General features: G+C 35.9%; 1 long non-coding RNA gene across 2 annotated transcripts; it reads left to right on the forward strand.

The window, feature by feature from the left end:
- The first annotated feature begins 11,513 nt into the window (after window positions 1-11,513).
- LOC126935916 (uncharacterized) lies at window positions 11,514-41,612 on the forward strand. 2 transcript variants are annotated; one of them, XR_007719341.1, is made up of 3 exons: window positions 11,514-11,618; window positions 27,959-28,006; window positions 41,512-41,612. It is a non-coding gene; the product is annotated as an uncharacterized LOC126935916 (long non-coding RNA). The 2 variants fall into 2 exon arrangements; XR_007719342.1 differs by lacking the exon at window positions 41,512-41,612 and adding an exon at window positions 39,921-40,653.
- Window positions 41,613-72,089: the final 30,477 nt, after the last annotated feature.

Below are 72,089 nucleotides of genomic sequence, written 5' to 3' on the forward strand. Positions count from 1 at the left end.
TGATTTAGGTTTTTGAAAGGAAAGCATTCCTAATTTTGACTACCAAAGCAAAATACAGATATAAATAAAAATATAAGGATTAAATGTACTGGCATATTTAGTCAGTATCTTATTGTTGTATGTAAAAAAAACCACAGTGAGAAGTATTTTGTTATTTTAATTGTGAATCTTTCAGTGTTTAAAGGTAATGACTAAGGAAGAAAAATTAGTTGATTTTAATGTCATTTTTTTCTTATTTAATGAACAAAAATAAAAGTTTTATCCATGAAAGACAGAGTGGCTCTACCCAATTCATTATGTGTTTATTTCTAATTATTTATTCATAGTATATTCAAATAATTTAAAACAAAAGGAAAATTAGCAGTCATAAAATTAGCCCACTCTACTTTTTCATAGCAGACATTCTAGACATATGCTTTATATTTTCAGAAAATGAATTTTAGAATAAGGCCAATACCAATATGTAAAATTGGGAAATATTTTATTCTAGTTTTGTCATTCAAATAAAGATACCTTGAATAAATCATAGTATCACTCCATAGGAAGATATAAATCATACATGCCCAAATATAAGAAAAGAGGTGTTTTTTTCCTCTTCATAAATTCTCTCTCAAGGAAGAGTTAATGTGCATACCTCATCAAACACACACAGTGACTTCCCTTCTGTTCAATGGATAAGCCACGCCTGTTCCAACCTAATATCAAATTCTTAATGGTGCACCAGTTCCCACTCCCTCTCTCCCATTCAATTGATTTTTCTCTCACATTTTTTTCTATATCCTCTATATTTAAAATTTTCCTTCTTTTATAGTTAATAATATAGAATGCTTCCAATGTGCCAAGAGAACTTGTAGGTGCTTTACAAATTTCTTGATTTTGTAATCCTTATTTAATCCTATGGTTTACCATTATCAAATCCATTTTACAGATAAAGGAATTAAGCCAGAATTTGAATCCAGGAAATGTGGCTCCAGATTCTATGATCTTAAACACTGTACTATTATGTTTTTCTTAAGCAGAAAAACAAAAAACTGTGAGACCTCCAATCTTTAAACAAAGAATGCCCTCTCTTGATTCCCACACTGTCCTCTAGCTACAAACTCATTTCTTGTCTAGGTCAGCAATTGCCTCTTTTGCCAATTGGAATTCTTTATAAACATCATACTCAAGTAATCAGCAGCCTTTAAACATGGTAGTTTATCCTTTTAATATATAAATCAAGACCTGTCACTCCCTTCTTGCATAGACCCTTCCATTGGCTTCCTGTCATATTTAAAGGAACTCTAACTTATCATGGTATACGGGTATACAAGACTCTGCCACAAGGGGCTTTGGCTGTCTCTCAGTCTCACATCCTACCTCTTTCCTCCTTGATGGTATTCTGACCATAGTATGCTCCTTCTTCAGGCCTTTTGCTCTGTTGTTCTTGCTGAATGAGAACACTTCAGTCTGTACTTTTGTAAGTTTTCTGTCTTCAAGGCTTTAAGTTCATTTTACTCAGCTTAATCTGACCAGAAAATCTGTAAAAGACAGAGGTATGAAAAAGACCCTCATTAGCCTCAGTTGTTTCATGAATCAAATGGTTGTGCTTTGTAGATAGACCATCTAATTTAATTTACTAGACTTTGCTTAAAATCAGAAAATATGGGTTAAAGCCCCATATTATCATTTATTAACCAGAACATTTGTGCTGGAATAAAAAGTATTCTTAGTGCTTCCTGAAGAGATTGTGTTTACATGTATACAGTTTCCTGTGGCTATGCATACAGATACACATACACATACACACACATACAAACATAAGACACAAATGTGAGAGAAAGAGACCCAGAAAGAGAGATGGAGAAAAGGAGAGAGGAGAAGGAAACAAAGGGAAGAGAAGGGAAGGGGAGGGGAGGGAAGGGGATGAAATTATGAAATTACCTCTATGTTTAAATAAAAAAGTTTATCACCTCTTTTAGCTCAATGTATATGCATTTTAATTTCTTGTGGGGTATCATTTCTTCTTTTCCTTTAAATTAATAGCTTACTATTCATCTAAAACTAGAAAAACTCCCTACAATTTAAAATAGATGACAATCTACATATCTATACATGTGTATTTAATTTCATTATTACTTAACTTGAAGGATTTCTATGAATTTTAAGAGATAAGTGTTTATAACATGCATGACACACAGTAAGCAATGAATACTCATTTTAGTAATTTATTTACTTATTGTAATATATTTATGACCACTGTTAAGTTTTATCTGAACTACTAAGGGAGCTTCTGTGATCAACTTTATCAACAAAAGTATTAATTGTCATATTGCTATAAAGAAATACCTGAGACTGGGTAATTTATATTTTAAAAAAAGAGTTTTAATTGGCTCATGGTTCTGCAAGCTATACAGGAAACATAGTGGCATCTGCTTCTGAGGAAGCCTCAGGAAGTTTACAATCATACCAGAAGCTTAAGGGGAAGCAGGCACATCGCATGGTGAAAGCAGGAGAGGGGGGGTGCAACACACTTTTAAGCAACCAGATCTCTCAAAAACACCTACATACAAACATGAGACACAAAGATGAGAGAAAGAGTGAGCGAGAAAGAGAACAACTCACTGTTGCAACAACAGTATCAAGAGGATAGCGCTAAACCATTGATGAGAAATCCACCTCCATATTTCAATCACCTTCCATCAGGCCCCACTTCCAACAATGGAAATTGACAATTCAACATGAGATTCGTTCAGGAACATGTAGCCAAACTATGTCACTCCTTAAGAATGCAAAGTGCATACATTACCTTAAAGACAATAGGAACTTAACATTTAAGTGTCATCTCCAAAGGAAGTTTTCATTCTCTATAGACAATTCACATTTCAATTTCTTAAAGTGAATACTATTTGTAGAAATAACCTCAGTTAACTTTTAAATAATGCCATGACCCCATAGTATCAGAATAGAGTTGATGGCCTTCTCAAGAGAGGTTTCTTACTATGCCAAAATCTTCATATTTTAAAACCTATGAGGCAATTTCTTTTCGATGGATTAAAAAGCAGATAACTGGCTGGGCATGGTGGCTCATGCCTGCAGTCCCAGCACTTTGGGAGGCTGAGACAGGTAGATCACTTGAGATCAGGAGTTCGAGACCAGCCTGGCCAACATGTTGAAACCCTGTCTCTACTAAAAATACAAAAATCAGCCAGGCATGTGCCTATAACCCCATCTACTTGGGAGGCTGAGGCAGGAGAATAGCTTGAACCCGGGAGGCGGAAGTTGCAGCGAAACAAGATCATGCCACTACACTCTATCTGGGTGACAAGAGTGAAACTCCATCTCAAAAAAAAAAAAAAAAAAAAAAAAGGCAGTTTATCAATGCAACATTTTGTACTTTGATGTTTTATTTAGTAAGACATAATATAAAACTAGTGAGAATTAATGAATTATCATATTTTGGGGGAAAAGTAGATTCTATTTTGAAATATATGATCAAATGCTGAATTATCTTTCCATGAAAGATAGTCACACATTTCAGAGCATGAATTATAGCCATTTTGAAAATCAAGAGTAAACAACTGAAGACATGCAATAAAAATTACCTACTTTAATATGTCCTACTATTTCAGTTTCTTTATTTTTCTTATTCCTTGTGCTGTGGTTGGGAGCCCTAAAAATAACCCTAATGGTACCAGTCTTGTGTCTCCTGTGAGAACGGCCCTCTTTTCTTCCTCTGTCACTCTTAGGTTGATGTTTCTACTTTTATTTTAACCAGTATCTATGCATTAAATATGGTCTCTATTTTTGCTTAGCCCAGTAAAATTTCACATTTCTTGATGGCCATTGATGGGTGATATATGTCAATGAAATATTTATACTAATTTAGTGGTAAATTATTTTAGAGAGATTTTAGAATTACGTCTTTTATGGTTCTAAAGTCATATGACCCAGTTACTAACTGGCTTCTATGTTTGGTCTTCTATATATGTCAACAGCAAAATAATATCCTTAGGCTTTAAAAAAAAAGCAGTGATGCCTATTGTTAAGTATTCCTGAAAGAATTAAATCTGAGGACGCTCTATGGGATTTGCCATTTTAAAGTAGTTTTTTTTTTTACTTTTTTTGTAGAATGGTAAAAAGTGAATTTGTGAAAAGCAGAATTAATTTGAGAAGCTGGAATCGTAATTTATCTCTAAATACTTCAGAAGTTTGTGGATTTTTTGCTTTACTTCTTCCTCTTTATTGCATTATAACTTATATACAGTAATGACACACATTGTAAATATACAACTCAGTTTTTCCATATGTAAACAATCATATAACTGTCACCCATATCAAGATACATACAATTTCCAACTTACAACTGGCTCCTTTATGTAACCTCATGGTTGTAAACCCCTTGCAAACATATTCTAACCACTACCATCATATAGGTCCCAAAATAACATTGTTTTATTATTATGTTGAAGGCAAAACATAATTATTTCCCTGCCAGGGCCACAGTATGGAGTTTGCCAGTTCTCCTCACATCTGTGTAGGCTTTCTCTCAGCACTGTGGTTTCCTCCCACATCCCACAGCTGTGTATGTGAGGTTCAATAGTGAGTCTACATGGGCCCTGTCTGAGTGCAGGTGTGTGTGAACACACCTTGCCATGAAATGGCATCCTGTTTTGTGTCCTCACCTGCCAGGAGAGGCTATGGGCACCTGTAACCCTGAACTTCACTAAGCAGGTAAATTAATATCATACTTGTTCTTATTAATTTTTTCCTAAAGATAGGTATAGCTCATATTTATTTCAATACTTAATGTTAGAAGTATTTTGGGTCTATTTAGAAGTTTGGTGATGTTTTTGTGATCAAAAATACACCACAGTGTTGCAGGACTTTTCCTTAGTTCAGTTAAAGATAGGATTCCTTGTCCCATGGCCATGAAAACTCAGGCTCACAGAGAATTTGAATGGTGAGTAAGACAGGGATTTATGGGGTGAAAAGCAAGAAAAGAAGAAAACAGGGAATCTCCCTAGTGCTAGAGCACTTCCCACTGCAGCTTGAATCCAAGGTTCCACATAGGAAGAGAAGGCGTCAGGCTGCAAACTTAGTGAACTTTCCAAGGCTCCACCTCAGTGGTCAGGCTGGTTGGAGTTTCTCCAGGGACCTCCCTCCCACTTGGCCATCTCACTCCCCACTCTAAAGAATTACATCTAGGCCAGACGTGGTGGCTCACATCTGTAATCCCAGCACTTTGGGAGGCCAAGGCGGGTGGATCATGAGGTCAGGAGTTCGAGACCAGCCTGGCCAAGATGGTGAAATCCCGTCTCTACTAAAAATACAAAAAAATTAGGCAGGCATAGTGGCAGGCACCTGTAATCCCATCTACTCAGGAGGCTGAGGCAGAGAATTGCTTGAGCCCAGGAGGCAGAGGCTGCAGTGAGCCGAGATCCGTGCAACTGCACTCCAGCCTGGGCAACAGAGCGATACTCCATCTCAAAAGAAAAAAAAAAAGGGTACATGTAAGGCCCTTGGAATAAGGATAAGGACAAAGACTGATCTTAACTGCTTCTTGCTGATAGGGGGCGCTTTTTTGGGAAAATGGCAGTCAGAGCTCGCTCTGAGGCCTATTTAAGGGCTCCCAGTAGAAGGGGCCATTGTCAGAGGCACTGGTTGTGTGACCATTTAGAGTCTGACCACCTGAAGGCAGGAAGAGACAAACTAGGTTATTAGAAAACATGTATCAAAATGAAACAAAGGGGAGGGACAAGGATAGCTCAAAAATTTAAAGGCCCTTTACCAGTCTGCACAGGGAGAGAGAGGCCAAAAGTCCAACTTTACCCTTTTGCCAGCATGTTGGGCTTCTGGGTTCCCTTCTCCTGAGCCCAATCCTAAGCCAACCAGTTTAAGGTTTGGGAAATTAACTTCTTCAAGTTTAAATGATGCATCTGAGACGAGTGTCCTACAGTACAGAGACACAATTACCTATCTGTGAAGAGAGAACCCAGGAGAAGAAAGAAAAAAAAAGAAAGAATTTTTTTCAAAGGAGTCCCAGGGGTTCAGGATGCACTCTAAAGGAGTACAGACTGAAGATGAATGGCCAGCCATCTAGAAAGAGGGCAGCAGACATCCCTGATTCCCTTCTCTTTATAGCAGATACTTGAGGCACATGAGGAAGACAGGTAAAAGTGTCTTCTTTCCCACTTCCATACTTCAGCTCCGGCGACCTTGGCAGGCACCGCCATGGGTACCAAAGCAGCCTGCACCCATGAAGCAGGGAAGCTTAGAGAATAGCAATTATCTGCTCTCACCTATGTCTCTTTCCCACCTACTGTCAATAGCCTGGGAGTTCCCTAGACCTCATTTATGCCATGGATATTGAAACCACCTTGCAAAATTATAACAGGAAATTATGACAGTGAAAAACTCAGACCTAACCAACTCTATCTTGCTTCTAACTCTTAAATTGTCCTTGTTCATTCCTGGGCATAGGCTGAACTAACTTTGGGAAGTAACTGAGTTCATGGTTTGACTCTGAAACAAAATTGATAACACCCCTATCCCGAAAAGACCTCATTCTTGCCTGGAGTCCAGTATGCCTTTGCAGGACTGCCAAGTAATCTACAAGATTAGAAATTACAACCAGGAGGGGTGGCTCACACCTGTAATCCCAGCACTTTGGGAGGCCAAGGCGGGTGGATCACGAGGTCAGGAGTTCAAGACTAGCCTGGCCAACATTGTGAAACCCCGTCTCTACTAAAAATACAAAAATTAGCTGGGCACAGTGGCACACGCCATTAGTCCCAGCTACTCAGGAGGCTGAGGCAGGAGAATCGCTTGAACCTGGGAGGCAGAGGTTGCAGTGAGCCGAGATCGCACCACTGCATCCCAGCCTGGGTGACTCTGTTTCTACAAATCAGGTGTCATGCAGCCTCTGGCTCCAAGAGTCTGAAACTCACCAATTGCTCCTGGGGATAACATCACTATTGTAAAACCTAAAATAAGTGCTTCAGATATTTTGCAGACCCTGCACTCAGTGGATCAGTTGACACCACCCAAACTAGTAATCTGGCTCCACAAGTTCTGCCATCACACCCAAGAATAGAAGATATTAAAAAAAAAACTAACTGCAACCTCTTATGATTCCATCTCCAACCTGACCAACCAGCACTCCCCACATCCCAAGCCCCTACCTGCCAAATTATCTTTAAAAACTCTGAGGCCTGAATGCTTAGGGAGACTGATTTGAATAATAACAAAACTCCAATCTCCTGCACAGCTGGCTCTGTGTGAATTACTCTTTCGCCACCGCAATTCCCATCCTTGACAAATCGGCTCTGTCTAGGCAGCGAGCAAGGTGAACCCATTGGGCTGTTAAAATATTAATGTGGCCTTTAGCCATGAAACAGCTTCGGCTTGGCTTAAGCGGCACAAATCAGCCACACTCACCTGCGCTATGCCTTTTAACCTGCGTTATCACCTGCCTCCGAAGCCCTCAGATCCAGTTTTCTTTCCTAGGGCTTTGATCCAAAGCTTGGAATTGAGTCTGGGACAAAAATGTGTCTCGGGGGGTGGTTGCATGGACTCCTTATTAAAGTCAAATGCTGACGTGAAACTGTGGAACTGAGTCCTTCTTCAACAAGAGAGAGAAAAGGATGTCTTGTAACACACTCAGATAACTGGTAGCTACAGTTATTCTTTCTAGGATGTGGGTGCGTGGTGCTTGGCTTTGGTTAGTTCCTTCGGTCTTACTGTTTCCAAAGAAAACCCCCGGGTGATGGGCACCCTATTTATTCCAATCACCTGGAAGGATTTGTAGAGTAATTTCTCAGAACTGGAATATTGATCCAGATTTTGACATTACCCATCCCCTTTTGTTCTTTCTGAGCTTCCACCAGAGATTGCTGATAGGTTCACAGGAACAAGCCGGGTAAGTCTAAAATGTAGGCAAAAACTTAAAAACTAGTGAGTTTAGAATTTAATGACAAATATATGATACATTTTGAAACGTGATTTCTCTCTCTCCAGTCGGTTTTCATTAAAAAAATCATCACGGGACTGGTTTGCAAAATAGACTTTAGTATTATAGTTGGACTGATTATTTGCATAAAGTGTAGCAAGAATAATTATTTCGACACAGGCCTTTTGAATTGGCTTTGATGGAAGTTTGTTCCACAAACTTAATCTCAGATAAGACCTTCTAGAGCCAAGCTCAACAATGGGTTTGTATTCTCAAACACCTGTGAGTTGGGTGATCCTTTCCTCTTTAGGTTCTATAATAAACTTGGAGCTCCTAGACCTGTTAGAAAGTGACATTCTTTACTGACCACAAGTCAGGAGCCCTGTACAGGGACTGCACAGACAAGGGTACGAGGCCAGCTTCCCCACTGGGCTTTTATTGGCTCTACAAGTCGAGATTGACTCCTTAAAGGGAAGCATACCCTTCCAGTCAAAGCCTTTGTAAAATACCCAGTTTCTCCAATTGTGTTCTGTTGCAAAAGAAAAATGATTCTTACTGCACTGATGCAAACAACTATACTGCCATAAGAATACTCACAGATGGTTTCCAAATTCTAGAAGAACCAGGCAGAGAGAAATAAACATGCTCCAAATTTTGATCACAGGAGTGAATACCTTAATTATTAAACGCTGTAAATAGTTCAAAATAAGCTTTCTTGACTCTGACAAAGATCAGCAATATTCCAAGCAAAAGACAGAAAGACTTGCTTCAGCTTCCTGATTTCAGTCCATTTAGTTAACTCTTGTTTTGCTTGATATTTGTGAACATTTCTGCTCTTCTTGAGTCCTGTACATTTTCCTTTATTCTAATGTTACAATCTTCAAAGTTATCAGAAGTCTGTATTTGAGAGCACCTGTTTAAGTTCTATAGCTAATGATAAACCATCTTTTGAAAAGGATTAAAATAAGACAACAATTATCTGTGAAGAGCAAAATGTCCAGGGTAGTTACACTTAGAAACACGACTGACAAAGAAGTTTGGTTATCTTCGTGGTTTACAAACTTAACACCCTTAATCATAATTGATAGTATATACTTAGACATTAGAATTTTAGAAATGCCACATAATTTTGGAACATATATTAGCATTATTTACCAACATATAACCTAAAGAATATTGAACATCATTTTGGCAACCCCATGTACCTAAACATGTCAAATAATCCTGTTTCCCTCTCTTTAATGGATAGTCCAGGAGTCCCTGGACTATCCAAAAAGCCAGGTGTCAGGAAAGACAATTTTGAAACTTAAGTTTGATTTTGGGAAGCCTGTTAAATGCATTCAAGGCTCAAAGCACTCGATATTATGAAATAAAGTTCAGATTATTATAAGTTTTTTAATTTGCCAAAATGACTCGAAAAGTTTAAAAAAGCAAAAATCTTTTATAACCCTTTACAAATTCTGTCAAAGAGCAAAATAGCAACTTAAGAAAACCTTGTCATGCTTTTATTTCAATGATGAATTTACAGAAAAACCATATAATACCTTTTTGCTTTTAGTCAGTATGTTCACACACAGAACCTGTTCTGTGGGATTAATTTCCAACATTTTTGCACCACTTGTTTGAACCTTCAGCTTTTCCTATAGAACTCAAAACAATCCTTTAACCCTAGGCCAAAACTTACATTTTCATGCCTTCTTATGACTTTTTACTAAAAAACATTTTATTGTTCTTACATCCCTTGCATTCAATTTTCAATAGTCTCATTTACATGTTATAATGGTAACACCCAGCAACTTTTAACTTTCAGGTAAAAAGGGGTAAGTTGCTTTAATTGTGTGTTAAGTGCCGCCAGGTTTGACTCCTGCTTAATTAAGAGCGTGGTTAGTTCCATATGTCCCCAGGCCTTATCAATTGCGAAGGCCAGCAAATTAAATAGCTCTCAAAACATAAAAAGTAGTTTGTAACTTCGAAACACTTAGCAAACCTTGCATCTGACCTTCATAATTTAGCCCACCTATTCACATTTTGATGTGATCTACTTGTTATCCATAACCTTTAAGGCTGTTCCTACTTAGCAAAGATTAAAGTCACGTGAACTGAAAGGTACCACAGCTTTTATCTTCCCTTTAAAAAATATTAGATCCAAGCGCTTGTCTTTCTTTAGGCTAAATTAATCAGAGCTCTTTTTACAGACATCACACACATTAGAGTCACAGGCTGAAGAAAACCCTGTCTCCACAAAATCATTGTTTACAATCAAAACTTTACGAATATAAACAGTGATATCTGGGGGATCTGGCCTAGTAAAAAGTCTTCTAGAAGGGAAAAAAACCTTACAAGTTAACTTGCTGATGAGGCAGAGAAGAGGAAGGAAAGAAACAATCTAAAAATTCCTAGGGAAGAACCAATTTTTTCCTTTTTTTTTTTTTTTTTTTGAGACGGAGTCTCATTCTGTCACCCAGACTGGAGTGCCATGGAGCAATCTCGGCTCTCTGCAACCTCTGCCTCCTAGGTTCAAGCAATTCTCCTGTTTCAGCCTCCTGAGCAGCTGGAGGTGCTCGCCACCACGCCCAGCTAATTTTTGTATTTTTAAAAGAGATGTGGTTCCACCATATTGGCCAGGCTGGTCTCGAACTCCTGACCTCTTGATTCACCCGCCTTGGCCTCCCACAGTGCAGAGATTACAGGAGTGAGACACCAGCCGGGCCAGAACCTCTTATTCTTATGCAACTGGTTCTTAAGGATAATAGTAGGAGGCCGAGGCGGGCGGATCACAAGGTCAGGAGATCGAGACCACAGTGAAACCCCGTCTCTACTAAAAATACAAAAAATTAGCCGGGCGTGGTGGCGGGCGCCTGTAGTCCCAGCTACTTAGGAGGCTGAGGCAGGAGAATGGCGGGAACCCGGGAGGCGGAGCTTGCAGTGAGCTGAGATCACGCCACTGCACTCCAGCCAGCGGGACAGAGCAAGACTCCGTCTCAAAAAAAAAAAAATAGTTAGGGATAATAGTTGAATTACTATCAATGGAGTAAAACCCCTTGGCGGGGGGAAGGGGAAGGATGCACTGTGGTTGGCAACCAGACAGCGGCTGTGCATGACCCTTGGGTTATGCGTCCTAGTCCATGCACGTAGGGGAGGGGGAGCAAGGAGCCCCCATTCGCCTGTCTTTCCCGACCCCTATACAGGAGTTGGGGGCACTTTTCCCCTAGTCTCAGAAGTGGGAGGATGGAAAGGCTTAGAAACCACAGTGAAAGGTTTTGACTCCCCATTTCACTCACCGCTTCTCGAACCCCCACGTCGTGCACCAAAAATGCTGCGGGACTTTTTTTTTTTTAATTCAGCTAAAGACAAGGTTCTTTGTCCCACGGCCGCGAAAATTCAGGCTCACAGACAAATTGAATGGTAATACAGAGTTTTATCCGGTGATATCGGGTGAAAAGGAAGAAGAGGGGGAAACAGGGACTCTCGCTAATCCACAGCGCCTGCTAGAGCTCTTCCCGCCGGCAGCTTGAATCCCAGGCTCCACACAGGAAGAGGCGGGGCCAGGCTCCTCCCCACTGCAAACGTCCCAAACTTCCGGAGGCTGCACCTCAGAGTGCGGGTGGGTTGAAGTTTCTCCTGGCACCGTTTCTCACCTAGCTGCGTCAACAGGAATTTGAGTCTTGCTCATCTCAGTTAGCCTGAGGTAAAATTGGTTTCCTTACATGCCATTTTGATTAAAGACACCATTTCCAAGAACCTATCAAGGAGGTTAAGTGAGGACTTACTGTGTACAGCCGTAGCAACATTTTCCGTTAATAAGGGATTGCATATATGATGGAGGTTCCATAATAGAGCTGAAAAATTCCTCCTATCTCCTAGTGATGTCCTAGGTGTCCTCAAAGTTGTGACATCACAGCTTGTTTGTCTGTTTGTAGTACTGGCATAAATAAACCTACTGGGCTGTCAGTCATCAAAAAGTCTACCACATACAGTTACGTGTGATACATAATAATAAGGGTAATAAATGACTACGTTACTGGTTTATGTATGTACTATACATTTTATCATTTTAGAGTGTACGTTCTCTCCTTATTAAAAAATAAAAGTTAACTGTAAAACAGCCTCAGGCAGGTCTTTCGGGGGTGTTCCAGAAGAAGACATTGTTATCATAGGAGAAAAGCATGTGATTGCCCCTGAAGCTCCATGCATGTTACTGCCCCTGAAGAACTTCCAGTGGGACAATACGTAGAGATGAAAGGCAGTGATAGTGATGACCCTGACTGTCTGTAGACCCAGGCTGATGGGTGTGTTCCTGTCTTAGTTTTTAACAACAAAGAAACGATGTAAAAGTGAAAAATAACTTATACAAAGCTGATAAAGATTGAAAGAAAATATTTTTGTACAGTATAAATTGTGTATGTGTTTTAAGCTACATGTTATTACTGAGGAGTCAAAAAGTTTAAAAAGTTAGAGTAAAAAAGTCAAGGCCAGGTGCAGTGGCTTACACCTATAATCCCAGCACTTTGGGAGGCTGAGGTGGGCGAATCACCTGAGGTCAGAAGTTCCAGACCAATATGATAAAACCCCGTGTCTACTAAAATTATCAAAATTAGCTGGGCGTGGTGGCAGATGCCTGTAATCCCAGCTACTCAGGAGGCTGAGACAGGAGAATCCCTTGAACCCAGGAAGCAGAGGTTGCAGTGAGCCGAGATTGCGCTATTGCACTCCAGCCTGGGCAACAAGAGCGAAACTCTGTCTCAAAAAATAAAAATAAAAATAAAAAAAGTCACAGTAGGCTAACGTTAATTTATTATAAAGGAAAAAATACAGATTTTTAAATAAATTAAGTGTAGCCTTAGTGGACGGTGTTCAAGAAGTCCACATATTGTACAGTAATGTCCTCAGCCTTCACATTTACTCACTCACTCATTCCCTCACCCAGAGGAAACAGACCTGCAAACTCCATTTGTGGTAAGTGTCCTGTATATAAAAATTACACAATTTTTTATCTTTTATACCATGTTTAGTATACGTTTTCTATGTTTAGATATTATATACACAAAGATTACATACACAGACCATTTTAATTGTCTGTGCAGTACAGAGGGGCCTCAAATAATGTTTTTTGTTATAATGCCAATGAGGAAAAAAAAAATCACTTTCTCTCCAGGTACTCTGGTTTCCTCCCACATCCCAAAGATGTACATGTCACGTGAATTGCTGTGTCTATATGGTCGCAGTCTTATGTGTGTGGAGGTGTTTGTGAGTGTACCCTCCCACGAGACCGAGCCCTGTCCAGGGCTGGTTTCTGCCTCATGCATGTGCTACAGGGACAGCTTCTACCACCTGGGACCCTAAACTAGAATAAGGGGGTTGGAAAATGAATGAATGGATACAAATTATTGTAAAATAAAAATTCATAAAATATATGATAATCATGTAAATGCATGACAATAAATGACGTAGTATTGTGGCAAGCCAGGTCTCACTAACACAAGCCTCCGTAACAACTGTTTCTGTACTGACTGAGTGGTTAAGTTAAATATTAAAAGCCCAACGCCCTTATACAAAAGCTAGGGTGTAACAAAAGCTCACCAAGAGTTTTGCCTTGGCCTTAAAGCATGACAAAATAACCAAATAATTTTTTTTTTTTTTTTTTTTTTTTTTCTTGAGACAGAGTCTGGCTCTGTTGCCCAGGCTGGAGTGCGGTGGCCGGATCTCTGCTCACCGGAAGCTCCGCCTCTCAGGTTCCCGCCATTCTCCTGCCTCAGCCTCCCAAGTAGCTGGGACTACAGACGCCCGCCACTGCGCCCGGCTAAGTTTTTGTATTTTTAGTACAGACGGGGTTTCGCGGTGGTCTCGATCTCCTGACCTCGTGATCTGCCCGCCTTGGCCTCCCAAAGTGCTGAGATTACAGGCGCGAGCCACCGCGCCCGGCCCTTTAACCAAGGAATTCTTAACAGGACCCATTAAGGATTAAGCAAGTTTAATTGTGGGTCATCTGCATCTCACTATTGGGCCATGAGAAATACCAGGCCGAGCCTCAATGTGGTCTGGGAACAGTATGAAAGTGCACAGCAAGCCAGCCATATTTATTCTTGTTTGTTTTTGAACTGCATGGTGGTGAGATATGCTCCTTACAACATCTGCTTTATGAAAATTTATTCATTGATTTAACCCATCCCCACTACAACCGCCAGCACTCAAGGATTCACCAAAATTGGGTAAATGATTATCTTCTTTTTATTAATCTTTCTTAAACATATATGTAGCCCACATTCAGCTCAATGTTTAATATTAAAAGTGTTTTGGGGTCTTTATGTAGATATTTGGTGATATTTTTGTGACCAGAAGTATACTATAGAAACTTAACCCTTAATTATCTCAATTTGCCATGAAAAAATTGGTTTGTGATATGTCATTTTGCTTAAAGGCACAGTTTCCCAGAACTCATTGATGACATTAAATAAAAACTTACTGTATTTCTTTTGTGTGTTTTTGAGCTTTATATGAACGTCATCAAACCGTATGTATTTTTTGTTCTTTATTTCTTTCCCTCACCATTATATCTAAAATCTATGTAGTTCCTTGCAGTTTGTAGCTTTATCATTGCTGTGTATATTGTATTCACTTGTATGAATACATTTCAGAAGTGTTTTTGTAATCATAAGTGTAAATTATGTTTCATAAACATTACACACCAGAATATTTAATTTAATGTGCATGAAGATTATAAATAAATTGTTAATTTTCAGGGATCAATGATTACCGGCAAAATGTCATTATTCATTGTCTTTCAGTGGAGAACAAACTGGGCACTTTCTTTTGAAAGACTTACACAAGCTCTAGCCACTGTATTGCTCTTTATTCTTTGTAATCAAGATCATTTTCTTAATAAGGCAAGAAGAGAGGATAAAAGAGATGCTGGTATTCTTTAGTGTAGCTAGTCAGCAAGAGCTCTATTCTTTTGTTAGCCTTTTATTTTCGTGATTAAGAATTTTGATTTGTATGCTTATGTGTATTTGTTTTATAAAAATAATCTGTTAGCATGCATAATAGATTAGTGCTGTCAGTAGTATTTTTGTGAATTACATAGAAGAAATTTGGGAAATATTTTTCCAGCTCCCACATAATCAGAGTTTGGATAAAAGTTCATACAAGAGAGGAAAAGAAAACAAATATTTCATTATTTTTAGCTTGCAATGCTTTGACAAAATCACATACTGTTGTAACTCTAAATGTATATAATATCAGACAGATTCCCCTTACTCTTTTTAGAGTAAGATTGAGATTCCTTGGAAAACTTATTAAGGGAAGGATGTTGGGACAATTCAGTTCTTGTGCTGCAGTTAATCCTGAGGTTGTGACTGATAACTCATAATCTCTATCCTTCACAATAATTTTAAATTCCCCTTTCCTTCAACTGGCAATTTTGCTGATTAGATAATTTGTCCGAAAAGGTAACCTAGACTCTTTCATAGGAGTCTGAAGTTGTGTCAAGGTATATTTATTAGTCCATGTATGTTCCACTTGTTTATTTCCAGTTTAAAATAGCTATAGAAGTAATAAGAGATACACCCAAAAATCTCCTGTGTGTTAAACATATTCTCCCCTACACTCATGAAAATCAGCGTTAGTAACCTTTACCATTATAGTAACTTCTCTCTGTGCCTTCTGGTCTAATGGCACAAGGAACCCATAGTGATTCAGTGACAACTATAGATTTGTGCTCTGTGGGACTCTAAATATTTAGTGGCGAGAATTTCTCTTCTGGGAAACAGGACATCAAGAGCCCAGTATTTCTAAAGATGACAAGCACAAATCCCTTAATGGATTATTGGGAAAGATGATGAAGAGTATTAAACTTCCAGATTATGTTCTCCAGACCCATGCATCCTACTATATAAAAGTAATTGCTTTAAAGCGTATAGTGAATACTCAATCGTAGTGCCCCGCCTTTGCCTGCAGACATCTTCAAGCTGGTATTCAGCATTTTTGAGCATCTTGGTCATCCATTTTTTGTTTAAATTAATTAGTTGCAAAAATCAGCATTGATGTATTGGCAGTGGTTAATGCCTTATCTCCTTGTTCAGAACCAGATTACAGATCTGGGGGGAAGTCATGCAAATGGACTAGAGTATCTCTTGAGCTATAGTTGCAATATGTGGCAAGGCTGCATTTACCACAGATGGGGCCTATTTTCCTGCCCTGCAGCACACTCAAAACTAGCAGCCTTCCACATAATCCAACAACAGGTCAGAACCCCATTTTAAAATATGAAAGGTGCTCACCCCAAAATCTGAAGAAGCCTAACAATTAATGAGATTTCATCTTCATGCAGTGTCATGAAGGTGCACTAAACCATTCTTTACTTTGGAAGAAGTGTCACAACATGCCCCTAGACCACTAGACCTCTAAATATTTTAATGTGGCTCCTTGAATCAGTGTAGGTTTTATCTTTCCCCTATTGAAGTACATGTGTCTTATCATGATCTAAAAAGTACTGTCTATATCTTGTTCATTTGGCCCAACAAACATAATGTCAAAAATAAAAGCAGATCAATGTGATGTTCTAGTAGAGTGCCCAAAGGGTCCAGATACCCCCAGATTATATTCTGGTACAGGTTGAGGAAAAAGCCTGGAATAAGATCATAAATATGTTATGTTGTCTACCTTATGAGTACAAAATGCTTTTGGTCCTTCATTCTGATGGGGATAGAAATATTGTATTCTCTATTGTGAATAGACAAAGACTTGGAACCAACCCACATGTCTATCAATGATAAACTGGATTAAGAAAATGTGGTACATATATACCATGGAATACTATGCAGCCATAAAAAAGGATGAGTTCATGTCCTTTACAGGGACATGGATGAAGCTGGAAACCATCATTCTCAGCAAACTATCACAAGGACAAAACACCAAACACTGCATATTCTTACTCATAGGTGGGAATTGAACAATGAGAACACTTGGACACAGGAAGGGGAACATCACACACTGGGACCTGTCATGGGGTGCAGGGGAGGAGGGAAGGATAGCATTAGGAGATATACCTAATATAAATGACGAGTTAATGGGTGCAGCACACCAACATGACACATGTATACATATGTAACAAACCTGCACGTTGTGCACATGTACCCTAGAACTTAAAGTATAATTTTAAAAAAATGTATTCTCTTTATCAGTGTTCATATAACGTGACAGATGCTTATTGCTGTAACAAAAATACGACATCTACCAAGCAGTGCATATAAATTTACTACCTGATCGAGTTTACGGTAGTCCACTATTATCTTTCTAGATCATTCTTGGAGTTTGAAGAAGTCAGACAAGTATAATAAATGAATATTTGATGGGAACCACCACCCTTACATCCTTTGGTCTTTAAGATTGACATAAATTTTTGCCCTTCCTCCTGTAATATAATGTTGCTTTTTTGTCTTCTGTATTACTGGATATGGAGAGCAGTTTCAAGAACTTCCTACTTACCCTACCACCAGTGATAATAATTTCTATAATTTCTATTGTCATCCAACCAGTGACGTATTCAATTCTAGATTCCCATCCTGGGAGCCTGCTTCTGATTCCAACTGCTTAGGTCAGGTTTCTAAAAAAAAAAAGAGAGAGAGAGAGAGAAAGAAAGAAAAAGCATCTAACCTAGGAATTTTTGTTCAAAGGATTTAGAAAATGCTCTCAAGGAGAATGGGTGTGGAATGAGGGAAGGAAGATTGGGTGGAGGGTAAAAAGCTAAGCAGGTATTGTCTAGGAGGTATCAGGCTAGTTTTAGTGGGATCTCACAGGAAAGATCTGGAGCATGACTTGCACACGTAATCTCATATTGTTTCAAGGGCTTTTAGTACAGGTATGTTTGTCAAGTCACTGGCCACAGGTTGCTTACTGTGATAAGGGGGAGCATAATCTCCAGAGTTAGGCAGCTCCCATTTGATCAAGAAAAGTTATTTGGAGAAGAAGGAAACTGGTCTATGTGAGCAGGCAGTATTCTAGGCAACATGAAGATGGGTGCACTGCCACAGTTAAAGGAATCTTGACAAAGCACCAGTAGTATCCAAGACAAGATTTCAAACATCATTCATGTTGTCGATACACTGCAGGTATAATCGGTTAGAGTTTACAGTGTTTTAACAACTGCATTCCAAACCCAGTAACACAGCAACAACATTTCTTTATTCCTCATATTTCATTTAAACTCTCGGTGAACCTATGGCTTTTTTTCTTTCTAACAGGATTCAGGTTGGATAAAATATTACCAGGCTTGGACAGACAGGCAGAAGAGAAGAAGAACTGAAACAATTACTTTTGTTCTATCTCTCTCTCTCTCTCTCTGTCTCTATCTATCTATCTATCTATCTATCTATCTATCTATCTATCTATCTATCTAATCTGGTAGTCACTAGGACAATTCTGAAAATCTGAAGAGATTCCACCCTCCCACCGTCTGCCCCAACTTCCTTCCCCTCCTCCCTCTTCTTCTTCTTTTTCTCCACCCTTGATCTATTCTAAGGTAGACAATCCTCAGTCTATTGTTCTGCATGGCCCTTGGCTCTGATCCTCTTGTAGGTACTTTTCTTGCCCACTATCTTCATAGGCTACATCAGATTTTGGATACTATTCTTTCCCCAGAGTCTGAGAAGCTCTTTCACTCTGATTCCTGGTCATAGGAAATTGGGTGCCCCAAGGGTCATTTCACATTTTTTAACAGTCACAGATTCTTTTGGTCCAGGCTGTTGATTATCTTAACAGTAAAACTTTTCAAAAGTAATAGTGGGCTTTTAATTTATTTGATTACTATCTACTACAGATACTGATAACCATACCAATAATTCTTTATAAGATTTTTTTCTTCCCTCTGGGCTTAAATGCTGTTATGTTGAGCCTATGAAGCTTCTAAGAGATATTTTAGTCTTAAGCCATTTTGTTTAATTGAAAGGGCTGAATCAATGCAACATTAGTAGGTGTTTGTTTTTAATGTTTTAATAGATATAACCTTGATATGATTCTTGCTTGAGGCTGAATTTTAATTTTTGTTGTTGTTGTTGCTCAAGGCCTTCATAGTTTATCTTTAACCAGTTGGAGTTGAGAAACAGTTCTATTTTCTAATTCTGCAAATTCTGGCCTTTGCTAGATTTCTGTGCTGCTTTTATGTTTGAGAAGTGGTCTAACGGTTCCTGAACTCATCTTTTTCTAGAAACACTTGTCAATACATAACAATAGTAATAAAATAATGTCAACAACATACTAGTTTTTCTTTTACTCCCTTAAATTCAGAAGTTAATTAGAGAAAAGCATTAGCAGACCTTGAGTCATTTATTATAGGGATTGAATTGATCCCTCACAGGGCTTCAGTCTCTAAGAGAGTTGGATTATTTCCTAGGTCATCATTGCTCTTGTGGTATAGACCCTATAGAATCTCATCCTACATTGTGGGGAGTTTACAAGTATATCCCCTCCATGAGGAGCAAAGGACTCCAATATTTGTCCCCATTGGCCCTGTAACCATGAATATCCTACCAAAGTAGATGGTTTCTAATGTGTTCAGTAAATAATAACTCCATTTTGTATGATATAAGTATGCGTGTATGAATGTATTGACTGGCTGATTTAAAGATCCTTTGTGCCCTATGTGGAATGTCTGTAGTTTTACTTGTCTCCCTTCATCCTTCTTTATATGTTCTACAATACTAGTAAAAGGTCTTAATTTTAGGAAAGAAACACCTCTCATAATGGGATACCAGTTCTCTATGCTTATGGTTGCTTTTTTAAACTCGTATTTTGCCTGTTTGCATGTTTTCTCTTTTACTGTTTTTATGATTTAGAAAGCAGTTGCTCAATATTTTTTTTTTTATTTCTTCTTTTCTTTCATTGCTTCAAATCTTGACAGAAAGGCATGCATTTTTAAATTACTCAATTTTGTTTGCCTGCTTTCATCAGTTTAAAAACATTAAGTCCAAACTGGTATTTCCTTCTCTTTTACATATTATTTTTGTCATTACTGTTCTCCTAAGTTCAAATGTGTTTAATATTGTTAGTATAAAATTTTGTTATAATTTCTCTCTCTTTTTTTTTTTTTTTTTTTTTGCATAGTGGAAAATTTCAACTTGTAGCTTTTCTTTTAAAAAACTTTCAGTCATTGGATATGTATGAGTGTGAGATAACTTCATTTTCTGTTTTAAATATGTTATTTATCCAAACAAAACACCTTCATGAAGTTTAAATAGAATGCACGATTATCACGTTGTTAAAGTATGCCCTGGCCAACAGACGAAATGGGCTCCCTGTGCCTTACTGAGGTGCTTGACATTAAAACAGAATCTGGTGGCCAAACCTGGGTGTGGGAGCAGTCAAATACTCTGTCCTAGGAAAGATATTGTAAAAGTGGAACAGAACCTTCCTTTCTACAATCAAGTAAAACCAGTTCCTGTTGGGAGTGCCAAGATAAACTGTAGCTGGAATACCCGCCCTCCCTCCCCATACAATGGCCTTTCAAAAGAAATATCTGACAGAGACATCTTGTTTTGGGCTTGGAAACCACTTAATCAGGGCTCAACACTTTCGACCAATCAGAATTAAACAAGTTTGATCACTTTTTTTGCATAAACAGACCTGATTGAGGACTGAGGTGAGAACTTGCCCTATTTAAACCAGACCCTTCCTTTGTTCCTGAGAGAGCACACTTTCACTTCTTCTAGAGGTTGTGTCTCCCCAATCTGCAGATTGTTTCTTGATAGAAAATAGGGCTCTCTCTTTTTCCTCTGCAGTTCGCAGTCTTTTCTTTACAATGATGTTCCAATTGCTAAAGTTGGGTTCTTCAGAAAAAAAGAAAGATAAAGCAAGTAAAATTTAAAACCCATTAGGAATGTTAAATGTGCATAACAATACTCTTTCTATGACTAATCAATAACATTTTAAAATATGTTGTAAATGAGAAAAATTTTTCTCCTTTCTTGTATTTTATTTTAACTAAAAGTCTAAGATGAGGAATTGCTTTTATGGCCTATTGATTTGTATATTTTCTTACTTTAGAAACTAGAAACTAACACCTAGAGACAACAGATATATCTAAGAAGGTCAGAGGGGTATATTCATGTTATTAAAAGATAAGATTTAAGAATCATACTTTTAAATAAATTTAACAAGTGTTTCCTAATTTGTAAGTTGCTTATTAAAGGGATCATTTGTGAAAATTAGATAAATGTATAAAAACTATGAATGCTTACAATCTGAAAAGAGAATACTATTTTAATCTATAAAATTGACTATAATATTTAGAAGTATCTGTCTTACTATAAATAATTAGTTTAAAAATCAGACATGATATAATATGAATAGTTACTCATGCATTTAAAAGACTAGTTTAGGGCTGGGCTCAGTGGCTTATGCCTGCAGTCCCAGCACTTTGCTAGGCAAAGATGGGAGGATGGCTTGAGCCCAGCAATTCAAGACCAGCCTTGGAAAAACATAGTGAGACTCTGTCTCTACAAAAAATAAAAATAAAAAAATAAGCCAAGCATGGTGGTGTGTGCCCATAGTCCCAGCTACTTGGGAGACCAAGATAGGAGGAACCCTTGAGACCAGGAGACCATGGCTTCAGAGCCATTATCGTGCTGCTGCACTCCAGCCCAAGTGACAGGGAGAGAGACCCTGTCTCAAAAAACAAAAAGTGAAAAAATTTAAAAAGACTAAATTAGTTGCTTAATTACTTTCAGCTTCTGTGTCTAGTTTGGAAACTTGAGTTAAAACTACCAAAATTATAGGATAATTGTGAGAAATAAAAGTGGACTCTAAGTTATCAGTAATTTACAAATATGATTGCTATTTATATAGTGCCTTCACCAATCTAGATCAATTGGCTAAGTACTAAGTACAATCATGCTACATAAAAAAAGAAAAAAAGAAAAAGAAAAAAGAAAAAAATGACAACAAAAACCATGGTATAGTTTTTATTTTACAAATTGCTTCACTTTTTATATTGCCTTATTCTTTTTCACATTGGACAGTGCCAGAGACAAGAAGCTGCACTGCATGGTCCATTAGCCCATTCAAGAAGATCCTGTTTCATTTCCAGATATGCTTTGTGACATGTCATACTAATATCTGTTGAGTTTCACATTCCTTTTTTTCCTATGACTTTCTAGACCCATAAAATAGAAATACATTTTAAAATCAAATGATATTATTTTAAAATAGTTTAGTATCTGATATGGTTTAGATCTGTGTCCCCACCCAAATCTCCTACTGAAATGTAATCTCCAATGCTGGAGGTGAGGCCTGGTGGGAGGTGATTGAATCATGGGGAAGTTTCTAATAGTTTAACACCATCCCCCTAGTACAGTTCTTGTGATGGAGTTCTTGTGAGATCCGGTTGTTTAAAAATGTGTGGCACTTCCCTCTGCCCCTTCCTCCTGCTCTGGCTGTGTAAGATGTGCCTGCCTCTCCTTCAACTTTTTCCAAGATCGTAAGTTTCCTGAAGCCTCCCTCAAAGCCAAGCACATGCTGCCATGCTTTCTGTAGAGTCTGCAGAACTATGAGCCAATTAAACCTCTTTTCCTTATAAATTACCCAGTGTTAGGTAATTCTTTATAGCAATGCAAGAACTGACTAATACAAAAAATTGGTACCAGGAAGTGGAGCATTCCTATAAAGAAACTTGAAAATGTGGAAGTAACTTTGAAACTGGGTAATGAGCAGAAGTTTGAAGAGTATGAAGGGCTCAGAAGAAGACAGGAAAATGAGAGAAAGTTTGGAACTTCCTTGAGATCTGTTAAATTGTTGTGACCAAAATGCTGATAGTGTTTTTGACAGTGAAGTCCAGCCTGAGGAGGTCTCTGATGGAGTTGACAAACTTACTGGGAACTGGAGTGAAGGTCACTTTTGTTATGTGTCAGCAAAGAGGTTGGCAGCATTGTGCCTCTACTCTAGGGACCTATGGAACTTTAAACTTGAGAGTGATGAATTAGGGCATCTGATGGAAGAATTATCTAAGCAGCACAGCATTCAGTATGTGGACTAGCTGCTTCTAAAAGCCTATCTGATATGCATTAGCAAAGAAATGACCTGAAACTGGAACTTATATTTAAAAGGAATGCAGAGAGTAAAAGTTTGAAAAATTTGCAGCCCAACAATGTGATAGAAAATAAAAGCCCATTTTCAGGGAGCAATTGAAATCAGCTGCAGAAATTTACATAACTAAAAGGAAGGCAAGTGCTGATAGGCAAGACAATAAGGAAGAGGCCTGGAGGGCATTTCAGAGACCTGTGAGGCAGCCCCTCCCATCACAGGCCTGGAGACATAGGAGGAAAGAATGGTTTTGGGGTCAGGATGAATACCCCACTGCCCTGTGCAGCCTTGGTACACTGATTCTCACATCCCGATCACTCCAGCTCTAGCCATGGTTCAAAGGGACCTGTGTACTGCTTGGGCCACTGCTTCAGAGGGTACAAGCTGTAAGCTTTGATGGCTTCCACATGGTGTTAAGTTTGTGGGTACACAGAGTGTAAGAGTTGAGGTTAGTGAGACTCCACCTAGATTTCAGAGGATGTATGGAAAAGCTTGGATGTTCAGACAGAAGCCTGCTGCAGCACAGGGCCCTCATGGAGAACCTCAACTAGGGAAGTGTGGAGGGGCAGTGTGGGGTTGGAATCCCCATACAGAGTCCCAACTGGAGCATTGCCTGGTGGAGATGTGAGAAGAGAGCCACCATCCTCCATGCCCTGGAATTGTAAGTCCACCAACAGCTTGCACCGTGTACTTGGAAAAGCTATAGGCACTCAATGCCAGCCCTTGAGAGAAGCCATAAAGGCACAGCTTCCCAAGGCCTTGGGAGCAAACCCCTTGCATCAGTGTGCTCAAGTTGTGAGATATGGAATCAAATAAGATTATGTTGGAGCTTTAAGATTGAACAACTGCTCTACTGGGTTTTGGACTTGCATGAGTCTTGTAGCCCCCCTTTTTGTGGCTGACTGCTTCATTTTGGAATGGGAATATTTATCCAGTGTCTGTACCCCCATTGTATCTTGGAAATAACTAACTTTTACAGGCTCTAATTACAGTAATTGCAGTAACTAATTTTACTGTGAAATTTTAAAGTGAAATTACAGTAACTAATTTTACAGGCTCATAGGTAGAAGAAGCTTGCCTTGTCTCAGGTGAGACTTTGGACTGTGGACTTTTGAATTAGTGCTGGACTGCGTTAAGACTTTCAGGGACTGTTTGGAAGGCAGGATTTTATATTGCAAGGTGTAAAGGACATGGGATTTGGGAGGGCCCAAGAGCAGAATAATATGGTTTGGATTTGTGCCCCTTCCCAAATCTCATGTTGAAATGTGATCCTGAAAGCTGGAGATGGGGCCTGGTAGGAGGTGATTGGATGATGGGGATGGTTTCTAATGGTTTAGTACCATTGACCTAGCACTGAGGTCTGGTTGTCTAAAAGTGTAGGGCACTTTCCCCTTCTCTTTTTTCCTCCTGCTCTGGTCATATAAGATGTTCCTGCTTCCCCCTTTGCCTTCTGCCATGATTTTAAGTTTTCTGAGACCTCCCCAGAAGCCAAACAGATGTGGCCATGCTTACCTATGGAATTGTGAGCCAATTAAACTTATTTTCTTTATAAGTTACCAAGTCTCAAGTATTTTTAGCAATGTGAAAAAGGACTAACACAGTACCTGTTTTCTGGAGTTACTTCTACATCTCCATAATTGTTTATAACCATTGGTATAATAATTTACATCTGTCAAAATATCCCTGAAATGTCCCCAGTGGTACTTTGGCAAGTAAAGGAAAACTGAACATGCCCACACATATGCTCTCTAAACCAAACTTACAAAGATTCTGGTAGGATGTATCTCTCTAGCTTTCTTATCTATTTATGTTTTAGGAGACAGGCCAGAAAATAGACAGAATGATAATATCAAGGTCAGCAGGAAGCTTTTTTTCTAAGTTCGAGCTATATTTCTAAGAGGAAAATTTTAGTTTCTATTCAGAGATGTCAAAAGCAAACTCATTTTTGCTATGTACTATTACATACGTGGAAAAACAGTATCTGACACTTACATGTTTTGCAGATGACTTATAAATTGTCTTCTAGTTACAATTCTGTATTTTCATTGGAACATTGAATACACATTTCATACAATTTTCTTTGTATTGCTTATACAAAAACTAATAGAATTCTCATTAATAATCAAAATTATATAAAAATAATGTGAGATTTTTCAAAGATCAGAATATCTAAGAATATAACCATAGGTGCTTGGTAATATATTCCTAGACTTAATTACCAAACTATTGAATCCATACTTTGCAAGTGAACCTGAGAATATGCATCTTTACAAAGCTCTCACAACTGAGTTTTCCAGCTGTTATTTTACTGTTTTATATTGTGTTATATATTGAAAATCAGAAAATGAAAGAATAACTGTTTATGATAGTTTATATATTTTATATGTAATGATTTACCAATTTAAGCCAAAATCCTTTAAAAAAGTTTTAAACTCTAATGTATAAAATAAATTATCTTTTTACAAATCTATAGGTCAAACTTTTTCTATATTCACCTGTGTTCAACACTAAAAGTAAAAGAAATGAGATGTGAGGAAGTTTTGAGGCCTGAAATTCCAAGTTCCATTCAGAATTCATATAGGAAAGGATGAACAAATTTGATATTGCAGAAATTAAAACTTTTCCATGAAAAATAAATCATAAACAAAATAAAAAAGTTAATGCTCAAATAAAAGTTTTTGTTCATAGTAGACAACATTTTAATGTTTAACATATATATGTAAATCAACATTTAAAAAGACAAAGCAATAAAATGAAAATAGGCTTTGGGTATGAATAGGATATTCATGGAAAACATTTAAAACAAATAAGTGTAAAGAAAGATGATTCATATCCTTAGCAATCAGAGAAATTAAAATGAAATAGGGAAATTTAAAGTACAATTAAAATTCTATACCTTAAATAAGCAAATAAAAGTATAAATTCTGCGTTGTCAAAATGTAGGCTTTTTTCATACACTGATAGTAATTATAGGGATTATAAATCAAAATAGCGTTTTGAGGAATTTGACAGCTTATTAAAATGCATAAGTCCTTTGCTTCAGCAACTCTACTTCCACGAATTTCAGCCAAAGAATTATTAACATATAGCCATAAGGACAATGTATGTTGAAAAGTATTTATTTCTGCTATTTTTTGAATTGTTTGAATAGAAAAAAAAACTATAAATTGTTGTGAATGTATAGTTCATTCATTATACTGAACTCAATAAAAAAAGTAAAATAATAGAATATATTTATAAGTACTATCTTTTTTTTTTTTTTTTTTTTTGAGACGGAGTCTCACGCTGTTGCCCAGGCTGGAGTGCAGTGGCGCGATCTCGGCTCACTGCAAGCTCCGCCTCCCGGGTTCCCGCCATTCTCCTGCCTCAGCCTCCTGAGTAGCTGGGACTACAGGCGCCCGCCACTGCGCCCGGCTAATTTTTTTTTTTGTATTTTTAGTAGAGACGGGGTTTCACTGTGGTCTCGATCTCCTGACCTTGTGATCCGCCCGCCTCGGCCTCCCAAAGTGCTGGGATTACAGGCTTGAGCCACCGCGCCTGGCCTATAAGTACTATCTTGAAATGATTTCTATCCCATGTGGTTAAGCAAAAAGACAACTCATAGAAAATATAAATAGTTTGGTCCTATTTATTAAAAAAACAGGTATTTATAACCATGAGAAAAAATGTAGTGGAAGCCTATCTATCAAGCTAGTGACATTAGTTGTCACCAGAAAGTGGAACAAAGTTAGATAAGATATACTCACCTTTTATCTTGTAGTTTTTGAAATATTAAATAAATGGTACCAATTGAAAATTTAAAGAAGAATATTTAAAAGAACAGAGATGAAATGAGTTAACAACTACAAAATGCTAATCTTTAATTCTTGGCAATTGATGGAGTCTGATTCTCCATCAGTAGTTATGTATCCAAAGAGGGTTCAGTTCTGTCCCTTCTTGGGAGTGAATCAGAAATCTTCTCATAAAATTGTGAGAACATGAGCCAAGGAGTAACAAACTCTTTACAACAGGCTGAGTTAAAACAGAAATGAATGGGCATTAAATATGGGTGACTTCAAAGTTTACGTGATAGACAGGTTTATATTCTATATTGTTTTTCTGTTTCCTTTGTAATTTCTCACTGTTACCAGAAGCTAAATATGTCAACTTCTATTGAAGTACTGTGTACCACATATATTTTAAAAATCTTAGGTCTTCTTCTTTTTCCAAATCAAAGCTTTATAATTAAAAAGGGATAAATAAATATTTATTACAAATCTAATATATCGTAGTCACTGTTCTGGGATATTAAAATGCAGCAGAAAAAATAAAAATAAAATAGACCAAAACATCTGCTTTCATAATGCAGGGAGAGGCTCAATAATCAAACATGTAAAATGTAAATTGTTTCAAATGTTTCTTTATTCGTTATCGGTAAAACAAATAGGGAAGTGGAATAGCAGTGTCAAGCCAAGGCAGTGAGGTTGCTGCTTAAAATAGGATGATCACAAAGGCTTCACTGAGGAGGTAAGAAGAGATACAAAGGAATGGAAAGATTAGAACCTCGCTGATATTCCAGAAAAGACAGCAGAGAAAACTCTGGCAAAGGCCCTGAGTCAGGAGTGTGATTGGCATATTTTAGAAACAACATGGAAGCAAATCTCATTACAGTAGAGTGAGCAAGGGAGTGAAAAGTAGAAACAACATCACCCGTGTGTGTGTGTGTGTGTGTGTGTGTGTGTGTTAGAGGAGCACAATATATGTAGTCTTTTAGTACAGGATCAGTAAACTATACCTCAGTAAACTATACCTAGGAACCTGCTACCTGTTTTAGTAAATAAACTTGTATGAAGATATAGCCATACCTATTCATTATGTATTGGCCATGGCTGATTTCATGCTACGAAGCAGAGTTGAGTAGTTGCAACAGAGACTGAATGGCCCACAAAGTCTGAAATATTACCATCTGATCTTTTTCAGTTTGCTGGCCCTGACAGAAGGCCACTGTAAGGACTTCGCCTTTTAAATGTAAGTCAGATGCAAAGCCAGATGCTTGATCCTTATTGTTTTTATGTATTGGGGTCATTATAAGCATTTTGGGTTGACTCTGTGTGTTATTAGAAGTCTTTGAAGATTATTAATTAGGGCAGTGATCAAAAGGATGAGTATAGCTATTTTGTGGCAAATATATTGTAAGAAAGCAAGCATGAATTCACACAGAATAATTATGTTGTTTAAATGTAGTATAAATAAAAAATCATGGAGGCTTCACCAAAGGAGATAATATTGGGAAGATGAAATGTACATTCAATGATAATTTCCAAAAAATTGAACAGGGTGGTGAGAAAAAGTTAAAAATCAAGAATGACTCGTATTTATGACTTCAGTAATTGCTGATATATGATGGATATAAGAATTCAAGAGCATATAAATTGATAGAAAATCTGGGAGTCATTGGTCTACAGAAAGTAAATACTTTGAAGACATTGGATGAGATAATCTAGGAAGAAATGTTGAAGGAATAGAGAGTTCTTAGATGTGTAGCAGGAAAACAGGATGAGAGCAGAAGACCCATGAAAGTATACTGATCAGGGTCCACGCAGAAAAAGATGACAGCGTTCAGCTCCGTGATTGATTAGAGACTTGGTGTACTCAGTAGTTCATTTTAACAATAGTGGGAGTAAGGAGCACTGGTACAATAAACACAGAACAGTTTGGGAGTTAAGAATTTGCAAATAATTGATTTTAATAATATACCATGAAATGTAAACTATGTAAGAAAATGAGTAAGGTAAGAGGAATATAATGCATCTTGAAAAAGTAGCAGGATAAATGAACTGTCATAAACAAATCTCAACATAGAATTCTTGTTTACCAGAATACTCATGGCCTCAAATAAGTATTTATTACTCAAAGTTGACCTTTAACTTTCCTTTATTTTTCATAAGAACCATAACTGTATATAATTTTAATAACTGCTTGTATTTATGCATCATTTTACTATTTAGAAGATATTCACACATGTATCAGAATGTCTAAAAGTTAATAAAATAGCAAATGAAGCATAGAACATTCTCCTAGAGACTTAATAAATGAAGGATAATCCAACAGTAATGAAAATACCATCAGAGCATATATCATATAAGTCTTAAGCTACGAAACAGAAAATTCTGTAAATAAAAATTGGCTTAAAATATGCTTAAAATTGGACTTTCCTACTCCAATTTTTTGTGCTACATTTTAATCATGTGAAGATGTGCTGTAAATATTGGATCATTAGTAAAACCAAAGTATTTTTTACCCATGCAATTCTTTGAAAAGGAGCAATTATTTTATAAGTTATATGCATTTAGTAAGACGTGAACCTCAGTGTTTGATGAAGTCCACTCCTAAGACATGTAATCTTTGTTCTTCTAAAAGTTCTGTGGAGTTTGAGGATGACAGTAACATTGAGCTTCAACTATTAGGTGACAATGGGAAAATCCTGCTGATAAGATTTTGCTTAAATAGATGGATTCTGTACTTGGGTAGACAAAATGCAGATTATTTCTTTTAAGGAGGAAAATATACTACATGTCTCTTACCCTAGATACAATAAGGTCCCACTCTGTTACAGTAGAAATGTAATTTAAACATTATATTTCAAAGCTTGTCTTATAAATGTAAGCACAGAATCAACAAGTTAATCTCAAATGTAAATATGTGTAGTCCTGCATGAATGCTGCATGTGCACCAGCACTTGATAGCAGAGCATTCTCAACAATTTACTGAACTCTTTCATATGACTGCACACCCAGCTAACACAGCCATTTTCCACTTAACTAAGCAGCTTCAGAGCCAGAGCAGAGACTCTATTTATTTCAGTGTCACCTATAGTTAAGGTTACGTCAAAATTGCCACTATGAACCTGTTTTCAGAGCTTCATACCTTTGTAATGGTTCTAATCACATAGTGAAGCCAAATCTCTCTAAAAGTGCATCAAGCAACATGCATTTTGAAAAAGCAATCCAAATACGTAAGACTAAGAAAACACTCGAATATTAAAAGGATTGCAATTTCTACTGAGCTTATAAGTATTTTTAGCAAGGTAAGTGAACAATAAAAGTACAATTTTTAAGTCAAACAATTACCTGAACTTTTATAAAAATAGACTGAAGGGAGAAATGTCCATGGTAATTGAGACAGGATTAGATTGGAAAATGGTGCTCTCAGCTTTTTGGTCAAGGTTATCCATGCTGCATCTCTCTCTCCAACCCCCTGTACAATATTATTATTTGTTTCACAAAATTGTTATTATGTGAATATTGATGCCTAGTTCATACACAATATTCTACTCTTGATTTTTCCTCTTTACTCTGTCACCAATTCTACATTATTATTTTTTTTTTTTTTTCAAATAAGGGAAAATTGCTTTTAGCAACCATGGCAAATGTGCAACACTGAATTTCTCCCTCCCTTCCTACTGTGCACCAAAAAAGCCCAGAAATATTTGCATGGGCCATTGCTAATTTCTGATGAGAAATATCAAATCCTCAAGTGGCCTTTAGCCTTTATAAAAATCCATATGTGCTCACCTTTTATTATTCACTTAATGTTTTAGCTTTCTCACATACCACTTCATATTTTTGTTTTTCCGTTAGGGGCTTTGGCAGATGCAAAAATGACTAATATGTTGCTTTAGTAAATCTTGTGCATATTCCAGATTATTGCTTGGTATGTCTACCCATGTATGGCTTTGAGAAGATCATCCTTTTTCTCTTTGATTTTCCTCTTCTGTCATTTCTCCTATCTATGACACTATGACTAGATGTTTGCTGTGTGATCAAAGCTCCGAAATGTCAAAGAGAATGAGAACAGAAAATGAGAAAAATAGCTTATAGAATTTGGCATATGGAATATATTTAATAAATTTTAAGAAGCAGTTTGAGAGAACAGCAAGGAAAATAACTTTTCTACACAAATAAAGAATGGACAGCTTGTGAGGAAGCTAATTGTAACATAGAACTACTTCAATATATTTTAACACAAAGTGACATCTGGAGGTATTCAGGATTCAAAACAAAGAGAAGAAATAGGGGACTTGATCATGTTATTAGGTTACAGGAGACAAAAGAGGGATAGCAATAATGTGTCACATGCTCACATACTTGAAGGTGTATGTGTGTTTTAATTTGCATTCTCCCAATAGGAGAATCTATGTACACAAACATGAGTGTAGGCAGTTTATTTGAGATATGATTCCAAAAAGGTAAAGTGAGGAGACAAGGAAAGTGAGATGAAGAAGTAGGAAGATTTAATATCAGAATTTAATTAATAAATAAATTAATTTATTTATTTTTTGAGATGGAGTGTCGCTCTGTCACCCAGGCTGGAGTACAGTGGTGTGATCTCAGTTCACTGCAAACTCCGCCTCCTGGGTTTAAGCAAGTCTCCTGCCTGTGACTGTAGGCTCATAGTCCACGCCCAGCTAATTATTTGTATTTTTAGTAGAGACAGGGTGTCACTGTCTTAGCCAGAATGGTCTCAATCTCCTGACCTCATGATCTGCCCACCTCAGCCTCCCAAGGTGCTGGGATTACAGGCGTGAGCCACCGTGCCCGGACAATATCAGAATATTTTTGAGATAATTTGTGTGAGCCCTGGGGGCTTGATCCAGGCAACCGCTAGGAAGTATCTAGAATGCTTTCCCAAATTATGCATTTGAGATAAGGATCATTGTAGTATTTCTCTATTAGCTCCAATCCCTCAGTATTTGTGGGGGCTCCTGGGAACCCTACTCCTCTATGTGGCCTGGCCGTGCTTATATTGAGCCCAGTATACTCTGTCGTGTGTAGAAGACATCAGTTGCTAGCAGCATGAAATAAGTCTGAGTTTAAAATGCAGCTGTGGTTGCCATTAAAATGAGGGCATGTGATACAGGATCACACATGTCTGTTACGGTGAGTACTACTGAAACTGGTATAAATTAGAAATAAATGAGGGAAAACACAAAATATAATATAGTAGTCTTAGAACTATGAGAGATTATTTAGAAGAATGGAAAATGAAGATAAGGAGAATAACCAGTCCTTCTCCATGGCCTATGACTTTGGGTAATTGGGAAAATGAGGGACTCAACTAAAAGGGCTACATGACAAGTGATGCTGGAAAAGGAATAAACAGCTTTCAGTGAAGATGAACAGGGGATAAATGTTATGGAAAAACAGAGTGAAGGAGTTGCCACATAATTAAGCATGACCACAATTCACATGGGACAAGTTCTTAGAGTTGAGATGGCACTAATGGTAGAAATACATTCTAGGGAAATGAAAAGTCTAAAAAGATTGTAGAGATTGAAAGGTTAAAAGAGGTTCTAATATTTTAGTGTTGAAGACAAGATGAATATAAGAAACTGCTGTACAGCAGGTGCTTGATATATTCTGTTCCTTTTTTTTTTTTTCTTTCCCGAGAGGGAGTCTTGCTCTGTTGCCCAAACTGGAGTGCAGTGGCGCCATCTTGGCTCACTGCAACCTCCCCCTCCCGGGTTCAAGCGATTCTCCTGCCCCAGCCTCCTGAGTAGCTGGGATTACAGGCACCTGCTACCATGCCCGGCTAAGTTTTGTATTCTTAGTTGAGACCGGGTTTCACCATGTTGGCCAGGCTGGTCTCAACTACCTTTTTTTTTTTTTTTTTTTTTTTTTTTTTTTTTTTGAGACGGAGTCTCGCTCTATCGCCCAGGCTGGAGTGCAGTGACTTGATCTGGGCTCACTGCATGCTCCGCCTCCCAGGTTCACGCCATTCTCCTGCCTCAGCCTCCTAAGGAGCTGGGACTACAGGCACCCACAACCACGCCGGGCTAATTTTTTGTATTTTTAGTAGAGACGGGGTTTCACCGTGTTAGCCAGGATGGTCTCGATCTCCTGACCTCGTGATCTGCCTGCCTCGGCCTCCCAAAGTGCTGGGATTACAGGCGTGAGCCAGGGCGCTCAGCACGACATATTCTGTTCTTACCAACTCTGTGTTTTAGCTATAATTACTCTTACTTTATTTGAGGGAATTAGGCTAGAGGCACAGGTAGAATGTGCATAGAGATCTTCCTGTCCACAAAGACTTTACTCATCCACTTTATCATGTGAATTCCTTTGGAAACAGGAACAAGTTGATAATTGAACTGTAACTATATTTATCATTTCTGGCAGAAAGAATTGGCAGCATAAAGACAGCAATTGATTTACTGTTGTTTTAGTGCTCGTTCATCAGGCATACCCAAAGAAAATGTCAGAAAAAATTGTCTCTAAGGACTGTGTGTGTTGGGGGATGAAGGGGAGCTAGTGGAGATAGGGTGAGAGAAAGGACTCATATAAGGGAGAGTGAGCAGAATGTCGAAACAGGAACCAGAGAGACAGATGGACTTTAGCCAGTTTGGTGGATATGCCATTTGGAGAAGCAAAGCAGAAAGCTGTTCTTAAAATCAATATCAAGAAAAATGTTTTGGGCTGCCTCCTTCTTACTGCTGTATACTAGTCAACAAATACACTGAGTGGTATTATGTTTCCAGTGGTGACAGAATAGAAACATTCTTCTCAAGCCCATTTTCTAGTGAGGAGGAAATATATAAACAAGTATTTAAAGAAAATTGTAATAAGTGACATAAAGGAAATGTACAACATATTATGACATAACATACAATTTAGGATTCTTTTCTAGTGTGAGGCTTAGAGAAGTAACTACTGGGTTGATAAATGGAATGAACAACCGGAATAAAATCTAGGAAACTGGAAGTCCAGAAGCAGCTCTGGCATTTGCTAGTTTTGTAACAGTGGTAATTTAATTTTCTTACTCTGTTTCTTTATTGGAAAAGTAAGACTAGTAAGGCCCAATCATTCTGTAAAACATTTCTGGATAAAGAATTGTGTCATTATTTTGTAAGAAAATAATTTAAAACCAAGACATGGGAAAATATTTACAAATAGTAATATTGAGCAAGAAAAGTTCATTGTTCCTAGCACAGTGGTAGAAATGCACTCCAATCAGCAGACTGAAGCTGAGTTTATTGAAAACAATGCTTCTGCCAGAATCTGACAGATGCATCATGGTGTGACACCTCCTAAGCTGTCACTGATTTACCAGTCACCCAAAGCAATAATTTCTGATAGGTCTTCTTCAATACCCAGATAGTGTTTGGGATACTGACCTTATTAGGGAATAACAGAAACAGCAAGACAGAAGCACAAGAGCATAGAAGCAATATTAGCTGTCAGCAGCCCTGTCAGAACAGTTAAATGTAGCATGCTTTAAGATATGTACCCAAATACCATGGATTTTGCTTTTAGTGATTTTAACTGCATGAGATGCTTTGTTCCCAATCAAAAGAAATGTTAAATAATAATGATACAAATTTTTAAAAGGAATAATGAAATCCTGCACATTTTGAAAGATTTGCCTATGAAAAATCCCCTGGAGCATCATCCACGTAAAGTGCTAGAAATTCTACTTCTAGACCAAATTTTCTTAGTCCTTAGGGAACAGCTGTCAAATGGTTCTTTTAGTGACATCGAGACAAAACCATAGAGTCTATTGATAACTTTTAACAAATAAAGTCAACTGAATGAATACTTGTTTACTTGCCATGGAAAAGAAAAAAAAAAAAAAAAAACCCTGCTATTTCGTGGCCTTCTAATTTCATACTGTGAATAAAAAATGGAGAAAGCAAAAGTATATAAATTAACAATAGCCATGGTTTTACAGCACCTCCATATAAATGGCAGTCACTCATATCATAAGAGCAAGGGACTCAGGTAATCTCAGTGGTATACCAATTGCCTCTATGAACCCTTCTGAGGAAATAGTGTACAGTAATAAATTATTTAAAAGCAATGTAATTCCAATTATAACATTCATTAAAAAGTGGGATTTTTTGGTCTTTAAACAGTTCCTTTCTGAAGCTCTGTAATTGTAAACTGTTGAAAGCTATATATATATATATATATATATATATATGTGTGTGTGTGTGTAAAATCATAAACACAAAATCACTGTTTCTATAATATACTAGGAAATTTAGAAATAAGAAGTCACACTTCTAAATTTAAGATATTGCTTTTATCTCACTAGTCAAATACACAGTGTTATCCAAATTTACTTTTATATCACTAAGCATGAGACACGTATTGGGTTAAATTCTTGATGTTGGAACTGGTAACTTTACTAACATCATATTTAATTTCTTCATCAGAATAAAGATGTATTTTAGAGTTCACTTAAGAGTTTTTACTGTAGTTCCTCTATCTTATTTAGAAATAAAAGCATATTTAAAATTTTCATTCATTCATTTAATAAAGTATATTTATATATCTGAAATTATGCTGGGTCTGGCAATAAGATGAAAAAGATATATCCCTTCTGTCAAGGAGTTGGTACACAATTACAATACTGTGTGATTAATGTGGTAATAGATCTATATATAGAGAAACTCTGCCTCTAAAAGTCATGCACGTTCAAGAACTTAATATTAAAGTGTGAGTTCATGTCGACCAGGGAGCTAAAGCAGGGAATAGCGTATGCAAAGTCACAGAGGCTTGGAATAATATAGCATATTTGAAGAACACAAAGGAGTTCAGTATAACTATAATGAAAGTTCCTTATTGGAACACTGAAGAAGATAAAGTTTTAAACATTGAAAGGAGACAGAAAATATCAATTGCACTTCCCTAGAGATAAATTAATAAAAATATTGAAACAGAGTAGCCTGTGGTAAAATTCTAACTCTTTCTAAGCATAACTAAAAAACACATCCTTTTTTTTTCTGAATGATTAAGTGATATATTAGCTAATATAATGCAATATGGTCAAAACAAGACATAGCATCTTCCATTCTTGGATGGGTCATGAATGGAGGAAGAATATTTTTTACAAAATAGGAAGAAAAATGAGATATAACTGACGAATTATTAATATAGAATAAAATTTCACAGATACTAAGAAACAAACACCGTAACATTTATATATTAAGCAATCAGGAGCAAATAACAATAACAGTGGCAGTTTTCACATTAGTGTGTACTCTATAGTAACACATCTAAAGAAACGTCCTGACCTACCAACAGAAAAAAATCTCCGTCTTCTGAAATCTGGCAGTAGTCATTTCCAAATATTCATCCATTACAATTTCAAAGGGAAACTTAAAAAAAAATCTAGACTTCTCAGCTCTATTTTAGAACATGGGGATATGTGATTAGGGAACAAAAATGTTAACTGGACATTTAAAAAACAGAACAGAAATCTTTAGATTATGCTAATAAAATGCCACATTTAGCTACCTCAGTCCTATAAATGTGTGTGTCATTTCTACAATGCATTACATCATTCAAGTCTTAATAATATGCATACAAATTTCCTCCATTGAATATGTTTTATTCTGTTTGTTAATTTCTGTATAGAAAACATTGCATAATATTATGTCTGACACCTACGAATACTTATTTAATAAATACATTTATTTTGTCAATCAATATTCAAAAATTTATATGTATATATATGCATTTAAAAGTATATATGATGCAGAAAACTGAAACTGGACCCTTTCCCTACACTTTATACAAAAATTAACTCAAGATAGATTAAAGACGTAAATGTAAGACCTAAAACCATAAAAACCCCAGAAGAGAACCTAGGCAATACTGTTCAGGACATAGGCATGGGCAAAGACTTCATAACTAAAACACCAAAAGCAATGTCAACAAAAGCCAAAATTGACAAATGGGATCTTAATTAAACTAAAAAGCTTCTGCACAGCAAAATAAACTATCATCAGCGTGAACAGGAAACGTACAGAATGGGAGAAATTTTTTGCAATCTGTCCATCTGACAAAGGAATAATATCTGGATTCTACAAGGAACTTAAACAAATTCACAAGAAGAAACAACCCCGTCGAAAAGTAGGTGAAGGATATGAGTAGACACTTCTCAAAAGAAGACATTTATGCAGCCAACAAACATATGAAAAAGAGCTCATCATCACTGGCCATTAGAGAAATGCAAATCAAAACCACAACGAGATAACATCTCACACCAATTAGAATGGCAATCATTAAAAAGTCAGGAAACAACAGGTGCTGGAGAGAATGTGGAGAAATAGGAACACTTTTACACTGTTGGTGGGAGTGTAAATTAGTTCAACCATTGTTGAAGACAGTGTGGCAATTCCTCAAGGATCTAGAACCAGAAATACCATTTGACCTAGCAATCCCATTACTGAGTATATACCCAAAGGATTATAAATCATTCTACTATAAAGACACATGCACATGTATTTTTATTGCAGCAGTGTTCACAATAGCAAAGACTTGGAACCAACCCAAATGCCCATCAATGATAGACTGGATAAAGTAAGTGTGGCACATATACACCGTAGAATACTAAGCAATCATAAAAAAGGATGAGTTAATGTCCTCTGCAGGGACATGGATGAAGCTGGATGCCATCATCCTCAGCAAACTAACACAGGAACAGAAAACCAAACACCGTATGTTCTCACTCATTAGTGAAGATGAACAATGAGAGCACATGGACAGGGGGAAGAACATCACACAATGGGGCCTGTCGGGGGATGGGGGCCTAGGGGAGGGATAGCATTAGGAGAAATACCTAATGTAGACGATGGGTTGATGGGTGTAGCAAACCACCATGGCATGTGTATGCCTGTGTAACAAACCTGCATATTCTGCACATGTATCCCAGAACTTAAAAGTATAATAATTTTAAAAAAGTATATATGAGTAATAGATATTTTTCTCTCAGCATTTATCATGCTTCTCTCAGTTATATAAACAATATTTACTAGCCTTCCAACTTTTCAGAATGTCCATTTATTGTTATTGAAATATAATAGATTTTCCTCCTCACAACTAATTACTACCTGATAGTGTATATGATATACAACATGGTTCAGATATATAATAATTCAACACTATTGTTTATATTTAATCTACTGAAGTGAATATAACCATACTGCACCAAAATATTAGATCAAAACATTCTTCAAACTTCAGTAATGTTTATTTATTGTGAAATTGAAATGATAAAATTAGACTTACTGGGCATTAGGACTATAAAACTAAGACATATTTCTCTGTAACCCTAATCAGAAAGAATCTATCAAGAAACAGTCAATTTATCTGGATAATTTGGTTAATCAAATGAAATGTACTCCACATTCAATTAATTGCCATGAATTCAGTTTAGATTCTATAAATACATTATTTTGGTCATATTTAGATTTATTTCTTCATTTAATTTAGTACAACACACCTATGAGCTAGGTTCTATAATTTCCGTTTGATAAATGATACAATGAATGCCCTAAGAGTTTAAGTAGTTGGCCTATGGTCACACAGTTAGTATAGCACAGCCAAATATAGGATTTGGACCTAAATCTGTCCTTTCTGACTTCATCTAACTTCATTCTATGAGTGATATATAAATGGGGAAAAATTCTTAAGGAAATTATGTGAAAACTCTACCACTGTATGTGATTACATACAACTTATCTTCAAACCTGAAACACTTGGGATTAAAAATTTTTAATTTTATTGGACCCAAGCTCAGATTTCTAAATTACTGAGAGGGTCCAGAGAGATGATTTGATAAAATTTCCCACAGCTGTCTATGACTTACCTAGATTAAGAATGATAGACTGTGGAAGACTCGGATTTCCCAAATGCAACATTTGGTCAACCAGTATAATATATGAGGTTGGTAAGTTAAGTATTTGTCTAGAAACAAATAATAATAGAAGGTAACATATGTTCTTTATAATTTACTTTCTATCATTAAAGCTGGAAAAGTTTTGATTCGTTGACACATATATGATTTTTTGTCTTTCATATATATATCAGCAGATATAAAATCCTTATTGCATAATTAAATTCCATATACATACATATATGTGTATTATATGTACTTATGCATAATTTGACATTACATTATAAAGCTGATGCCAAATAGATATTGATGTTTGTTTGCCAAAACAGATACTTTGTTTTGGTATCCTTGATTCAATTTTTGATTCAGTGGAAATTTTCTATATATTCTGTCAAAATTTCTATGCCTGACATGAAATAAGTTAAACTCCATTTTAACTTTCAGGATTTAAGATTAGAGATGAAAGGCCAGGCACTGTAATTAGAGATTACAGTGGCTCACGCCTGTAATCCCAGCACTTTGGGAGGATAAGGTGGGCAGATCATGAGGTCAGGAGTTCGAAACCAGCCTGACCAACATGGTGAAACCCCGTATCTACTAAAAATACAAAAATCAGCCAGGCATGGTGGCGCACACCTGTAATCCCAGTTACTCAGGAGGCTGAGGCAGGAGAATCGCTTGAACCCGGGAGGCGGAGGCTGAAGTGAGCCGAGATTGTGCCATTGTACTCCAGCTGGGTGACAGAGCAAGACTCCGTACCAAAAAAAGAAAGATTAGAGATGAAATATCCACATAGTGTTTATATAGTGCCTTTAATTTAAAAGTAAATTCATAGATTATCCTTTGGAAGAGTTTAATGGTATTTACTGTTTTAGTTAAAATGCTGACCACTGTTTTCTAGTCACGTTACTCTTTGAGATCTGAGAAAAACACAGGGCTTATATACCATCCTCATTAAGCAAATTCTAGTGCATCAGAAGTTTTATATATATGACATGTTTTAATATATCTTATAACTTATTCTATGTAGAGCAACGTGGTAAAAGTGGAGCTAACAGAGCTGTTTTAGTTGTTTATGTATTACAGATTTTCTGTTCATGAAAATAAAAATCAATAACATTATTCAAATCAACCAGAGTCAAATGAACTGCCAACATAAGTAAAAGAGAGTGGATTTCCCTCTATATGCATTTTTATATTCATTAAAACATCTAATAATACTCTCATGTTGTCATGATGCTGTGGTTTTCCTTTAATGCAGTTTGATACGCCCTTCACTAAAAGGCAAAATCAAGACTCATCAAAATTTAGCAGCTGAGAATCTCTACTGAAGACAATCAGAAATATTTGGGAAGATTTATGTCAACATCTGAAGCAGCGAAGAATATTTGCCTTCATAGACTCTAGCAATGATTTTGAATGAACCTGCACATGCCACATTTTAACCTGTTAATGAGGATCATGTGGGTGAAATAAGACTTTTCTTGTCTTATTAATTCAAATGCCAAACTAGGCACACTGACAGTTTGCTTATTAAACTGACTCCAGACTCACTGTGCACAGAGATCTATGGACTACACTTTGTTTACTTTACAAGAATCTTGTTTTTGTTTAAAAATTTCTTACTGAGATGTTTATTTAAACTGAATTTCCACAGTGAGAAAAAACATTGTTAAACAGAATTCTGCACTTTACATGAAAAACACCTTGTAAATATGGATTATCCTTCCATATATTAACTATGTTAATAAACTTACATTGCTAAATATGTAATTAATACATGATCAAATATCCTGGAATGTCCCCTCTTCTATCTAATTATATGAACCTAATCAACTTTCTATGATTAATGTAAATCCAACTTCATTTCTGAATTCACACACCCCATTTCAGCCTGGGCGAATCTCTCCCTACCCCAAACTCATAATCATTATGATCTTATCTAGGAGTCTTAATCAATAAGTCACAATATGCTGATTCATAATTATTACTTTGAAGTGTATCACACAAAATTTACTACTAGTCCTGTGTCTAGATAGTATTTGTCTAGATAGATATGTGTTGAATAGATGATAGGTTAAATAAATGAATAAGTGAACGAATAAATAAATATAGAATAATAAACTCAAAGTTGATAAATTTAATTTTTAACAAAAACAACATATGACAAAGCTTGTTCCTCTAATGAAGATATTTTTATCACTTTGTTTATTAACATAGATTTTGGCATCATAAAAATCAGGTTAGATTTTGAGCAAATGTCTGTCAGAATATAATAAGTATATATATGAACATGCCCACTGAAGTGTGCCATACATGATATCACCTTTTTTCAAGAAAAAAAAAAAGTTCAATAGTGTTCAGCGTCAGTGAAAAATATGTACTTAAAAAGAGGGGTAGAAATGAACTAGGACATTTCAGGTTCTAGTCCTGGATTTTCTATCATTTAATGATTATATGACTCTAATTGTCTAAAGGAGATAGTGAAGTAGAAGAAATGTGAAGCCTAAGTATTTGCTGCAGTTTTGTTATTATTGAATATAGTGGAATGGTAGACCTTAAATTGAATAGGAGGAAAGGGTGAATGAGAGAGATTGGATGAAAAGTGGCAGACATAGGTCCGTCCATATTCTTCCCCAGTCTCTTTATAGCCAATGCAGTGATGTCATTTCTTCTGTGTGTCTGAGATCATAGTGAGAGTCCGGGCAGGTAGAAATGGTGTTCATAGATTTCATAGAAGGGGATGTATGTAGAAGTAATAGTAGAGAATACATTACATTTGTATCATTGAAAAAAATGGAAGTCATTCTAGATACATCTCAAATAAATTCTGGCCTTTTCCATTATTCTAGTTTGAACCACACCTCAGGGCAACTCTTCTTCCAAACAAAGTGGAATTAGCGTTGATTCCAGCTCTACTCAAGGTGAGGGATATTCTACTCTACTGTCTTTTACTGTCAACTTGTCACAGAATTCCACTGCTGGCTAATGCTGCATATCGTACAGAGGCGTCTTTGGTCTAGGCTTGTGTATGTTTCCCTCTCATCTGTCATGTTCTCATGGGTGTAAGTGGAGGGAAGAACATCAGTGTGGCAGGAGTGAGCCTGCTGAGAATTTGAGCAAGGTGTTCATACCGCTTGCATATAAAACAGATTCTTGCCAAGTCTCATTTCTATTTAACTTTATAATGATGTGGTACTTGGTGTGTATGCCTCTTGATCAACTTAATTCAGTGCCATTAGAACGTCATCATTTGCCAACAGATGATGGATCTTTAAAACCCAATAGCAAGTCAGGACAGGAAATTTTTCTCAAAGAAAAACCCAAAATTCTTTTTTTTTTTTTTGATACGAAGTCTTGCCCTGTCGCCCAGGCTGGAGTGCAGTGGTGTGATCTCGGCTCACTGCAAGCTCCACCTCCCGGGTTCAGCCATTCTCCTGCCTCAACCTCCTGAGTAGCTGGGACTACCGGCGTCCGCCACCATGTCAGGCTAACTTTTTGTATTTTTAGTAGAGATGAGGTTTCACCGTGTTAGCCAGGATGGTCTCAATCTCCTGACCTCATAATCTGCCTGCCTCGGCCTCCCAAAGTGCTAGGATTACCGTGCGTGGCCCCGAAATTCTTAAAACAAAGCTTTGTGCTCCCAAAGGCTTACTTATCAGGATAGTCTTAATAGGCTCTCTTGTCTTTTGCCCTCTGTAGTTTCAGTAAATGTAAGACTGAGGACAAGAGAAAAGTGAGAGTGGAAATTTTATTTCTCTTGCTCTTTTCCTACTGGGTTAAAAGCCAAAACTCATGGCAGTTGTAGACTCTTGGCTTCTATAAATGTTCCTTCATCTTTTGCCTCGAGGCTTAGAAGTGGTGACAGCTCCCCAATGTTGTTATATTGCTAGTCCTAGTGAAACACACTATTCCATGCTGATATCCTGAAACCCTATCAACACATTTTGCACATGCAGTCATGAGCCTCATCAGAACATTTCAGTCAAGGATGAACCACATGTGTATCAGTGGTCCTATAAGATTATAATACCATGTTTTAACTGCACCTTTTCTATGCCTAGCTATGTTTAGATACACAAATACTATTGCGTTACAAATGCCTGTAGTATTTAGTGTAAGAATGCCGTACAGGTTTGAAGCCTAGGAGAAATAGGCTATGTCAAATAGCCTAATGTATAGTAGGTTATAATTTTTAGGTTTGTGTAAGTACATTCTGTGATGTTCTCACAATGAAAAAAAATCACCAAATGGTGCATTTCTCAGAACACATTCTCATTGTTATGCAACACATGGCTGTAGTTTCTTTAGTAAACTTCTAAATTGTCTAATTGGAATGTGCATGCATATCTTACCAGGATTGTCACCAGTAAGTTAATTTTAGGAAAATAAATGATGCTTCGTTGTATACTCTGATGGTAGAAAATTCAAAATTGAGATTTTACTTTAAAAGAGATGAGATTAACAAATCTGCACATGTATCCTTTGCATGTAAAATAAAGAATAGCAATATATATATATACACATTTATTCTAAAATTTTTTAGGAAGTAGCGGAAAAAAAGTGCAAGGATGACACCTTTGATCTTTCCATACACACTAATATAAAGGAAGTAGCAGGATAAATATCCACACTTAATTAGGCTGGTAAACAGTATTCTTAGTGAAGAGTAAGAACGTGAAGAAAAAAAATTTCATTTGATTAAGAACATAAAGATTGGAGAAGTTAAAGATACAGAGGATTTGCTGCTCAGTCTGGAGGCATGTTGGAAGATGTATTCATGCAGTCTGAAAAGTGAACACATGAAACTATATGAGAACTTTAGAATAGTTACGGATATGACATCTGGATTACTTAGAGTGACTGACAAGGATCTGTAATAAAAGGTATAGTAACATTAATTCTAATTGTTTCAAACAGATAATGATTGAGAAAAGATAATGGGAGAGGGAAGAGCATCAGTTATCAACAAATGTGCAGAGTTTTTAACAGCCTTTAGACTCAGTAGAGGGAGAGAGAAGGGTGATTATATGGCAAGTGTGGAGTTCTCCTTTGACCCTTTCCATTAAAGACAGTTTGAAGAAATGATATGAAATCTATGCTACCTTTAGGAAGCATTCTTAACCAAAACTGCTCTGAGAAATTACCTCACACAAGTTAAGATAGCTATTATAAAAAGACGAGATGTATGTAGGCAAAGGTGTGAAGGAAAAGGAAGTCTAGCACACTGTTGGTGAAGATGCTGGTTGACACAGCCATTATGGAAAACAGTATGGAGGTTCCTAAAGATATTAAATATACTACTACCATACGACCTGGCAATTCTTCTTCTGGGTATATATATGCCCAAAGGAGATGAAATCATCACCTTGTAAAGCAACTGCACACTCAAGTTCATTGGAGCTTTATGAATAATAACCAAGAAATGTAAACAACTTGAATGTCTGCTGATGGACAAATGGATAAAAAATATATATGTATACAAGAGAGTATTATTGGCCAGACGCAGTGGCTCATGTCTGTAATCCCAGCACTTTGGGAGCCAAGGCGGCTGGGTCACTTGAGGTTAGGAGTTCAACGGCAGCCTGGCCAACATGGTGAAACCCATCTCTACTAAAAATAGAAAAATTAGCTGGGCGTGGTGACACTTGACTGTAATCCCAGCTACTCGGGAGGCCAAAGCATGGGAATCGTTTGAACCCAGGAGGTAGAGGTTGCAGTGAGCCGAGATCATGCCATTTCACTCCAACTTGCATGACAGAGCAAGACTTTGTCTCAATAAAACAAAACAAAACAAAACAAAACAAAAAGTATTATTTAGCTTTAGAAATAAATGCTATCCTACCATTTGCGAAAGCATGGATGAACCTGAAGGACATTATGCTAAGAGAAATATAAAGAAAAATATTGTATGATCTCTCTTATATGAGAAACCTGAAAAAAAAAGAAGGATCAATACACAGATATAGATAATAAAACAATGGTGACCAGGGGTGAGAAGGGGAGCAGGGGGAAGAAAATGGGAAGATGTAGGTCATAGGATGCAAAGAAGCAGATACGTAGGATGAGCAAGTCTAGAGGTCTAACGTGTAGCACGAGTACTACAGCTAATAAAATTGTATTATATTTGTGATTTTGGTTAAATGGATTTCAGCTGCTCTTGTCACAAAAAAGTATGTGAGATGACACATAACTTACTTCACTATAGTAATCATTTTACTATATATATTTAACCCATAACATCATGTTGTAAACCTCAAATACACACAATAAAATTTGTTTTAAAAACATATTTTAAATATGAAGACACATGTAGTTTGAGCATATAAGCATGGGGAACATATACTATATAAACATAACCAAAGGGAAACTAGTGTGACATAATTAAGATTATAGAGAATAGAATTTAAGGTAAGAATAAATGTATCATTTCACATTAATAAAATGATAAACTTAACATGAAAATTAACTTAAACTGTATGAAATTAGTGTATACATGCTAATATAGTTTCAAAATATTAAAATAAAAAGATGACAAAAAGATAAAGATAAAAAAGGATATGTACACAAAGCCAAATTCCTATTTGGTGCTTTTAAAACTTTTTTGTTAGAAATTAATAAAGCAGAAGGCAAACAGCTAATAAGGATGTAAAAGACTTAAACAATAAGATAATCTAAATAGCCAATTTACAAAATTAGAACATTATATTTCAGATGATAATGTGGTGAATTATATTCATTGATTTGCAAAAATAATCAAGTTTTAGAGAATACATACTCTTTTACCTGCACGTAGACTATTTCCAACACTATATCTGGGCCATAAGGCAAGTGTCTCTCTCTCTTTCTCTGTCTCTTTCTAGAGATAGAAATGATACCGTGAATATTTCCTAATCACTGAAGAATTACATTTCAATCACAAAAATGTAACTATAAAATCATCAAATATTTGGAAATTAAATAATACATTTTAGATACGGAATACATCAAAGTATAAAAATTTAGAAAATGTTTTCAGTTGAATGGTAATAAATATTCTAAAATCATACTTAGAGCCAACATTAGAGCTTCAAGTATACATATTTGAAAATAAGAAAGATTTAAAATCAAATATATGAACTTTTAACTCCAAAATTTAAAATAAAGCTACTGAAATCCAAGGAAGTAGAACAAGTAAGTAATAAAATAAATAAAAATGGGAATTTAAAACAGATAAAATTAATGAGTCCAAATATGATTATTTGAAGACAAAATAAATTTGATAGATCTGTAGCAAGGCTCATCAGTGTTGAAGGCAGAGAAGACACAAATGATAAGAATCAAGGTAAAAAAAATTGCATGTTTTCATATCCTCTACACTTAAAAGATAAGAGAATATGAATAAGAATAACTATATCCAATATTTGATAATTTAGGATTAACAAATTGCTTGAAAAACACAAGTAACAAAGACAACAATGAAAAAACAAACAGAAAATATGTATATACAAATTTATAACCATTAAAAATTTGAATACATGATTTTAAAACTCCCAAAGTAAAATTTCAGATCTGGATGGCTTTGAAGGCACATAATTTTAAACACATAAGAGAGAAATAATTTTTTTAATTAACAAACATATCCATGAAGAAATAAAAGGGAGCACTTTTCAACTTGTTTTATGAAGACTGAAAAACTCTGGTAACAAAACATGACAAGGATATTACAAGAATGCAAATTATAGGCATATATCATGCAAAACTATATGTCAGCACCTTAAAAGATTAGCCATAAGAACAGAAACATTTTTTAAGTGAACACTTCATAGCCAATTTTGATTTATATTAGTAATACAAGAATTGTTCAACATTAAAACAAACAAACGAGCCAAAAGAGCAGTGTTTATCCTTGGAGTACAAAAACTTTAAAATTTCTGAAAAATCAATGTACTTCAATGCATTAACATAGTTAAGGTAAAATTTAAAACTCTAGATGCACCAAAAATACCTGACATATTTTGAAATTCTTATATTATAGAAAACTTTTAGTAAACTAAGAAAAGAAGAAAACACAATCTCACAAATGGTATCTACAATATTCCTACAGGTAATATATTCTGTGATATAGTATAGAACACCTTCCCTTAAGATCTAGAATAAGACAATTATTTTCACTACCATCATGCCTACTTGGCCATACCCTGGAGTTCCTTCCTAAATAAATCAAGAAAAAAAGTGTGTGTGTGTGTGTGTGTGTATATATATATGTATGTATGTATGTATAGACATATACAGAAGAAGTACAGCTGTCTGTATTTGTAGATGATGTAATTATGTACAACAAACATCCAAAATAATCTAAACTAAGGAGGCCTCATAGCACAACAGTAGCATGTGTGACTCCAAAGTAATCTAAAAGTAATGAACAAAATAACGGAATTTTAAAATTTGGCAGATATAAGGTCATGAAAATGAATTTGAGATAAATCAAATATACTTATATGTCTAAAATATAAAGTTTCAAAAAAAAGTCAAAAATATTTTCACAGTATTAATACAAGCACGATTTTTTCACAGAAAACAAACAGCAGTAACCATTAAAGGAAAAATGATAAATTGAACTTAAGAGTTTTCTGCACTACAAAATATGCATTTTTAAATATAGGCATTTTACATACATTGTGGAAACTATTCTTTCCCATATCTATTTAAATTGTATATTTAACTTAATGTAATTGTTATATGTAATATGTACACTATAAATATTGTTCTTTGTCATACACATGGCAAAGAAAGATTTTCTTTAATATTTAAACAACTATTAAAAATCAATAATAAATCCCAGCACTTTGGGAGGCCGAGACGGGCGGATCACGAGGTCAGGAGATCGAGACCATCCTGGCTAACATGATGAAACCCCGTCTCTACTAAAAAATACAAAAAACTAGCTGGGCGAGGTGGCGGGCACCTGTAGTCCCAGCTACACGGGAGGCTGAGGCAGGAGAATGGCTTAAAACCCGGGAGGCGGAGCTTGCAGTGAGCTGAGATCCGGCCACTGCACTCCAGCCTGGGGGACAGAGCAAGACTCCGTCTCAAAAAAAAAAAAAATAATAATAATAATAAAATGTCAGTTACCCGGTTTAAAAAATTAGCAAAGGTACGGATTGACAATTCATAAAAGGAGATATGTGAAAAATCGCCAAACATGTAAAAAGGTGTTCACATGGAGAGTTCCCTTACATTCTAATGGATGGATTTTTAAACAGTAAATTAAAAGTGATAAACCCAAATGTTTGCAAAAATGAGGAGCAACTTGAACATACTACATTATTGGTGAGAACATAAAATAAAATAACCTGTTTGGAATCAGTAATGTGTTCTAATTTTCATATCTGAATAAACCTAAATAAATATTGACTGTAAAAGCAATACAAGATATAGTTTGTTCCTTAAATATGTATATAAATTAGTAGATCAGTAGGTATAAATTGAAACGCATGTCACCAAAACATTCAAGATGGCAGGTTAATTGTAGTTAAAATATAAGAAGTCTTTGGCAATTTTCAGGAGATCTAAAAGTACTTAATACATTTTAATAAATCAAAAATTCACATTATATTCTCTACTGTAAACCAAAGAAAAATAAGTCATGTATATCTAAAAAACTAAAAAATAGTGAAATTAAATAATAAGGTAATAATAGGGGGAAAAAAAGCAAGAAAGGAGAGAACACTAAAAAACAAATAAAAAGTGGTAGATTAAGAGGCCAGGCGCGGTGGCTTACTCTTGTAATCTCAGCACTTTGGGAGGCTGAGGCAGGGAGATCACCTGAGGTCGGGAGTTTGAGACCAGCCTGACCAACATGGAGAAACCCTGTCTCTACTAAAAATACAAAATTAGCCGGGTGTGGTGGCACATGCCTGTAGTCTCTCTCAGCTACTCGAGAGGCTGAGGCAGGAGAATCACTTGGACCCAGGAGGCGGAGGTTGCGGTGAGCCAAGATCGCGCCATTGCACTCCAGCCTGGGCAGCAAGAGTGAAACTCCATCTCAAAAAAAAAAAAAAAAAAAAAGTAGTAGATTAGGGCACAAATTAATTAATAATCCATTTAAAGTAAAAGCACAAGATATTCCAAATAAATTGCAAAGATTTCTAACGGAATAATAAAAAAAGAGTTGACTATATACTGGTTTTAAAAGATAAATTCAGGACAGAAAGCATTTAAAAATAAAATGATATTAAAAATTAAAACAAACAAACAAACAAACAAACTATGCAAGCATTAACCAAAAGGGACCTGGTATAGAAGGAGTAGTATCAAAGTAGTTTTAAAGCCAGTATGCATTACTAAAATTAAGGAGAAATATTTAATAACAAAATCAGGGGCTGGGCGTGGTGGTTCATGCCTGCAATCCTAGCACTTTGGGAGGCCAGGCGGGCGGATCACGAGGTCAAGAGATCAAGACCATTCTGGCCAACATGGTGAAACCCCGTGTCTACTAAAAATACAAAAATTAGCTTGGGAAGGCGAGACGGGCCCATCACGAGGTCAGGAGATCAAGACCATCCTGGCTAACATGATGAAACCCCGTCTCTACTAAAAAAAAATACAAAAACGTAGCCAGGCGAGGTGGTGGGCGCCTGTAGTCCCAGCTACTCGGGAGTCTGAGGCAGGAGAATGGCGTAAACCCGGGAGGCGGAGCTTGCAGTGAGCTGAGATCCGGCTACTGAACTCCAGCCTGGGCCACAGAGCGAGACTCCGTCTCAAAAAAAAAAAAAAAAAAAAAAAAAAAAAAAAGCAGGAAATAGTGGCACGTGCCTGTAGTCCCAGCTACTCAGGAGGCTGAGGCAGGAGAACCACTGGAACCCGGGAAGCAGAGGTTGCAGTGAGTCGAGATCCTGCCACTGTATTCCAGCCTGGTATTCCAGCCTGCAGCAGTAGTGTACTCCAGTAGCAGAGGAAGACTCCATCTCAAAAAAAAAAAAAAAAAAAAATCAGGATCAATCTAAAAGAAATCTATTAAAATCCTAAATGTATATTCATACACAATAGCTTTAAAATATTTAAAGAAAAACTTGACAGAATGGAAAGAATAAATAAACTGAAAAACACAGTGAGTAGAAAATTTAAACAACCGAGTAAACTTGGCTTTATTTACCTAAATAAAACAGTATATCTAGCAAATATAAAGTATTTATATAGTCTATTCAAGTACACATGGGAGATTTAATAAATTGTCACTTCTTTGATCACAAAGCAAATTATAACAGATTAGATTATCAACCTTAATTTGAAAGTTAAAATATTATGTTTTCTAGAAGATAATCGGAGAGCCTGTTTTTGTGACCTTTCTGTAGACAAAGCATTTTCGAGGGACAGACTTACAAAAATTATTAGGGAAAACATAATATTAAAATGGAAAAAGTGTTAGTGTTGATCTATGAGCCAGAATACCTTTTAAAATAATATACACCATGTGATGGTATTTATCTTTTAAAAAATCATCAGTTTTGGCCTTTAAATCACCAAGCCATTTCTATATTACATAAATTATTTTCTTTCTCTCTGCTGACAAAGACTTTTCTCTTTGTTAGAACTAAGAAAAAATTGTTTACAACAAATCGCATGTTATCATCGCCTCATACAGCCTAAACTAAGTACATTTCCTTTCTTTTTTTAATGATGTATTACATATGTTAGAAAGAGAGCAAACATTTTGACCAAGACGATAAACTACAAAATTTAGCTCTAGTATTTGTCCATAAAGTAAAACTGTCATGCAGATCAATAAAGAACAAGGATGAATAAGTCCTTTATTTCTTCCTGTATGTCAGTATATGAGTGTGCATGGTACAAGCAGTCAGATCACCCATTAAGAGCAGTTTTATTAATAGTTCCTGCTTACATAAGGGTACTTCATTTATCAATTTCATTGACTGCGACAAAGTGCTTATGCCACTGGCAAAGGCTGGCTCAGCCAAGAGGCAACAAAATAGCAACTGCAGGAAGGCCACTTAAAGAATGATGCCTACTTGAATCAAGCAACTTAGAGATATTCCTAATTTTTTAGCTGAGAAAAGGAACTGTGAACTCAAAAGCCCTAACTTAAAAAAAAAATTTTTTTTGCATAAACTGGTATTCTTAATGATGACAACAATCAAAATTATGTGAGAGGAGGAAATAATATCAAGTATTGTCTTAGTTTGTTGCATCATATTATAATTTATAACAGAGTTTTTTTTTTAATATCCTGGGAATTATGATGCCAATTTTTATTTATAGAATCAGGCGAGAGTGGAAGATTCGTTTCATATAGTTTAAGAAGAGTTCCCTGAAAGACCTGAAGTCAGGTCACAGATTATTTGGTCATGAAAAATTGGGTTTGATTTAATCAATTCTGTTGAAAACTTGTGTTGCCCTGATACATTCATTCTTAGGTATCACATGATAAATAAGACTCTCATTAGTTCGGGATAATTAGTGTAAAGGTAATTTAATATAGGGAAACATCTGTTTTACAGAATATATGTTTTAAATAAACAAACATTTTATTAACTTCAAGATTTGGATGGACCTAACTATATCAGTCCCACTAAATGGGAAACAATTCTATCTTAGTGCCTTTAAGAATTGGAAATTATTTTTCTTTTTGTTTTGTTGTTGTTGCTGGTTAGCCAAAGCTAAGCTTCCACTTAGCTGCTGTTCACATTTTCACAAATTTGCATTTAGTATGATCCTACTAGGTTTTAGTAAGAAAATAACATTTCCCTACGTTTGACTCTTTCCACTGCTCGTGGAGATAAAGAGAATCAACATAAAAATAAAAACAAACCCCCAAATTACACATTTAGTGAAACAAAGAGAGAAAATTCAATCTCCAAATTGTGTAAATGCTGGTAGAAGTACTTGTACCACCAGAGTCAGGCAAGAGCCCAACATGAACAAACTTAAATAACACAATTCATAAGATTACTTTAGTATGTATATGTATGGAAATCTGTGCCCTGAAAATACCGGAAGTCAACTTCTTTTTTTCTGAGTGCTGATGATGCATTTCCAAAAATTTTTCATATGTTATGTCACAAAGAAAATTTCAAATAAGTATAAATTTCAAAAAGTATAAATAATGCAGAAGGTGTTCTCTGGTCACAGTGTAATAAAACAGTAAATAAATAACAAAGTCAGATAGCAAACAAAAAAGAAATCCATCTGGAAATGAAAAACTCTTTCTTAACCCTGAATAAAATTCAGATTTCCTAGAAAACAATAGTCATTAATACACTGTAAATTACAACTTATTGGATAAGACCACAGAGTAAAGCAGTATGGAGAAGAAAAATGTTACTTAAAGAAAGTAAATTATTTAGACTAATGGCTAAAAGGTGTGTAAAAGAGACAAATTAAACTGATGAAATAAAATTAATATTATCTGAATTAATAAAATATTAGGGTACTTTAATAGCTAGTCTCATTTTATTTTAAAATATTTTCAGTGGCTTGCTTTGTGATGCTTTCAAGCATATATATAAACAGGAATAGAATAATGTCTCTTTTGAAGTGTTTATTTGATTGGTGTGGGAACTTCAAACATATAGAAATATAAAAGATGCTGTTTGTATGTATCATTCAAAACTTTATTTTTATAAATATCTTCTAACATACATATACACAAATTATATTGATTGAAAAACAGAACACTTTGTGATATTAAAATTGTTAATTTTTCCCATGTTTCAGTCAACCCCAAGTCAGATCTGATCCCAAAAACATGACTCCTGCTTAGTGGTTAGAATGAATTAAAAAGATCAGGGATTGTGTGTGTGGGGCGAGGTGGGGATGGTTATAGGGTACAAAAAGAAGTATGTAGAAAAAATAATAAGACCTATATTTGATAACACAACAGGATGACTACAGTCAATAATAACATAATTGTACATTTTAAAATCACTAAAAGAGTATAATCGGATTGTTTGTAACACAAAGGATAAACGCTTAAGGGGACGGATACCCCATGGTCCCTAATGTGACTATGATATTACCCATTGCATGCTTGTATCAAAGCACCTCGTGTACCCCATAAGTGTATACAAGTACTCTGTATCCCCCAAAATTAAAAAAAATAAAAAGATTATATATTAGTGATCCTGTTACCCTTCAGAGCTAGGAGAGCAAAAGTTAATGTCTTCCTGTATCACCAAGAAAAGTCCAAGCAGCTCCCTCAGCAAATCCAGTCAGTGCTCAGGAGATTCTTCCCTGTTAGAAATGCCACTGAAGTCACGGCTTCACCACGGAGATTAGTGACAAATCTGTGTCACTTTTGTATACCTCTTCCATTGCCATCACTGTCACCCTGATCACATCCACATTGACATTCATCCCTGTCACTGACACTGTCTATAGTGATATTATTGCCACACTGACATTGCCGCTCTCCTTTCTTAGCTTTTATGAGATTGACAGTCCCAGGACAGCTACTCTCGCTCAGGTTAGATAGAGATTTAGACTCTTTAAAAAGAAAACAACAAAAATGACTAGACAAACAAACTTGCCTCAAGGCACACATATGACTCTTTTCTTGCTTTTCTTCTTTGAAAACAACACATTAAAATATAATATACTAATTCCATATGTTACATTGCCTTCTTGTTCTTCTCTCACTGGAGGAGGAACTGGAACAAACACCTTAAATTTCTGAGAAGGGTGAAGCCTGACTGTCTGTTTCAAAGTTGGGAAATGCTTAGTTTGGAGAATGCTTTGTTTGGAGAATGCATTAGATCTAATTAGAACAACTCTGCTGCAGGCACTTTTTTCAATTTTCAACTTCCCACCCCAGTTATCGAAACTGCTTTTTAAAACGTAATTTCCTTTTTCCTTTAGCCAGTATTTTTCAGTACTAAACGTAATGAGAATTACCTGGGGTTGGGGGCTTTAAAAAATAGATGATTTAATTTGTATTCTAGATCTGTGGGTACAAGGGTATAGAATCTGGGCATTGCTATTTATTTTTAATCTTCATGTGATTTGTGCAATCATGAGTGAGACCCTCTGCACAACCATGCCTGTTTATACCTCCAGAGAATAGGCATATAACTTGAAAACTTCCAGGTTTCTTGTGTGCTAAGATGTACTATAATATCAGATTTTATGAAGAGCTTCTTAACTCAGTTTAAATAAATCATTACTAAATAGCGAATGTCATACTACATTACACCTAATGGAGGTAGAAACTTACGCATTCACGCATATATTCATTTTACTTTTTACTTTAATAAACGTGATCATGAGGCTTTCCCTGTACATTCCCTAGAGGTGAGAATGGATCTTGTTTGCTTTGGTGTTCTTCGTCAATGTCTAGCAAGATACCTTGGTCCCAAATATGTGAAGAATAAGCAGGTTATTAGTATGATTAGCCAATAAATAAATGTCATCTATAGCCCCAGCGTTAATCTCTCTTTGACCTGCAAATTTATGTGTTCAACAGACTAGAGAGGGCCCTTCACTTACAAAGGGGCTGCACCCTGTTAAACCCATTGTAAGTAGAAAATATCAAAAGTCGAAGATGCTTTTAATACAAAACCTACGGAACATCATAGCTTAACGTGGCCTACCTTAAATGTGCTGAGAACACTTACATTAGCCTACAGTTGGGAAAAGTTATCTAACATAAGCCTATTTTATAGTAAAGTGTTGAATAGCTCATATAATTTATTGTATACAGTATACTGTAAAATACAATATTGGTTGTTTACCTTGGTGATTGTGTGGCTTCCTGGGAGCTTGTTGAAAAATTAGCTTTTTATTGCATAAATCAGATGACATCACTCATTTTCCCTGCCATTACTGTATTCCCAGTGCTTAAAGCAGTGACTGGTACATAGTTGGTTATTAATAATATTTGAATGTATAGTGAATGAGTGAATAATTAATAAATGTATGTAGTAGTGCCAATGGAATAAATATCTATAGAGCATTCTTTAAAATAAACATTAAAAAGTTCACCTAATGAGAAAACTCCTTCTATGTTCTTTTCCAAGAGTGAAGAGAAGACATTTATGTGGCCAACAAACATCTGAAAAAAAGTTCATCATCACTGGTCACTAGAGAAATGCATATCAAAACCACAATGAGATACTATCTCACACTAGTTAAAATGGTGATCATTAAAAAGTCTGAAAATGACAGATGCTGATGAGGATGTGGAGAAATAGGAACATTTTTACACCATTGGTGGGAGTGTAAATTAATTCAACCATTGTGGAAAAAAGTGTGACAATTCCTTAAGGATCTAGAACCAGAAATACTATTTGACCCAGCAATTCTGGGTGTATACCCAAAGGATTATAAATCATTCTACTCTAAAGACATATGCACACATATGTTTATTCCAGCACTATTCACAATAGCAAAGACTTGGAACCAACCAAAATGCCCATCAATGATAGAGTGGATAAAGGAAATGTGGCACATATACACCATGGAATACAATGCAGCCACTAAAAAGGATGAGTTCATGTCCTTTGCAGGGACATGGATGAAGCTGGAAGCCATCATTCTCAGCAAACTAACACAGGAACAGAAAACCAAACACCACATGTTCTTACTCATAAGTGGGAGTTGAACAATGAGAATACATGGACAAAGGGAGGGAAACATCACACACCAGGGCCTGTCAAGGGACCAGGGGCTAGGGGAGGGAGAGCATTAGGAGAAGTACCTAATGTAGATGACAGGTTGATGGGTGCAGCAAACCACCATGGCACGTGTATACCTATGTAACAAACATGCATGTTCTGCACATGTATCCCAGAACTTATAGTAATAAAAAAAAATAGAGCCATAGAGAGCAAAATAGCTAGATATCAAGAGATAGTCTTTTTTTTTTTTTTTTTTTTGAGATGGAGTCTTGCTCTGTTGCCCAGGTTGGAATGCAGTAGCGCGATCTTGGCTCACTATGACCTCTGCCTCCTGGCTTCAAGCTATTCTCCTGCTTCAACCTCCTGAGTAACTGGGATTACAGGCATGCACCACTAGGCCTGGCTAATTTTTGTATTTTTAGTAGAGACGAAGTTTCGCCATGTTGGTCTTGAACTCCTGACCTCAGGAGATCCACCCATCTCGGCCTCCCAAAGTGCTAGGATTACAGGCGTGAGCCACTGCGTGCAGCTGAGATTGTCTTAAAAGCCACGTGAGACCAGAAATGCTATTTGAAGTGTGGCCCATGGACCATCACTATCATCATTACGTAGAAATGGTTAGAAAGGGTCCTGAGGGCTTAAAGAATACCTAGAAAAATGGAACAGGCCTTTACTAATTAGCTCCTGATGTTTTCCAGCATCCCCATTAGTTCTTCTATTACATAATGCTGCTATCAAATATTGGTCCTATATACACTGAATGTAGCATGACCACTCTTGGAAGCTTCAAAGATGTTCACTCTGCTTTTCTTTCCACTGACCAGATTTAAAACAAAGACCTTGCTGATGGTCTCAAGGAAGAGTATGGCAAGTTATTCGTCTGATGCTTGCAAAAGTAGTCTCTGAGATCCCCTAGCTCATAGAAAATCCCCAAATACCCTCCCCAACTGAGTGGGGTTGAAGCTACATTCTTCCAGCCTCCCTTCATCTTTTGTCTCCATGGCAGGTGCAACTTTATCTTTTTAAGAGGGCTTAGCTCCCAAACAATGGCCTGGATGAAGAACTTCTAGTTTTCCAACAACTCTTGTTTTAGATACTATGATATATATAAGCCACTGATATTTCCTTGGAGTCAGTGAACCCAGAACTCATAATACAAAAGGATTGCCTGTCTTGTCATACTTTAGTCTCCTGTTAATTCCAATAACAAAATTAATTAAAGATTAATGATCATGACTTAAAACATCATGAACTAGCCTAATAAATTATCCTGACATTTTACCCCTACTAATAGTTAACACTTATGTGATATATACTTTGTACTGGCTGTGTTCTCAGGTGTAACAAAATATTCCAGTTGTTTTCAGAAGAGGAAACAGGAGCAGAGATTAGGCAGTTTATGCAAGGTTACTTAGTGGTAGATCCAAGATTAGAGCTCCGTCATTTTCCAGAGTCTGGACTTTTAATGACAATGCTATGCTATGCTGCCTCTCAACTCTTGAGCACTGCCTCCTTGCCCAGTTTTATGCTGAAAGTTTTCCATATATCAATGCATTTAATTCTCATGTCACACTAATGGAGCAGGTATTGGTATCCCACTGGTCCCTGGAAAATGGAGACTAAAAAAAAAAGATTTTGTGTGTGTGTGTGTGTGTGTGTGTGTGTGTGTGTGTGTTGAAGTTCCTTTTGTTTGTGTTATCTCTCAAAATCAAACAACTGGAAGTAAAAGAATCATGGTCTGGAATAGTTTATCTGATTAATAGTAGGATACACGAAGATATCGTGAAACATACTAATCCCACAACAAACTTTCTGCATTGTCACTTTCTTTTTTTAAACCACAACCTCTCTATCTAAAATGCCCTTCTTCTATCTCTACTTGTTATGGTTAACTTTATGTTTCAACTTACGTAGGTCACAGTACCTCGATATAGGGTCAAAAATTTGTCTAGATGTTGCTGTGAAGATATTTTTTAAGATGAGATTAACATTTAAATCAGTGTATTTTGAGTAAACTGGATTATAATCCATAATGTGGGTGGCTCTCCACTAAAGGCTTTAAATGAGAAAAGATTGACCTCCCCCAAGGAAGAGTGAATTTTGCTAGTAGGCTTCCTTTCAGTTGGAGCTGGATCTCCAGCTTGCTGACCATACTTACAGATTTTGGACTTGTCAGTTTCTATAATCAATCATGTGGGCTAATTCCTTAAAATAAATCTCTGTCTCTGTATCTCTATCTCTCCCTCTGTGTGTGTGTGTGTGTATTTACAGAGAGAGTAAGTGCACATAGAATATATAGTGTTATTTAAAATAAACATAAATCCAGCTAATACACATCTATGTGTTTCTCACATTCACGCGCGCGCGTGCGCGCACACACATACACACACAGAGTCTCCTATTGGTTCTGTTTCTCTAGAAAACCTTGACTAATATGCGACCTTTACACAGCCAGTCAATCTTTGAAGCCCCTCATCAAATATTAATATAGGCTTTCCAGATCCCTAAAGCTGATGTTCTCTCTCTTTATTTCGAATCCACATAGAATTGTATGGCAACACATTCTCTCATATTATACCAATATTTTTATTTTATGTAGGCTTTTTAGGACGTTAATAGCATAGAACAGGTAAAGTAACTTCTTTACGCAATCTGAACCACCTAGCACAATTCACCTGCTGCACATGAAGGGTTTCATACGTGTTTTGAATGGATAAGAATATGAGGGGATAGAATAAATTAATTTTTGGTTCCCAAATAACACTTTAATTCTAAGCACATCTCTTAAACACATTTCTCTCTCTTTGTCTCTAATAACGATTTCACTTTAATATGTGGAGAAATGCAATAATTAGCTTAGAGCCGGTCAAGTTTTTGAATAAAAATATTCATCATAGAAATTAAAGATTATATCAATAACAGCAATTTTATTTTTACCATTAAAATGTAGATATGAAGAGATGGTGATGTTAATGAGGTGGGATTTTTCACTATTAAGAATATTTGATCTGCTGTGGGATATAATTAAGTCTAAAAATAGGGAGGACTTTCACATCAGCGCCCAGTAAGACAAGAAATTAAATTTAATCCCTAGTGGATCTGAATATAAACTTCTGTTGTTGCTATGATATGCCTGTTCTATTCACTTTTCTCTCATTTTCTATGTATTTGATTATGTTCTTTTGTGCATCTAATGACCCATATGTTTGTGAAATAATGATTTTCTATCTTATTTGAATGCATCTTACAGGATTTTAATTGTATTGGCTTCAAGTCCCATTGGATTGATGAATTCAGAAATATGTACTTTTCCTTTTTTCTTTTCTCAGTGTCCCACGTTTGATGTTTTCCTGCTGCCATGGCACCTAATTAGCTGTGAACTAGTTCTTGTACTTCACAGCAATAGTGAGCAACTCCTTGCAAAAAAATAAAATGTAAATTTTCTGGTTTGATACATAATATTTGGACACTGTTTCTAGATTCCCAACCAAATAATTTGTCCTAACTAGCTTCCTATAGATTACTGGTGTTGACTATGTCATTAACCTTAGGCCTACTTCTCTAATCTCTAAGCCTCTCTTTAGAATGTTCCACATTCAGAAAGGTCACACATACCAGGCATTCGTTGCATTGCACTTTCTCTTCTTACATGCCATATGCTCCTGGAAGAGGTAATCCTTTTTAGATAGGTAAATTTTCTGTGTTGAGTTGAACAGGAACTTTAATTAAATATGTTTTATTTATTCTCCCATAATTTCCTCACACAAAAGTTACAAAATGGTCTAGGTGCCAGATTAGTGACATGCATACCAGACTAATTTTAAGAAGAAATTCATATGAGTTGACTCCATGTAAATAGAAAGAAATATAACTAATTTAATACCCTCCATTAATAGAGTATCTAGGGATACAGAAGAGAATCACATTCCTGCTAACATCTTAAGCAGTAATTAGGCATTAATATTAATACCCAATAAGACTTCATATTCATCACCTACTATCTGTCAGACATGGTTCCAGGTGTGTGAAATCAATTTATGACTCTTTAAATCTCTACAAGAATCTTTTGAGAGAGGTACTATTATTATTATCATTATTTCCATTTTGCAAACCATGATACTAAGTTTTACAGAGATTAAGTAATTCATACAAAATAGTGTATAATTACCTTTCATCAAATCAGATTCGTCTTCTTTTTTATCCCCTTATTTAATGTTTGAATTATCTCATATTTATCCCCTTCCAGATATTTGGATGATATCTTTGACTCATTAATTATTACTTAAACAATTTCAGTTGATTTTTTTTTTTTTTTTTACTTTAAACTATAGGATACATGTGCAGGACATGCAGATTTGTTACATAAGTATACATGTTTACATGTGCCATGGTGGTTTTCTGCACCTATCAACCCATCATCTAGATTTTACGCCCTGCATGCTTAGGTATTTGTCCTAATGCTCTCCCTCTCCTTACCCACTGCCCCCACAACAGGCCCTGGTGTGTGATGTTCCACTCTCTGTGTCTGTGTGTTCTCATTGTTCAACTCCAGCTTATGACTGAGAACATGCAGTGTTTGGTTTTCTGTTCCTGTGTCAGTTTGCTGAGAATGATGGATTCCAACTTCATCCATGTCCCTGCAAAGAACATGAACTCATTCTTTTATATGGCTGCATAATATTCCATGGTGTATATGTACCACATTTTCTTTATCCAGTCTATTATTGATGAGCATTTGAGTTGGTTCCAGATCTTTGCTATTGAAAATAGTGCTGCAATAAACATATATGTGCATGTGTCTTTATAGTAGAATGATTTATAATCCTTCGGGTATATATCCAGTAATGGGATTGCTGGGTCAAATGGTATTTCTGGTTCTAGATCCTTGAAGAATTGTCACACTGTCTTCCACAATGGTTGAACTAATTTACACTTCCATCAACAGCGTAAAAGTGTTCCTGTTTCTCCACGTTCTCTCCAGCATCTGTTGTTTACTGACTTTGTAATGATCACCATTCTAACTGGTGTGAAATGGTATCTCATTGTGGTTTTGATTTGCATTTCTCTTATGACCAGTGATGATGAGCTTTTCTTCATATGTGTGTTGGCCGCATAAATGTCTTCTTTTGAGAAGTGTCTGTTCATATCCTTTGCCTGCTTTTTGATGGGTTTGTTTGTTTTTTCTTGTAAATTGTTTAACTTCCTTGTAGATTCTAGATATTAGACCTTTGTCAAATGGATAGATTGTAAAAATTTTCTCCCATTCTGTAGGTTTCCTGTTCACTCTGATGATAGTTTCTTTTGCTGTACAGAAGCTCTTTAGTTTAATTAGATCCCACTTGTCAATTTTGTCTTTGGATGCAATTGCTTTTGATGTTTTTGTCATGAAGTCTTTGCCCATGCCTATGTCTCAAATGGCATTGCCTAGGGTTCTTCTAGGGTTTTTTATGGTTTGGGGTTTTACATTTATGTCTTTAATCCATCTTGAGTTAATTTTTGTACAAAGTATAAGGAAGAGGTCCAGGTTCAGTTTTCTGCATATGGCTAGGCAGTTTTCCCAACACCATTTATTAAATAGGGAATCATTTCCCCATTGCTTCTTTTTGTCAGGTTTGTTGAAGATCAGATGGTTGTAGATGTGTGGCATTATTTCTGAGGACTCTGTTCTGTTCCATTGGTCTATATCTGTTTTGGTACCAGTACCATGCTGTTGTGGTTACTGCAGACTTGTAGTGTAACTGGAATTCAGGTAGCATGATGCCTTCAGCTTTGTACTTTTGCTTAGGATTGTCTTGGCTCTACAGGCTCTTTTTTGGTTCTACATGAAATTTAAAGTATTTTTTTCTAATTCTGTGAAGAAAGTAAGTGGTAGCTTGATGGGAATAGAATTGAATCTATATATTACTTTGGGCAGTATGGCCATTTTCACGATATTGATTCTTCCTATCCATGAGCATGGAATGTTTTTCCATTTGTTGTGTCCTCTCTTATTTTCTTGAGCAGTGGTTTGCAGTTCTTCTTCAAAAGGCCCTTCACATCCCTTGTAAGTTGTATTCCTGGTTATTTTATTGTCTTTGTAGCAATTGTGAATGGGGGTTCACTCATGATTTGGCTCTCTATTTTTCTATTACTGATGAATAGGAATGCTCGTAATTTTTGCACATTGATTTTGTATCCTGAGACTTTGCTGAAGTTGCTTATCAGCTTAAGGAGTTTTGGGTTGAGATGATGGGGTTTTCTAATTATACAATCATGCCATCTGCAAAGAGAGACAATTTGACTTCCTCTCTTCCTATTTGGATACCCTTTCTTTCTTTCTCTTGCCTTATTGCCCTGGCCAGAACTTCCAATACTATGTGGAATAGGAGTGGTGAGGGAGGATATCCCTGTCTTGTGCCAGTTTTCAAAGGGAATGCTTCCAGTTTTGGCCCATTCAGTATGATATTGGCTATAAGTTTATCATAAATAGCTCTTATTATTTTGAGATATGCTCCATGAATATCTAGTTTACTGAGAGTTTTTAGCATGAAGGGATATTGAATTTTATCGAAGGCCCTTTCTGCATCTGTTGAGATAATCATGTAGTTTTTGTCATTGGTTCTGTTTATGTGGTGGATTACGTTTATTGATTTGCGTATGTTGAAGCAACCTTGGATCCCAGGGATGAAGCCAAACTGATCGTCGTGGATAAGCTTTTTAATGTGCTGCTGGATTCGGTTTGCCAGTATTTTATTGAGAATTTTCACATAAATGTTCATCAGGGATATTGGCCTGAAATTTTCTTTTTTTATTGTGTCTCCACCAGGTTTTGGTATCAGGATGATGCTGGGCTCATAAAATGATTTAGGGAGGAGTCCCTCTTTTTTCTGTTGTTTGAAATAGTTTCAGATGGGATTGTACCAACTCCTCATTGTACCTCTGGCAGAATTTGCCTGTGAATTCATCTGGTCCTGGACTTTTTTTTGTTGATAGGCTATTAATTACTACCTCAGTTTCAGAACTTGTCATTGGTCTGTTCAGGGATTTGACTTCTTCCTGGTTAAGTCTTGGAAGAGTGTATGTGTCCAGGAATTTACCCATTTCTTCTAGATTTTCTACTTTCTGTATGTAGAGTTGTTTATAGTATTCTCTGATGGTAGTTTGTATTTCTGTGGAATCAGTGGTGGTATCCCCGTTATCATTTTTTTATTGCGTCTACTTGATTCTTCTCTCTTTTCTTCTTTATTAATCTAGCTAGTGGTCTCTCTATTTTGTTAATCTTTTCAAAAAACCAATTCCTGGATTCATTGATTTTTGAAGGTTTTTTCTTATTTTTCTCTCCTTCAGTTGTGCTCTGATCTTTGTTATTTCTTGTGTTCTGCTAGCTTTTGAATTTATTTGCTCCTGCTTCTCTAGTTCTTTTAATTATGATGTTAGGGTATTGATTTCAGATCTTTCCAGCTTTCTGATGTGGGCATTTAGTGTTATAAATATCCCTCTGAACACTGCTTTAGCTATGTCCCAGAGATTCTGGTGTGTTGTGTCTTTGTTCTCATTGGTTTCAAAAAATTTCTTTATTTCTGCCTTAATTTTGTTATTTACCCAGTCATCATTCAGGAGCAGGTTATTCAATTTCCATGCAGTTGTGCGATTTCAAGTGAGTTTCTTAATCCTGAGTTCTAATTTGCTTGCATTGTGGTCTGAGAGAATGTTTATTATGATTTCCATTCTTTTGCGTTTGCTGAGGAGGGTTTTAGTTCCAATTATGTGGTCTACTTTAGAATAAGTGCTATGTGACGCTGAGAAGAATGTATATTCTGTTGATTTGTGGTGGAGAGTTCTGTAGATGTCTATTGGGTCCACTTTGTCCAGAGCTGAGTTCAAGTCCTAAATATCCTTATTAATTTTCTGTTTTGTTAATCTGTCTAATATTGACAGTGGTACATTAAAGTCTCCCACTATTATTATGTGGGAGTCTAAGTTTTTTTATAGGTCTCTAATAACTTGTTTTATTAATCTGAGTGTTCCTGTATAGGGTGCATATCTATTTAGGTTAGTTAACTCTTTTTGTTGCATTGATCCCTTTACCATTATGTAATGCCCTTCTTTGTCTTTTTTTTGTTTTTTATTCTTTGTTGGTTTAAAGTCTGTTTTATCTCAATTGGTCCTTAACTGTTGTTTCTCTAATCAGTTTTTCTTCAGATGGATTTATTCTCCAGTGTGGCACCAGATTTATAGTAGAATTACTTATCACCTTTTATCTATTGAAAGAAAACAATTACTAAAAGTTCTAAAATTATCTTTAAAGTATAAAATCAAAACTCAACTCTCAGTGTACAAACGCTTTTGAAATCCGACACTGAACCTCCTTTTCTTCTCATCTCTCATTCTTTTCTCTTAAGCATCCTCACAGTCTGTTATCTTGCCTCTTTTCTAACCTTAAACATTCAAAGACCATTTATTGCGTTACAACTAGACATTGTTAAGGAACTTATTTTATTCTGCCTTGTCTGGGCAATATGCTATTCATTCTTTAGACAGATAGCATAGTTGGGATGATGGGTGCTGATGGTCTGGGTCAAAACCGTGCTTCTTTAGGCAAGCCTCTTAACCATTTTAAGTTTGGTAGGTTTAACGTTCTATTTTATGAGACATTTGCAAAACTTAATATGATAATTATGTAAAGCACTAATAGAGATCCTGGTTTACACCTATCCTCAACAAAGGGTATATTTTGTGATAGACTCATCCAAAAGGCCACTGATGCCAAAAAATTATTTTTAATACTCTGTCCAAGCCTCAGTATTTTGATCATGTATAATAATTCTGATAGCACTTATCATGGTGTACGCGTAATTTATATTACATGGACTTCATGAAACTTGACTGAGCTTCACCAAATATTGCTTCCAAGGGAAAGAGAAGAAGTCTCAGACAAATGTTTTAGAGATATCAAACCTTCAAAAATTTCAGACCATTCATCTAACTACAGGTCACACTGCCTCATATCTTTACATTTCTTCACTTATATATCACAAGAACACTGAAATGACAGAATCATTGGAAGAGAAGTTTTGCTCAAAATCAGTAATGGGACACCAAGAACCACTCATTTCACAGTTTTTAGTGTTACTCAAAGTATTGTTTCTGATAAAGAACTTGCATCAGAATGTAAATCAACAAACTACTTCATTCTTGAAGAAAGTCAGATTGCTGAAGAGGGAAAAATATTTGCTGAACTAAACACTGAACCTAGTGATTAGGTTGTTTTGTATTTTTGTGCAAGTTCCTTATCACATAACAACCAAAAAGCAAAAAACAGTTCAGATATTAGGAGATAGTTTATGGATCATCCTTTGAGTATAATTAGACAATATCATTTATATCCAGTATTGGCCATGTTCAATACCATACTTACCTTTCTATTTAGAAGCAAAATGATATGATTCTGCATTCTGAATTTTCCAAACCAATCGATAGCCATGAACATACTCTGATGTCAGTAGTTGAAATGTTCATTAATATGAGTCAGGGGGAACCAAAAGATGGCCGACAATAGAAAGTTTTAAATATTGTCATATTTTCATAGAAGAGGACACAGAATTTGGTAACAAATGAATATAGTAAATATCATTTATAATGTACCACATTTTGTCTTCATGGTTTTTCTTAGAATAGAAGCTTGAAAAAAAGAATTATTAGGCTATATAATTTAACAAATAATTACTGCATACAGGATTATATGCATAGCAGACGTTCACTGTATTTCAGAATGAAATGAGTCTATGTTTAATATGCATCTCCTGTAAACAGCATATAGTTTTATCTTGCTTTTTTATCTAGCCTCTTAAGCTCTGTTATTTAAATACGATGTCACATCTATTAATATTTGACCTAATTAGTGATATGGTTGGATTTAATTCTACTATCTTGCTATTCTTTTTATTTGTTTAATCAGTTCTTTTTAAATTATTATTCTCATGCTTTCTTTTTAGATTAATACTCTTTAGTGTTCAATTTTTATATATTTTATTGAACCAGTAATTTTATCTTTGTTTTTTTTTTAAAGGATGCTTCTGAGTTTACAGCATGCATCTTTAACTTTTTACAAGTTGCCCCTAAATAACTATTTTAATACTTCACATATAACATAGGAACCTTAACAATAGTTGGTGTCTGTTTTCCTTTCCCATTGTTTGTACTGTTACACCTGTATATTTTACTCTTATATATGTTAAAATCTTATACTATCTGGTTATTAACTTGGATTTACACTGTCATTTATATTTTATATAAATTAAGACATGAGAGAAAATTTGTTAAATTTACCATTTCAGCACATTTCTTTGTGTAGATTAGGGATTCCAACTATTAACATTTCCTTTTGCCTGAGGAAATTACTTATTTTTTCTTGTAATGCAGGTCTAAAGAAAATGAAATAATTTTTGTTTGTCCAAAAATATGTTTATTGCATCTTTAGTTTTGAAGGATTCTCTTTTGGCTAGCCATGAAAGTCTGAGTTAACATTATTTTCTTATTTTTTTCCTGCACTTGAAAGATGTTTCGTTGTCTTCCATTTTGCACAATAAGCAACCCTGTATAGTGCTGTATTTCCTTTGGTTCAATAGCCAAATAATATTATTTTACAAGAAAAATTATTTCACAAGAAGTCTGGAGTTGTTCTTATTGTTAATCCCTTGTAAGTGGTATTTTTTGTTGTTGTTCCTCATTGCTATTAAGAGGTTTTTGTTTTTTTGTTTGTTTTGTTTAGGTTTTGAGCTTTTTTGTTTGTTTGTTTTGGGATGGAGTCTTGGTCTGTTGCCCAGGCTGGAGTGCAATGGGCACAATCTCAGCTCACCACAACCTCCACCTCCAGGGTTCAAGTGATTCTCCTGTGTCAGCCTCCTGAGTAGCTGGGATTACAGGCATGAGCCCCTAGGCCCGGCTAATTTTTGTATTTGTATTAGAGACGGGGTTTCACCATGTTGGTCAGGCTGGACTTGAACTCCTGACTTTATGATCTGCCCACCTCAGCCTCCCAAAGTGCTGGGATTATAGGTGTGAACCACCGCACCTGGCCAAGATTTTTTAAAAATAATTTATTTTTAGAAATTTGTGCCATTTTCTGATTTACTGTGTTTATTTGTCTTGGGGGTTATTGAGATTCATAGATATATGAGATCTTTATCAGAGTTAAAGATATGTTATCAGATAACAACTTCTACAAATGTTTTTCTTCTCTATTTTCATTTTTCTATTCTAACATATGTGTTTAATACATATCTAATATGTATGTTACTAAACACATATTGATATTATCCAATACATCTGTATTAGTTCATTTTCATGCTGCTGATAAAGAGACTGGGTAATTTATAAAGAAAAAGACATTTAGTGGACCAATAGTTCCATGTGGCTGAGGAGGTCTCACAATCATGTCAGAAGGTGAAAGTCACATAAGTCACATCTTATATTGTGGCAGGCAAGAGAGAAGTTGTGCAGGGAAACTCCTCTTACAAAACCACCAGATCTCATGATACTTATTGACTACCATAAGAACAGTATGGGGGAAATCACCCCCATGATTCAATTATCTTCCACTGGGTTCCTCCCACAACACATGGGAATTATGGGAGCTACAATTTGAGATGAGATTTGGGTGGGGATACAGCCAAACCATCTCCATGTCATTGAGTTTCATTCATTTTATTCTGACATGTTGATCTGAATGACTCTGTTTGGAGAGTTTCTATTGTCCTATCTTCATGTTTGCTAATCATCTCTTTGACAGCTTCTAATATGCTTCCAAGTTCATTTAGTGACATTTTTACTTAAATGCTTTTTCATTTTAGATATCAGTTTGTATTATTTTTATATTCTCATTTCTTGCTCAAAATTCCCTATTTGTTCTATAATTTTTATTTGTTTTTAAACTTTAAGTTTAGCATTACATGTGCAGGATGTGCAGGTTTCTTACATAGGTAAATGTGTGTGTCATGGAGATTTGTTGTACCAGTTATTTTAGCAACCATGTATTAAGCTTAGTAGTCATTAGTTATTTTTCCTGATCCTCATCTTCTCCCTCTTCCTACTCTACACCCTCTGATAGGCCCCAGTGTGTGTTGTTTCCCTCTATGTATCCATGTGTTCTCATCATTTAGCTCCCACTTATAAGTAAGAACATGCACTATCTGGTTTTCTGTTCTTGGATTAGTTTGCTAAAGACAATGGCCTCCAGCTCCATCCATGTCCCTGCAAAAGAAATGATCTCATACTTTTTTATAGATGCATAGTATTTTATGGTGTATATATACCACATTTTCTTTACCCACTCTATCATTGATCGATATTTGGGTTGATTCCATATCTTTACTATTGTGAATCATACTCTAATGAATGTATACGTGTGTGTCTTTATAATAGAATGATTTATATTCCTTTACTTATATACCTCGTAATGAGATTGATTTTTGGGTCAAATGGTATTTCTGACTGTAGGTCTTTGAAGAATTGCCACACTGTCTTTCACAATGGTTTAACTAATATACACTCCCATCAACAGTGTATACGTGTTTCTTTTTCTTTACAACCTCATCAGCATCTGTTATTTTTTTACTCTTTAGTAATAGCCATTCTGACTGGTGTGAATGGTATCTCATTGTAGTTTTGATTTGCATTTCTCTAATGATCAGTGATGTTGAGCCTTTTTTCATATGATTGTTGGCTGGATGTATGTCTTCTTTTGAAAAGTTTCTGTTTGTGTCCTTTGCCCATTCTTCAATGGGGTTGTTTGCTTTTCTCTTATAAATTTAAGTTCCTTATAGATGCTATATATTAGACTTTCGTTGGATGCATAGTTTGCAAAAGTTTTCTTCCATTCTTTACACTGTCTGTTTACTCTGTTGATAGTTTTCTTTTGCTGTGCAGAAGCTCTTTTTTAAAACTGAATCCCATTTGTTAATTTTTGTTCTTATTGGAATTGTTTTTGTCATCTTTCTCATGAAATCTTTGCCTGTTCCTATGTACAGAATGGTATTGCCTTGGTTGTCTTCCAGGGTTTTTATAGTTTTGGGTTTTATATTTAAGTCTTTAATCCATGGATTATACAGAAATAACCCATAAATGTTTGTACATGGTATAAGAAAGGGGTCCAGTTTTAATTTTCTGTATATGGCTAGCCAGTTACCCCAGCACTATTTATTGAATTGGGAATCCTTTTTCTATTGCTTATTTTTGTCAGGTTTGTTGAAAATCAGAGAGTTGTAGATATGTGGTCTTATTTCTGGGTTCTCTATTCTGTTTCATTGGTCTATGTGTCTGTTCTTGTACCAGTGCCATGCTGTTTTGGTCCCTATAGCCCTGTAGTATAGCTTGAAGTTGTGTAACGTGATGTCTCCAGGTTCATTCCTTTTACTGAGGATTGCCCTAGCTATTCAGGCTCTTTCTTATTTCCACATGTATTTTGAAATCATTTTCTTTATTTCTATGAAGAATGTCAATGGTAATTTAATGGGCATAGCATTGAATCTGTAAATTGCTTGGGTCAGTGTGATCATTTTCACAAAAATGTAAGACAGTTCTTGGTCTTCTTTGCCTTCCACCATGATTGTGAGGCTTCCCCAGCCATGTGGAACTGTAAGTCTTAGTAAACCTATTTTTTTGTAAATTATCCAGTCTCTGTTATGTCTTTATTAGCAGCATGAAAATGGACTAATACAGAGTTCATTCATGATTTGGCTCTTGGCTTGATTATTGTTGGTATACAAGAATGCCAGCAATTTTTGCACATTGATTTTGTATCTTTAGACTTCGTTAAAGTTGCTTATCAGCTTAAGAAGCTTTTGGGCTGAGATGATGGGGTTTTCTAGATATAGGATCATGTCGTCTGCAAACAGGGATAGTTTGACTTCTCTTAATATTTGAATGCCCTTTATTTCTTTCTGTTACTTGATTGTTCTGGTCAGACTTTAATTTTGCTTATACCTTCTTTCAAATCTTAGAACATATTTATTACAGTTATTTTAAATTTAGTGTTTGCTAATTTCATAATTTCTCTAATTCAATATATATGTTTCTCCTGGACGATTTTTCTCCTGGCTATGTATAAAATTTTCCTGATTCTTCATAAGTTCAGCAATTTGTGATTATGTGTTGGATGCTACTAAGACTGCATTGGTTAGTGTCTAGATTTTGTTATATGTCTTAATAATGCATTGAGTTTTCACCTAGCATGCAGATAATTTGCTTTTGTTTCAGCTTGACGTTGTTGAGGCTTTTAAAATTTTGATTAATATAGAGTACTCTTTAAGGCTTCATAATGCTATTCCAGCTCTGTAAGCTTTCTGAGTTCTCAATGGAATGCTCATGATGTTCATGAAGCTGTCTTCACTTTGGAGACTTGAAACTCTGTTGTCTAACTACAGTGTGGAAACAGTTTTTTATTCAGAAGATTTATGGTAATTTTTGTATCAAAAATCCAAGCTATACTCATAGTTCATTCTTTAATATCTGATTCATTAGTTTGGCAAGATTATCCTGTTGTGAGTTCCTCTCTGCGATCCAGTTAGAATAGTAACTTCATACAGAAATTTAGAGTAATGATTGAGGAAAATTTGTTTACTTTGCTCAAGGAGATAAGTCCTCCACACCCTTTAGCCCAATACATCTAAAAGGCTTATAAAATAATGTATTTTATTTATATAAAATATAATTTTTCTAATTTTAGAGTGATGTAAAACAGGAAGACCAGTACGTTAAAAGTTGGATAATAGTAAAAATGGACAGAAGTGAGTAGATTTAATATCTGTTTTCTTTAAAAATTGGATTAAATGGGCCGGGCATGTTGGCTCAAGCCTATAATCCCAGCACCTTGGGAGGCCGAGACGGGTGGATCATGAGGTCAGGAGATCGAGACCATCCTGGCTAACACAGTGAAACCCCGTCTCTACTAAAAAATACAAAAAACTAGCCAGGCGAGGTGGCGGGCGCCTGTAGTCCCAGCTACTCGGGAAGCTGAGGCAGGAGAATGGCTGAACCTGGGAGGCAGAGCTTGCAGTGAGCTGAGATCCAGCCACTGCACTCCAGCCTGGGTGATAGAGCAACACTCCGTCTCAAAAAAAAAAAAAAAAAAAAAAAAAAAAAAAAAAAAGGATTAAATGTATCAGTATATCTTTCCAGTTCTTAGCTATAGACATTAGTTATAAAAATATTGGTTAATTTATTTTCTGAAAATATCAACACAATCTGAATGAATAAAAATTGGCATATACTCCTGAGTTTCCAAAAAGGTTTTTGTCCTGATGCTTCAAATGTGGCTGATGTGAGTCCCAGGAATTTCATGTTCACTGAGTATTGCTATGAAATAAATATTTTATTGCTATGCTTCACTAATATAATTAAGTCCCTTTGGATATACCATAGGCTTTGAAGGGTGATACATGTGGGAAAAAACATTAAAGACTCATTTATTTTATGTATTTGTTCTCTTATAGTGGTTTTTTTTTTTTTTTTTTTTTTTTTTCTTTCACTGCTCTAACCTGTGCTTCTGTGGTTCCAATCTGACACAAGCTAAGGCATCAGGGATTACAGAAAATTGAAGTTATTTGGTGCTAGTATAAATGAGAGGCCATTCTTAATATTTACATTATAAATGTTCACAAGCCATTTTGAAATGATGCTTAAGTATAGAATATTATTTATTTTCAAAGGAATGCAAAAGTGTCTAAGTAGAGTTTCAAACTGAAGCCATTGCTTTATTAATAAAAATATAATCAGCAAAAATATTGCTTAATAGTATTTAGAACTAAATTGAGAAAATCCCGCTTTGATGATTAGGAAGATCATTATTAAGCTCAGTGCTTTTTGATGTATATTTATTTTTACTGGAAAAATAATATAGAAATCTTACCTAACAAGAACATGTTGGACAAATATCTTTGAATTTACCATTGTCTTTAAATAAGTGACAGATCCATTTCAGAACTGCTCTGATTTCTAGCTTCCAATTCTTTCAGACATGCCTGAGATTTTTGCTACTATGTGAGGAGAATCAGTGCATTGATCTGACAGAAAGTAATAGATAAAATAGTTGTGTGACAATGCTACTACTCAAAATAGCTAGAAATAGTTTAACACTTTATTTATTTGACTTCTGTGAGAAAATGTAATAAGGCTTCTGATACTTTTTTCAATCAATTAAAAATGCCTGCGTGTTTTTGTTCAGTTCAAATGTATGCTTCCACAGACATGTCTCTGACAATTCTCTCTTAATTGTATTTGTTCCTCAGAAATACGGGAGTATAATTCTGAGAGAATCTGTATACTTAAATTACTAACTGCTTGCTCATGCCATTAGAAAGCACTTTATTTTGTAATGGAATCTTTGTTAATTGTTTCACATGGAAAATGAACAGTTGTGATAACAAGTAGATTTTAATGGTTACTTTTATATGTTTGTTGGATTGGACCAAGAAATATCCATGTCTAGGTAAATGTAATTATACTTAGAATTTGATTATACCTATAAACAATGTGAATATATGATAGGTACTTTGGTATGTTATCAGATAAAATCCAGCAGTTAAGTTCTCTCTCAGAGATGAAAATATGATTCTACATTCTGGCATTCCTAAGTAACTTCTATCACTTAGGCTAGTTTATATCAGTTTATTTTCTCCTGTCTTGCCTAATTTTTTCTTCTGAACTTACAGTTTTCAGTTTTATATCTTCTTTCTTATCTGAACTTACAGTTTTCAGTTTTATATCTTCTTTCTCAGTACATTGACTCAAAAGTAAAAACAAACCCACCTGTGGTTTTCCAGATAAAAACAATAAAAACA

This window comes from Macaca thibetana, chromosome 14 (assembly GCF_024542745.1).
Source record: "Macaca thibetana thibetana isolate TM-01 chromosome 14, ASM2454274v1, whole genome shotgun sequence".
Taxonomy (NCBI): Eukaryota; Metazoa; Chordata; class Mammalia; order Primates; family Cercopithecidae; genus Macaca; species Macaca thibetana.